Source organism: Sarcophilus harrisii, chromosome 1 (assembly GCF_902635505.1).
Source record: "Sarcophilus harrisii chromosome 1, mSarHar1.11, whole genome shotgun sequence".
Classification (NCBI taxonomy): Eukaryota; Metazoa; Chordata; class Mammalia; order Dasyuromorphia; family Dasyuridae; genus Sarcophilus; species Sarcophilus harrisii.
This window is the reverse complement of record NC_045426.1, coordinates 637,121,303-637,193,391: the sequence shown is the minus strand read 5'-3', so window position 1 is coordinate 637,193,391 and position 72,089 is coordinate 637,121,303. Positions and strand designations below refer to the sequence as shown.

General features: G+C 36.8%; 1 long non-coding RNA gene across 3 annotated transcripts; it reads left to right on the top strand.

The window, feature by feature from the left end:
- The first annotated feature begins 31,447 nt into the window (after positions 1–31,447).
- LOC116420707 lies at positions 31,448–68,067 on the top strand. 3 transcript variants are annotated; one of them, XR_004231114.1, is made up of 5 exons: positions 31,448–31,599; positions 32,170–32,314; positions 38,663–38,743; positions 66,736–66,822; positions 66,946–68,067. It is a non-coding gene; the product is annotated as an uncharacterized LOC116420707 (long non-coding RNA). The 3 variants fall into 3 exon arrangements; XR_004231116.1 differs by lacking the exon at positions 66,736–66,822; XR_004231115.1 differs by lacking the exons at positions 66,736–66,822; positions 66,946–68,067 and adding an exon at positions 54,668–54,767.
- The last annotated feature ends 4,022 nt before the right edge of the window (positions 68,068–72,089 follow it).

The window sequence follows — 72,089 nt, the reverse complement described above, 5'->3', positions numbered from 1 at the left end:
ATAATTAGGACCCCCAAAAGAGTTTAAACAATAGTCTGAATCTAATACTATGAAATAATTTAAAGATAAAGACCTCAAGTAATTAAAAAAAACTCAATGTCTTAACTATGTGATAAGGAAGTTGTATCGAAATGATAATTCTAGTTTAAAATATTGGGTATTTCTTGTACACTATGAGCATGTGATATGACCATAAATAAGTTAAAATAATATGAGGTTGCATTAAGAGAGGAATAACACCCAGAAAAAACAACATGAGTTGTCAATACTCTGCCCTAACCAGTTCATGTACACATTGTTATATGCAGTGCTAGGCAACATCTCTGGGCAAGGACATTTACAAGCTGGAAGTATTTAGAAGCACTAACATGATAAAATCGTTCAATATTGTGCCATATGAGGATTGTTTCAAGGGACTGGAAAGCTTAATATGGATATGATAGGAGACATCATATCCATTTTCAACTATCTGAAGGAATAGCACATAAAAGAGAGAGATTAAACTTGTTCTTTGTTAGGAGGTAGAATAGGAGTAAAGGATGGAAAATTTAAAAATAACATTAAAAAATAGCAGAGCTAAGATGGCAGATTAGAATCATCAACTCAGTCAAACTCTCCCAATACTTTCATGCAAACAACTTTAAGATAACACATCAATTTGAATTTTGGAATGACAGAGGAAACTAAAGGTCAGGTCGATACATTTTCCCAATACAAGACAGCTTAGAAGGTAATCAGGGGAGATCTATAACACTGGGATGGAAATCAACCCAGAGAGCATACAGTGGCCTTGCAGGTAGTGATGAGCCTTGAAGATAGCCATGACAGCTGCTGTAGCACCTGTAGGAGCTCCCCACCCTCAGAAAGAGATTATATGGACTCTACTGTCACTTGGTCCAGCTCTTAGGGCTTATTGCTTATATAGTCTGGATTGTAGTTTCAGGGCAGAGAGGAGCACTTGTGGTTGGTCACAAGAGAGCAGGGGCCCTCATTGCAGATTCAAGGTAGAGAAGAGCACTAGCACTTGAAGTTGCAGGAGAACTGGTTATAGCTGTAAGCCTAAGCGGAAAGACAATACATGTTGCTGCAGGGCAGCAGAAGCCCTTCATGGCTAAAGATGATATATTACATCACCTTGGAAACACTGAAGAAATGCAAATCCTCAAAAGTAGTTTTGAAAATAGCAGCACAAAAAAGCTTAAATCTTTGGAACAATAGTTCTCAAGCTTAATGTGAGCAGAACCTAACCCTAAAATAAAGTCCAAAGTCAAGAAATAGGTTGGAAAAATGAGCAAATAACAAAAAAAGGAATCTGATCTTAAAAAATAAATCAAACCAAAACCAAAACCAAACCAAACAAACAAAAAACCTACTGAAGTGGCAGGGAAAACCAAGGCACAAATTCAGAAGATGACAACAGTGTAAAAACGGGCACAGTCAAGGTCTCAAAAATGCTAATTTTTCAAACCCAACAAGAATTCCTAGAAGAGTAAAAAAAAAGGAGATGAGTGCTGGAGAGGAAAATGGGAAAAGAAAAGATAATGATGCAAGAAAATTATGAAAAGAAAATTAATTTCTTGGTAAAAAAGGCATGAAAAATACTAAAGAAAATTACACTTAAAAAACCAGAATTAACTAATAGTAAAAAAGGTATGAAAATTCACAGTAGAAAAGAACTTCTTGAAAAGCAGAATAGGTCAAATGGAAAGAGAGGTAAAAAAAATCATTGAAAAGAAGAACTCCTTAAAAACAGAACTGGTCAAATGGCAAAAAAGAGGCACAAAAACTAACTAAAGAAAATAATTCCTTAAAACTTAGAAGGCGATAAGGAGTGAGGGATAAGTGAGCAATTAGATAAAGGGAGGAAGTGGTCAGAAACAAAATGACTTTTGAGTAGGGAAAGAATAAAAAGAGAAAGAGAAGATTTAAAGGAGAAAATAGGATAAAGAGAGGGAAATATATAGTTTGTAATCACAACTATGAAAATGAATGGGATAAAGTCATTCATAAAATAAAAGCAGGTGGTGTAATGTATTTGAAACTAGACTCTAACAATATATTGTTTAAAAGGGACACATTTTAAACAGAAAGATACATACATTGAGTAAAAATAAAGATTTTTTTTTCTTTTTTAAAATTTTTTTTTTAATTTTAATAACCTTTTATTTACAGGTTATATGTATGGGTAACTTAACAGCATTGACAATTGCCAAACCTCTTGTTCCAATTTTTCTCCTCCTTCACCCCGCCTCCTCCTCCAGATGGCAGGATGACCAGTAAATGTTAAATATTTTAAAGTATAAATTAGACACACAATAAGTATACATGACCAAAATGTTATTTTGCTGTACAAAAAGAATTGGATTCTGAAATATTGTACAATTAGCCTGTGAAGGACATCAAAAATGCAGGTGGGCAAAAGTATAGGGATTGGGAATTCAATGTAATGGTTCTTAGTCATCTCCCAGAGTTCTTTTGCTGGGCATAGCTGATTCAGTTCATTACTGCTCCATTGGAACTGATTTGGTTCATCTCATTGCTGAGAATGGCCAGGTCCATCAGAATTGGTCATTATATAGTATTGTTGAAGTATATAATGATTTCCTGGCCCTGCTTGTTTCACTCAGCATCAGTTCGTGTAAGTATCTCCAGGCCTGAATAAAAATGAAGAGATTTAATGGAATCTATTTTGCTTCAACTGAAGTAAAAAAAACCAAAACTCAGGGGTAGCTATCTCAGACAAAGGAAAAACAAAAATATACCAAATTCAAAGAGATAATCAAGAAAACTACATTTTAATGAAAGGTATTATAGACAATGAAGTGATATAAAATTTTCTCCAGCAAGTTTCTGTAATAAAGATCTCAATTTTTAAATATACAGAGAAATGCATCAAATTTATAAGGATAAGAGCAATTCCTGAATCGATAAATTTTCAACAGATATAATCAGAAGAAGACAGCAAAGTTATCCGTAGTCATGTGAAAAAATTCTCTAAGTCATTATTGACTGGAAAAATGAAAATTAAAACAATTTTGAGATATACCATTTTACATCTATCAGAAATGACAAATGCTTGAGTGAATAAAGGAAAGTAGATTAAGGAACTATTGGAGTTGTGAACTAGTTTAACCTTTCTAGAGAACAATTTGGAACTATGCCTATAGGGCTATAAAACTATGAATACCAGTTGCCTCAGCAAAACCTTTAGGTATACAGTTCAAAGAGCTTAAAGAAAAAGGGGAAAAAAGACCCATTTGAATAAAAATACAGCAATTCTTTGTGGTGACAAACAATTAAAAATTTAGGAGATGCCTATCAATTGAGGAATAATCAAACTTTTTTTAAAAGTTGAAACATATGGAGGGAGTGGAACCAAGATGATGAAGAGTAGATGTGTGTTGATCAACTTCTCTGACCTTCCTCAAATCAACAGCAGATTAAACCTCTGAACTGATTTTAGAGTGACAGAACCTACATTGGAGTACAGCAGATTTCCAGAAGAAGATACTTTGGAAGAACTTCAGAACAGGTCTGTTTCAATTGGGCAGGTGAAGAGGCTACTGAGCCCAGACAATAGTGCAGGAAGCCTGGGGCAAGGTCCTGGCATGGGGAGACAAGGTGTTGGGGCATCTGCTACTATGAGGCTCTTTGACTACTCTGTTCTGGTTATAAGCCAGTGGTTCAGAGATTTGCTATAAGACTCAAAGCAAATACAAAAGGCAAATTGTGAGCCCCTGAACCTTAGAATGTAGGACTTGGCCTTGCCAACTCAGCACCAGAAGTCACTCAGAAATACCTCACCAGGGCAAACTAAAGCAGCTGTTATCTCTTTTGCCTTAAGAGCAGACCTCACCCCTTAAAAATGAGCAAAAAAGCAAAAAGAACTCTGACCATAGACAGCTTTTATGAAAAGAGAGAACAGACTTCAAACTCTGAGGTTCCTAAAGACAAATCAGCTCCAGATGAATCCCCAAAGGTGACATGAATTGGTCCCCATTTCTCAAGGCTCTCTTAGAAGAATTCAAAAAGGATCTTAAAAATAGTTGGAAAAAAAGTGGGGAAAAGAAATGAGATTTTTGCAAAAGGTATGGAAAAGGAAAAAACAGAAGTTAACTGAAGAAAATATCTTAAAAATAAATAGGATGAAGTGGAAAAGGCAAGTAATGCATTACAGAATAAATCTGATGAAGTGGAAATGGAAAAGAAAGCATATAAATATTTTAAAATACATATGAAAAAGAAACCAATTCATTGAAAGAGAGAATTTATGACATGGAAAAAAATGCAATGAACAAATCAACTCATTTAACAATTCAATTGGCGAAATACAAAAGGAGCTAAAAAAGGTAACTGAAGAAAATAATTCATTAAAAAATAGAATTGAACAAATGGAAAAAGGCACCAATTAAATACCAAATTTCATATTCTGAAAATAAAAGGGCAGATTAATAAAACTGAAAATAAGAAACTATTGAATTAATAAATAAAACTAAAAATTGGTTTTATGAAAAAACCTACAAAATAGATTAACCTTTTTTTTTAGTTTTCCTTAAAATGATCAGTAGCATCTATTTAAAACCATCAGCAAGCATCATATGTATTGGGGACAAACTAGAACCATTCCTAATAAGATCAAGGGTGAAACAAGTTTGCCCACTATCACTATTATCATTCAACATTGTATTATTAATGTTAGCTTTGGCAATAAGAGAAGAAAAAGAGGTTAAAGAAATTAGAATAGGTAATGAGAAAACCAAATTATCACTCTTTGCATGTGACATGATAGTATACTTAGAGACCCTAGAGAATGAATTAAAAAATTACTCAAAATACTTCACAACTTTAGCAAAGTTGCAGTATACAAAATAAATCCACATAAATCATCAGCATTTTTATACAACACCAACAAAATCCAGCAGCAAGAGATACAAAGAGAAATTCCATTTAAAATAACTGTAGTTAATATAAAATATTTGAGAGATTATCTACCAAGGCAAAGTCAATAACTACATGAACACAACTACAAAACACTTCCCACACAAATAAAGTCAGATCTAATCAATTAGAAAAATATCAAGTGCTCATGGATATGCCAAGTAAAAAATGGTTAATATTACCTAAATTAATCTACTTATTTAATGCCATACCAATCAAATTCCCAACAAATTATTTTACAGATCTAGAAAAAATATAATGAAGTTTATAAGAAAAAAAAGTCGAGAATTTCGAGGGAATTCATGAAAAAAATTGCCAATGAAGGTGGCCTAGCTGTTGCAGATCTAAAACTATATTATAAAGCAGCAGTCATCAAAACCATTTGGTATTGGCTAAGAAATAGAGTAGTCAAAAGTGGAATAGATTAGTTTCACAGGACAAAATAGTCAATGACTATAATAATCGAGTAATTGACAAATCCAAAGACCTCAGCTTTTGGGATTAAAAATTTACTATTTGACCAAAACTGAATTTGAAATTAGTATGGCAGAAACTAGGCAATGACCCACACCTAACACCATATACCAAGATAGGATCAAAATGGCTTCATGATTTAGACATAAAGAGTGATATTATAAGCAAATTCGAAGAACATAGGATAGTTTACCTCTCAGATCTGTAGAGAAAGAAGGAATTTGTGTCCAAAGATGTAGAGAGCTGGAACTTGAAAGGGTATATTTGAATCTGAGACAGCAGAGCAATTAAGGCTAATTACCTATTCAATGTGAGATAATGGTTCTATATACATATATTTAGATGAGATGTGATGTATGGCTCCCTCATGATTGGCGTGTTTGCTGAATGTGTTGTGAGGTAATTGGAGGCAAGGATTGGAGGGCTGAGGGAGAGGGTCAGAGTCTCTCTGCTGCAGCACTCTGAGGAGAGAAGACTTCAGGCTCCAGACTCCAGAGTCTAGGATTCATTTTTGATAAGCTGCATGGCAGCTTGTGTGCTTCCTTCACTTCTCCTCCTAAAGACCAAGAATTTTGATTGATTCTGACTCTGACTGATCCCGAGGCCCTCCAGAGATCTAGCCCAGACATTATACAAAGAAGAACTGGAACTCATAATTGAACACCAGATAGATAATTTTGATTATATTAAGTTAAACAATTTTTGTTCAAACAAAACTAATGCAGACAAGATTAGAAGGGAAGCAATGAATTGGGGAATGATTTTTTCATTTAAGGATTTTGATAAAGGCCTCATTTCTAAAATATATAGAGAATTGAATCAAATTTATAAGAATTCAGGCCATTCCCCAACTGATAAATTGTCAAAGGATATGAATAGACAATTTTCAGAGGAAGAAATTAAAACCGTTTCTAGTCATATGGAAAGTACTCTAAATCACTATTGATCTGAGAAATGAAAATTAAGACACCTCTGTAATACCAGTACACACTGTCAGATTGGCTTAGATGACACAAAATGATAATGACAAATGTTGGAGGGCATGTGGGAAAACTGGGAGGCTAACACATTGTTGATGGAATTGTGAACAGATACAACCATTCTGGAGAGCAATTTGGAACTGTGCCCAAAGTGTTACTGAACTGTGGTTTGATCCACCAGTATTCCTACTGGGCTTATATCCCAAAGAGATCTTAAAGGAGGGAAATGGACCCACATGTGCAAAAATGTTTGTGACAGCCCTTTTTGTAGTGGCAAGAAACTGGAAACTGAGTGGATTCCCATCAGTTGGAAAATGGCTGAATAAGTTATAGTATATAAATGTTTGAGAATGTTATTGTTCTATAACAAATAATCAGCAAGAAGATTTCAGAGAGTCCTAGAGAGACTTACAAGAACTGATGCTAAGTGAAATGAGCAGAACCAGGAGATTATTGCATGGCAACAACAAGATTAATTCTGATTAATGTGGTTCTCTTCAACAATAAGATGATTCAGACAAGTTCCAATAATCTCATGATGAAGAAAGCCATCTATACCCAGAGAGCGCATTGGAGGAACTGAGTGTGGATCACACATTGCATTTTCACTCTTTTTCTTGTTTGCTTGCATTTTATTTTCTTTCTTATTTTTTTCCTTTTTGATTTGATTTTTCTTGGGCAACAAGATAATTGTACAAATATGTATGCATATATTGGATTTAATATATATTTTTAGCATGTTTAACATATATTGAATTACTTGCCATCTAGGGAATGGAGTGGGGGAAGAGGGGGAAATTGGAACACAAGGTTTTGCAAGGGTTAATGTTGAAAAAATATCTATGCATATGTTTTAAAAATAAAAAAGCTTTAATAAACAACATTTTAAAAACAAAAAAATAAAGTTGGGGCATATGATTGTGCTATAAGAAATGATGAGGATGAGGGTTTAAAAAATCTAGGAGGACTTATATGAACTCATGTAAAGTGAAGTGAGCAGAACCAAGAGATCATTGTACATAGTAACAGCAATAGTATATGATGAACAACTGAAAGACTGAGCTATTCTGATCAGTACAGTGATCCAAGAACATTTCGGAGAATTCAATATGAAAGTCAATATCCATTTCCAGAGAACCCCAAGTACAAACTGAAGTAGAGTTGAATCTCTTTTTTATTTTTCTTGGGGTTTTTAGTATAATATTTTATTATGGAAATGTGTTTGTGTGTTTTAATATATATATATATATATATATATATATATATATATATATATATAGTTGATATATTGCTTGCCTTAGTGGGTGTGGGAAAGAGAAATTTGTAATTCAAAAATTTTTTAAAACATTAAAATAAATAACAATTATTTTAAAAGGGAATATTTAGTCTGGCTGTGTGGAAAACATTGTTAAATAATTAAAGCTATTCCCAAATGGAATATCTTGCCTCAGAAAGTGATGAATTCTTCTCATTAGTGGTCTTCTATTGAAGTCTGAATGACAATTTGTTAAAGATTTTATAGAGGTTATAGATTTGACTCCTATTGGACTTGGTGGCCTCTAAAGTTCTTACTCATAGGAGTTGGATGGTTGTGGGAACTCTTAAGGGGCAACTACTTCACAGGAGATTCTGGACAAAGAAAGGGTTCAGGTTTCTTAAGTTTCTGAACAAAGATCTTTCTCAAGGATGGATTAAATCAGACAAATTTCAGGTTTTCAGACAAAAAGGCATCCAGTCAGCTTCCCTAGAGACATAAACTGATATTGACAGACACAACATCACATAAAGATAGTACTATATTTAGAAAATACACATGCTGAAAGACATGCTGAAATAGATTCCCTCAGATCCTCAAAAATAAATATACATGTGAAAATATAGAGAAACAAATATATACACACAAAGTAAAATAAACATACATATATATGTATGTACACACAGAGATATACATAAAACACCTATAGGTCTATAGATAGACTCATAGAAATGTATATGCTGAAATAAATGTACAAACAGGAATTTTTTAACCATATATAATGTTTGTGTGCATATGTGTATATATGTATACACATACACACACATATATGTATGCATATATACACAAAAATGTTATATATATGGTTAAAAGATTCCTCTAAGCCCATTTTGGGCTCCCCTCCCTGGGCCAGGCAACTTCTTGGCTTCAGAGTCTAAAGAGAGAGGGATGTTCCTTCCATATGCTTAACATCTCTGCACAAAGATCTGGCTCATTTCTCGAACAAATCATCTTCTGGGTTCTTAGAGGAAAACATATGAGGATGATGCATTTAACCAGAATCTCCTGGGGACACCCACTTTTTTTTGAATGTCAATATTCTTGCTGTGGCGCCTTTTGGCTCTAAGCCATAGAATGCCAGTCTCCAAAGAATTAATATTGAAGGTCACAGAATCACAGAATTTCATAGTGGGAAGGGATCTCAGAGGCCATTTACTCCAATGTTTATCTGAAGTAGACTTACCTATTCAATATATCTCATACTATTTGTCAGTCTCAGCTAGAAGACACTCAATGAGAGACCACCCAAAAAGGTGTAAAGGGATACAGTAGGTGTGAGTAGGCGTCTACTTATTATAAAGAATTGTATGTAAATTGAAATTAGAAGTATGTAGAACTAAAATAGGGAATGGACTTCACAAGTAGCTAAATTAAGGGATAAACAGTGGATTGTCTTGGTGTTTTATTAGCATCTGATCTTCAAATTTTGGCCACTAGTTGTTATAGTAAATAGACTGCTTGACTTCGAGTCAGGAAGACCCATCTTCGTGTGTTCAAATCTGGCTTCAGACACTTACTAGCTGTGTGACTGGCAAATCACTTAACTCTTTTGCCTCAGTTTCCCCATCTGTAAAATGAGCCGTAAAAGAAAATGGTGAGTAACTCCAGCATTTGCCAAGGAATCCCCCCAAAAACTGAAAAATGAAAAACTTAGGTTTTTATATAGATATAAAACATATGTACACATATAAATACATTTGTATATAAGAAAAAAAGACCTGTATCGAAGTATATACATACATGTACATATAATCCCATAGGAACCTTATCCAATGTATACATATTTAAAGGACCCATATCTGATTTAGATACATGTCCCTTTCTTCATAGATACATATAAGTTTATATGCATATCATACATACACATGTACTATATGCAGATGTGTATACATTTATATAAAGCCCTTTCTTTACATACACATGTATATGCACATATATATATATACACATAAATACCCATGTAAGCATATATGTGTAAACATAGTACAGATTTAGATATTAGCCCCTTGATACAATGTAGAAATATAATACATAGTATAAACTGCATATACATGTGTATATATGTGTATATACTATGTATAAATATATAGATAAGACTTCTTGCTTTTATACACATGTGTATATACACAATAAATAGTATAAACTGAATATACATATGTATATATGTGCATATACATTTGTATAAATATATAGATAAGACTTCTTGCTTTTATACACATGTGTATATACACAAATAGTATAAACTGAATATACATATGTATATATGTGCATATACATTTGTATAAATATATAGATAAAACTTCTTGTTTTTATATACATGTGTATATACACAATACATAGTGTAAAATGTTTATACATGTATGTATATGCATGTGTCAATATACAGCTGTGTATATATTTAGATATGAGACCTTTTTGAAATCTTAAGAGGTATTGCTGAGAAGTAGTATATGTGGATGTAAATGCATGCACAGGTTTGTGATTTTTGGAGCACACTTTCCTATTGCTTCCTAGCTCCAACAACAGTACATCCATGTACTAATTTTCCCACCAGCCTCTCTCACATTTGTGATTTTCCTTTTCTGTCAATTTCACCCATCTGATGGGTATGCACAGAAACCCCAGAATTGCTTTAATTTGCATTTAGACTAGATGACTTTCTGTATCTAAATTCTAAACTCCAAATTTTTCTTGATAAAGAATCATTAAAAATTAGAGATGGGGATATCATAGAAGCTACCTTGCCTAATCTCTCATTGTTCGTATGGGGAAAGTGAGAATCAGGGAGGTGACTACTGTGTAAGGTTCTCCTAATAAGAAAAAGAACCAGAATTTGGCCCCAGATCCTTGTGACTCCAGTGACATTAATTATCCCGTTGAATCATATAACTTCTCACTTAAAATCAAGAGAGGAGTGTTAACAAGTTTGGTGGAATTGTTCTGTTGGATTTATGGAACATTATGGAAAAAACGTTTTATAGAATGAAAAAATTTGGCTAGGTTATAATCCTCCAGATGAAGGGAGGATCTACACCAATAAGATCTTATATCCAAATTAACAAGCATATTCTATGCAATAATTATTGTGCCAAGTGCTAGGAGTATAAAAAACATAAAAACAGTCTCTTCCCTCAACAAACACATATTTCAATGGGAAAGACCACATACAACAGCTATGTACAAACAACATCTACAATTTGGAGATGATCTCATTGAGAAAGCAATATCATTAAAGGAATTCAAGAAAAGTGTCCTTTATAAGTGGGATTTTAATTGAGACTCGCCAAGCAAACCAGGAGGCAGAGATGTAGAAGGAGAGTGTTTCAGGCAGGAGGCACAACCAGGGAAAAGTCATAGTCTGGAGACAGTTGTTTGGGGATCAGGAAGAGAGTTGATATAGCTAGATTAGGGAATATGTGAAGAAGAAAGTGGTTTGACTGCCAAAGAGAGTATTTTTATTTGATCCTGGAGGCAGTAGGGAGTTACTAAAATGTGTTGAATAGGGAGATGACATAATCAGATCTGAACCTTAGATCTGTTTAGTAGCCAAGTGGAGGATGGATTGGAGCATGGAAAGAATGGAGGCAGGGAGACCATTCAGGAGGCTACTGGTACAGTTCAGGTGTGAGGTCATGATGAGTCTGTACCTCCATGAGATAGGTACTTATACTTATCCACACTTACATAGACATAGTTACTAAGAGACAAACCTATATATATGCACAAATGTGCTCAACTATTTACACGTCTGAATCTATAAACTTCTCTATAATTATATAAATCACAGACACACTTAGAAACACATACTATTATGCAATGCTAATATACATATTAGCAACATGTCCAAACACACATATGCAGATACATCTTCATATATCATAATTTAGTACTGATTGGAATTGGAACTTGAATCCAAGTTTCCCAGTAACCTTTCCAGGAGTCTTTTCATTATGTTATGTTGTTTTTTTTCACATGGCACATACACACACACACACACACACACACACACAAATACACATACATACACGGGGTTGTTCAGGGAGAGAAACTCTCTGAAGTTATTATCACTCTTAACCCGTGTCTCTATTATTTTATGATTGTTCTTACACTGACCCCCAGCTGCACTTGTGTGGTTTGATTTGAGGAGCCATAAAGAATTGACCTTTGATTTTCGTTTAGGTGGATATGGAATGAAAAACCTGAAATATCTGGCCCCTTTGTTTCTGAGATACTGAAAGCCATTCTCAGTCCTTGGGCTTCATTAGCTCAGGTTCAACTTCCTAAGATGCTGTTAGAACCTTGATTCCTATGCTCTTGAATCAACAAACAACTGGCTTCTTTGGGTCAGGGATTCTTAACCTGAAGTCTTGCTTTCCTAAGAGATCAATGGATAAGTTCTAGGAAGTCTATGAATTTGGATGTGACAAAAATTATATACTTCTATTCACTAATCCTTGAAATTAAAAAAAAATTATTTTATGCATTAAAATTATTCCAAGAAGAGGTAGACAAATTTCTCTAAACTTCCCAAGGTCACACTTTGTGCGTTCATACACAAATTCAAAACCCCTGTTTTTGATCCAGAATTCCTTGAATTGTTTACTAGATTTATTGATCTCTAAACTCACACTTGTGATCCTTCCTGGGCCTACAGAACTGTCTGTCCCTTTAGTTTGCTTGGTTCCCTGGATTCAGCAATCAGACAGCCATCATTCCTGATTATTCATCCTTTCCTACCGGCACCATAGCTGGAAGTCAGAAACTGGTTGCTTTCTCTTTCTTTTCTCCTCTTTCTTCTTACTCACCACCCTAAACCACAAGCAGGAATCTTTTTAGGGTTATTTTGAGATTTAAAATGTAACTGTCATGCTTCAAAGATTTACTACCATCATTAAGGGTCTAGGTATACTTTAATAACCTCTCACTCAAGGACAAAGCTCTGGGAAAATTGTTTCTCTATCTTACTTTAGAAAAAATGACCTGGGAAGTAAGCTTCACCAAGGGGAAGAATAATCCACAGTGGCTGCCAGGAATGGAGAATAGATAACGGGCCATAGAAAATTCATGCCATAAATAGAGCCATGGTGGGGGGATGATGGGAAGAGCAAACTGTACCCTTTATCCACACTGGAGCCTCAGTAGTACCAAAAGTGATGGGGACCCTCCCTCAGTATCTTGAAAGGTACCTCCCATTCTACACTCATCTTAAGGCATTTTGGTTTATTTCCTTCCTTTCATCCAGGTGAAACCTGGGTACATCTTGTATTCCTATAATGATAGAACCAATTTATCATATGAGAATCAACCTCAGAAGGCACCAGGTGTAAAACAAACTTTTTTTGCGTAGTCCAGAGCACAGAAAGGATTCTCAACCAAGCCCACATGATAAATTCAGATCCTTATCTAAGGATTGCAATCTCTGATTCAAAAACATATTAGAGCACCAATTTCTTCATTTTCAGTTGGGGAAGGCAAGTTCTCTGCCTTCAGAGTCAATGTCTCCCAGTGAAATGGATATATACTATATTTTAGTTGAGTTAAATTCAGTTCATTAGAATGAGCATTTTGTAAGCATCAACTATACATGCAGCTCTTCACTAGATGCTAGAATTGAGTTTAATTGAAATAATTTGTGATGAGTTTAATTGAAATAAGTTAAGTGAAGATAATAATTTGGGTTGGGGTGAGAGTGAAGAGGTTGTGCAAGACCACAGCAGTAAAGAATGGTACAACTGAGATTTGAACCTGGGTTTTGTGAAACATTGTAGCCTTCCTAACAGGACATGGACTTGAATTCAGGAAGACCCGAATTCAGATTCTATCTCAGACACCTGTTCTCCTATAAGACACAACGAATTTATGTGAATATCAATTTTTTCCAACAATGAGGGGATTCAGGTCAATTCCAATGGTCTTGTGATGGAGAGAGCCATATGCATCCAGAGAGAGGACTATGGGACTGAATGTGGATTACAATTTTGTTGTTGTTTGCTTGCTTTTTGTTTTCTTTCTCATTTTTCCCCTTTTGATCTGATTTTTTTCTTGTTTTATCATGATATCATGTTTATTAGCATGATAAAGGTAGAACTATATATATACACATATGTATATGTATATATATATATATATATATACACATATGTATATATATATATATATATATATATATATATATATATAATGTTTAACATTCAGTGGATCGCTTGCTGTTTAGGGGAGATGGTGGGGGAAAGGAAGGGAGGAAAATCTGGATGCAGGGATGAATGTTGAACACTATCTTTGCATATATTTCAACAAAAAAGCTATTATTTAAAATATTAAAAAGCCAACCCAATTTGTGCCTCAGTTTTCTCATCTGTAAAATTAGAAGTTAGACTGTAACTAAAGCTGTGATCTTTTGTTCTTGGGCCTCCAGGTTCAGAGTTGCTGAACAGTATACCATGCTACATGAGGAAAAGGATTTGATTTGTTCTACTTGGACCCAGAGGCAGAACTAAAAGCAGTGAAAGAAATTACAGAATCATGTATATTATCCCAGTTATACAGAACATGATATTTATCAATGTAAGGGAAAATAACTTCTTAATGATTTAATTTGAAGGACTCATTCTGGGATCAGGAGTGGAACAAAGCAATCTGGCCCCGATAGATTCTCAGGCCTTGGCCTTAGTAACATTGTACCCACTTTAAACAAAATTATGCACATATTTGAGGTTCAGCAGTCAAGAATGGATCAATCATAGCTCTCTGGACTATGAAGCATGCCATCTATTTCCTTCTCCTCTCAATCTTTTCCTCCTTTACAGACAGGTGCCTGTAGCTGGGATGGGGGGAGGGATCTGGGCTGAGGCAGAATAACAGGAGCCAGGGAGCCATCATTCCTTAATGGCAGTGTCATGTGATAAGAGAAAATGATAATTATTTCACATTCCTATGGGCTTCTACCAGGCACTATCACATTTACACAGTGAAGCAAGCCCCATGACTACTCATCCCCCACTTCAAATATTTCAGAGACAGAGAATCAACCTCTAGTCAGGGATATGGCAGCTTGATTGGCAAGCAAAGAATAAGGATTCTAAATAACTCAGCTGCTACTGCCTCTAGGGGAGGATTCAGCAGGTCCCTTGATGGTCCATGTGCAAATCATCCAAACTTATGTTGTATTTTCTCACTGCTGGATCCCTAGGGAATGAATATGCCAGAAAGTGAGTATACCTTTCTTTAGACTAATCTGTTCATCCTTCATCTACAAGTGTCTCAATTACATTCTGCCTTAGTATGCAGAGTACTTCTTAAACCATCAAGTGCTTTGTAATTATATGTTATTATTAATGTCCAATTAAAAACAACTCAGTTCTGTTCAGTCTATTTCAGCCTTATTCTGTTCAATCATATTGAATTGAAATCAATTCGATTCAATCAACAATCAATCAAGAAGCATCTTTAAAGCTTCTACTCTTGTGCCAGGCACTGCACTAGATGTTGGATACACAAATACTAAGAATTGAACAATAGCTACATATTTTTTAAACCACAAAGTCCATTGTTTATTTTAAAAGTGTTTACATTTATGTTTTCTTTTGAATAATATCTTATTTCACCAAATATATGTAAAATGATTTTTAAACATTCAATTTTTAAAAAGTTTTGAGTTTTAAATTCCTTTCCTTCTTCCCTCCTCTACCTCTCCCCAAGATGCTAAACATCTGATGTAGGCTATATATGTATAATTATATAAATCCATTTTCATTTTGTGCAAGAAAGCTCAAACAAGAAAATAAAGAAATGAAGTAAAGAAGAAAGGAAGGAAGGAAGGAAGGAAGGAAGGAAGGAAGGAAGGAAGGAAGGAAGGAAGGAAGGAAGAAGAGGAGAGAGGGAGGAAGAAAGGATAAGGAAGAAGGAAGGAAGGAAAGAAGGTAGCATGCTTCGGTCTGTTTTTAGACAACATCAGCTCTTTCTCTGAAGAAGGATGATATTTTTCAACATGAGTTCTTTGGGACTCTTTTGCTGAAAATAGCTAAGTCATTCAGTTTTTCATCATATAATATTGCTGTTACTGTGTACAATGTTCTTGTTCTGTTTGCTTCACTTTGTATCAGTTCGTGTACATCTTTACAGTTTTTTGGGGGGAAATTATCCTGTTTATTATTTTTATAGCATAACAATATTTCATTGTCATCATATACCACAACTAAACAATCTACCTTAAGAAGCTGAATTTACCTCAGTTCCATTCAGTTCTTATTTGATTCATACCCCTTCATCTTATCATATCTCACCTATGCCAACCCTATTCCTATCATCTCAACTCAATTCATTTCAAATGAACTCACTCCTACAGCACATAAAGTAATATGCAGATACTTAACACATGTTTATTGTATTGAACTGAATTGAACTCAAATAAAGTTTTGTACTGACTGGGAGGCAGTATGAGACAGTGAAAATAACATTGAGAGTCAGAAGACCAAAGTTCAAATTTTTCTCTGGATGTTTACTATTGGAATGATTCTGAGGAAATCACTTAGATTTTCTTGACTTAAGCTTCATCTACAAAGTAGAAAAATTGGATGAAATCCTTCTTAGGTCCCTTCCAACTTGAGGTCTATGATCCCATGGGAATCCTTATGACCTCAACTCCATTTAATTTCATTTCATTCAATTCAATATTTATTCAGCATCTACTCAATTGGATATTCATTCTTTTGGAAGAAATGAAAAATAACTAGAAAACAATCCAAGACAAGATATTATCAAACCCACTACCTCATTTAGCCACTTGTAAGTGAATATTCCTCTCCTCTGATCTCTTAAAGCTTTAATGACACTTAGTTGTTCTTTAATTATCTGATAGGTGTTAATCCTACTTCATTAGCTAGATTCCTTAAAGATAATATCTGTTTCTGGGAATTTATTCTTCCTCTGGTCTGAGCTCATAGTATACTCTCAATAAGCCCAATTGATTGATTGATTAGATCCAATGGAGGCAGGTTAGAAGAAAGGGAGCCTGGTGGGCATTGGCAGCTTATGGGACAAATCCCAAAGTGTCAGTGGGACGTCAAATCCTGGCTCTCAGTCACTTGTCTCAGCTCGAGGCTTGAGGCTCAACCACGATAAATAGAAAATTATAGTATCTCAGGGTCGATCAATGAAGTATTTTTCACTAGCACAAAAAAAAATTTAAAAGAATAAATCACAGTGCAAAGCAAATCATGTTTTCAATGTTTTCTGAAGGTTGTGAAGCATTGATTGGAGTCTCATTGATTTCCATTTGGGTGGCCCTGAATGATGGCGTTTTCATCTCAGACCATGCCCACCCTTGGTTGGGCACACATGTGAATGTACGCCTTCTGGGTGTGTATGTGCACTTGGGTGCTTGTGTATATCTGGGTCTGTGTGTGCTTGAAGAGTTATATAGAGCTGAGACTGTCTCCCAAAGTTCCATTAGTTCTTTTATTAGTAGCTCTTCTATGATTGTGTTAGTGACCTAAAAGTTCCTGCTCAGAAGTATAAAGAAAGGGCTGCTAGTGATCTGTTTATAACAGCTACACATGAGCACACACACACACACGTCTGTATGTGTGTATGTGAGGGAGATTGAAAGGGAGAGAGACAAAAACAGAGACATAGAGCTTCAGAAGGAGAGAGACAGAGACAAAAATAGAGACAGAAATAGAGACAGACAGACAAAGAGAAAGAGAGAGAGAGAGAGAGAGAGAGAGAGAGAGAAAGAGGGAAAGAGAGGGAGAAGAGAGACACACAGAAAGAGACACACACACACACACACAGAGAGAGACAAAGACAGAGACAGAGAGATTGAGAGGGAGAGAGACAGAGACAAAGTCAGAGACAAAAATAGAGACAGAGATAGAGACACAAAGAGAAAGAAAGGGAGAGAGAGATAGAGAAAGAGGGAGAAAGAAAGAGAGAAACAGAGAGAAGAGACAGAGACAGACACACACACACAGAGACAGAGAAAGAGAGAAAGACAGAGACAGGAAGACAGAGGGAGACAAAGATAGAAACAGAGAGATTGAGAGGGAGAGAGACAGAGACAAAGTCAGAGACAAAAATAGAGAACAGAGATAGAGACATACATACAGAGAGAGAGAGAGAGAGAGAGAGAGAGAGAGAGAGAGAGAGAGAGAGGGAAAGAAGAGAGAGAGATACACACACAGAAAGACACACACAGAGAGAGACAGAGAGGAGCTCATATCATAATTTTATGTTAGTTAATAACAGCTTGCTTTATATGGCCATTTAAAGTTTACAAAGCAAATGTATTTCATTAAATCCTCATGACAATGTTATGAGTTAGTTGCTATAAGCAGCCCTGTTTTATGAAAAAAAAACTGAAATTAGCAGAGGTTAAGGGACTGCCTAGGATCACACAGATACTAAGAATCTGAGGCAGGATTTAAATGTAGGTCTTTCTGATTCCAAATCCAATGCCCTATACATTATGCCATCCTTAGGGAGTCATTCCTAGGAAGACTCCATCCCTTGACCATATGTTCCCTGAAAATGCTCATCATTTTAGGGTTAGCTTGACTAGCCTGTCTAGGAAATATGGAGCGATTGGCCTGAATACCAGCCAAAGTCACCTGGAAGATCCTAAGAAGATACCTTAGAAAGGTTAGAAGATGGCCTGTTAGTGTAGGTATCTTGGATTCTAATTGAGAATTCCCCACAGGAAGGGTCTCTCCTTTACTTACACAGGACTCAGTCTTTAAATACTGACTCCAAGTTCACTTTCTACTTTTATGTGTTATGAGGAAGAATACTTTCCTCTTATTTAATATGATGTCCAATCTTGATCTCAACCTTCCATCCCTCATATTCATGAATTTTGATAGACTTCATGGAACACTCCCTCAAAATCCCTGCTTTTTAAAATTAGATGCAATTAATTTACCTACTATCCTCCCTTCCTTGTTATTCTCTCTCTCTCTCTCTCTGCTCTCTGCCTCTTTGTCTCTGTCTCTCTACATCTCCTTTCCCTTTCTCTCTCTCCTCCTTCCCTGTCCCCCCCTCTATTTCTACCTCTGACTTTGTCTCCGTACTCCAAATTCTCTTTGCTGTTTTTTGCCCATCCACAGGACATAATCTTATACTTCTTCCTATACTTTATGATCCAAGCAAAGTAGATTAAGACCTACTTTCCTAATTCAGTCTTCCACTTTCCACCTCCACGCCTTTGTACAATCTGCATGGAAACCTCTTTGCTTATTAAAATCTTTCCTTTCCTTTCCTTTCCTCAAGATCTAATTCAGTGGTGGCCACTTCCTCCCCCATATTTCCTTGACCTCCATCCCCCACCTTCCTGTGGAATGTGATATCTCTCTCCCAAGTCTCTCAGACCTATTTGACATCTCCTATACTACAACAATATAAGAAAGTATGTGCCTCAGTTTCCTCATCTGTAAAATGAGCTGAAGAAACAAAAGGCAAACCAGTTCAGTATCTCTTGTCAAGAAAACCCTAAATGGAATCACAAAGAGTTGGATGCGACTGAGATGACCCAACAACAACAATATGGTGGAATTATCTATTACAAGCCACAAGAACTACACAGGTCAGAAAAAGTAAAAATAATCAAGGGCTTGGGTGGTCAGGGAAGATTTTTAGAGAAGGTAGACATTGGAGTACAGCATTTTCTTAAAGCAAGGCCCACCCAGAGCCCTAATTCACTCTTGGTTTTCTTTTGTTTCATCTCGTACCTCATCTGTCTTCCCCCTGTTTGCATGGAGCAGTAAGATGAACTCTCTTTTTTTCTCATTCCCCTCTGTACTTAATTCAGCAGTTACTGGGAAGAATGCCAGCTTGGCTCTCCTCCGAGAGCCGGTCACTTTGAACGGCATTCCTCCAGGAAACAGGTAACAAAGAAAATAATAAAAATGCTGGAGGCAAACAAATCGCATAACATATTGTGTGCGTTTGGGATGCAGGGAAGGACCTGATTTAAATAATGCAGTTTGCCAGCTCTGGTGAAGCAGGGGAAATATTGAGTTTAACAACTCGTTCTGATTTCTGTTGGGACGTGACTGCCAAGAGCCATAGAACAGAGAATGTTGGATTTGGAAAGGGCCTTAGAACATAGGTGTAGAATGTAAGAATTGAAAGGAACCTTATAACTTGGAAGAGAATGCCAAGGTTGGAATTGATATTCTAAAGCTTAAAAGATTGAATGTAGAATTTTAGACCATGAAGGAATCCTGAAACATTCAGTGTTTAGAATATGGAACATTAGAGTCTATATATATGACCAGGGGTATCCAGTCATTTTTGGTCCCCATCCCAATTAATCTTTCTTTACATTCTAGTCAGCATGAAATAATATGCATTTCAGAGTCTATCACACATAATTTCCATAATAGCTTGTAGTTATTGGCCAAATATTCATGCATACTCTTGATAAGGTTCTTGTGGCACTTGGGGCCTGCATACCACTGACCGAGAGTTCCTATTATATAGACTGTATAGACAGTCTCATCCAGTGGCTCCCTCCTTTCCTCAGCTTCAGAGTGTTTCCCTTAAATATAACCTTCTGTAAGAAGCCTTTCCTGATCCTCCCCAAATGCTACTAATCATCCTTTTATAGTACCTTGTATTTAATTACCTTGTATATGCCTGCATTTATTTACTTTATATTTGTGCTATATATTTTATATACCTGTGTTGTGTCTCTCATTAGAATGCAAGCTTCTTGCCAATAGTCCTTGTTTCATTTTTAGTATTTGTTGCCCTAGTGCCTAGAATAGGGCCTAAGCACATAATAGGCACTTAATAAAAACTTATTGATTGAGTCATTCATTCATTTTATGGGGGAAAAGGTCACAACTCAGAGCTAGATTTCAAGTTGTCAAATGAGGAGAGTGTGCTAGATAATTAGCCATTCTAGTCTCAGGAGGGGTGGGTGGGGGAGAAATATAACCCCCCGATATTAGGAAGATAGAGAGACATGAGGCTTTTGACTTCAGGAAGTGAGAGAAAGCAGATTTTGTTTCATGATAGGAGAACAAGGGATGTGAAGGAGAACCAGGTTGAAGTAGAAAGTACCAGTCAGAAACTAGGGTGAGATCATAGTTGCAATGTAGTCTGGGGGAAAATCCTGAAAGGCCTTCACTATGAGGCTGAGAGATTTGGGTTTGAAATTGTAAGCAAAGTTGATCCAGTGAGGCTCCTCTCTCTTTGATTTCATTGATTTCTTGCTAGCATAATAACACTTTTTGAATCTTTATGCTTCATGGTCTATTTGAAGCTTTTGCTGCTGCTGACAGCCCCTCCAATCAATTGCTTATTAATTAATTAATTTAATATTATAATTTATTAATCAATAAACATTTATTAAGCATTTAATATGTACCAGGCACAATGTGAAATGCTGTGAATAAAAATACAAAGGATTACAAGTCTCAAGGAGGTCCAACTGGATATGCTTTCCTACCTTTTCCTCTCGTGGCTTTTAAGATTTCTTCCTCTGTGTCTTGTTGGTCCGCCTTTTGCCTTCTTCCCTGGCTATTCATCTTATTCCAAATCCATTATTGTCAATGTTTCCTTCTTCTCTTCTTTTGCTACACTCATCCCCTTGGCAGGCTCATTTATTACCATAACTTCAGTGACCAAAATTGGCCACATCCTCTAAGTAAATGTCCCACAAATCATTGCCTTTTATCCTGGCCTTCCTTGTTTACCCAAATCACCAGATGTCTCCAGGACAACTCCACTCATGTCCCTCAAAGACGTGAAAGTCAACATGTCCCTAACTGAGCTTATCATTTTTTCTCTGCTATATGACAGAGTGGAAAACAACTATCATTGATAAAATGCTTACTATGCTCCAAGGACTGTGCTAAGAGCACTGGGTTCGAGTTAGAAGGATTCAAGTTGTATCATCTAAAGATTTTCAAAAATATGATACACTTGGCTTAGTGGAAAGAGCATTGAATTGGGACTCAGAACTAGATTTGAATCCTGTCACCATTTACTTGCTACCCTCTATTCATACCCTCCTTCATACTCTCTTCTCTTTAACTTTTTAGGACACAAGAGTGTCCTGGTTCTTCTCCTTTCTATCTGACTATTTCCAGCTCTCTTTTACTGAATCCTCATTTGGATCATGCCTTCTAACTATAGATGCCCCTCTAGACCACTTCACCATCTCATCAGTTTTCATGGATGATATTACTATCTCTTGGTTGTTAATTCTCAAATCTTCTTATTCTCCCCCAAACTCTCTTCTGACCTCCAAATTCTAATTTCTAACTGCCTTTCAGACATCTTGAACTAAATGTCCAGTCAACTCAATATGTCCAAAACAGAATCTGTAATCTTTCTTCCTAATCCTTCTCTTCGGTCTCTATTTTCCCTAATGTTGTGTGGTGTTCAATAATTTCAATTATGTCCAACTCTTTGGACTCCCTTTGGGATTTTCTTGGCAAAGACACTGGAATGATTTGCTATTTCCTTCTCCAGCTCATTTTACAGATGAGTAAACTGAAGTAAACAGGGTTAAATGACTTTCTCAGGGTCACACAGTTAGTAATCCATCTGAAGCCAGATTTGAATTCAAATTTTCTTGACTTCAGGCCTGGTACTCTATCCACTGTATCACCTAGCTACCCCCTAGGAGTACAACTATTTTTCCAGTCCTTCAGGCTCACAATTTAGCAAACTTATCATCTTTAATTCTTTATTATTCTTTGCTTCCATATCCAATTAGTTACCAATCTCTGTTGGTTGCAACATCTCTCCGACTCCCTTTATCTTCTGATATTGTTCACATTCTGCAGCAGGCCCTCACCCTCTCACACCTGGATTACGCCGTTGTTGTTTTTTCTTTGTTCTCCAAGAGGACCAGGATATTAGGGAGGTTACCCCATGACATTCAAGTGAATTGGATTTAAGTGATGGAGGGCTGGGTAAGCTCACCTGTCTCACCTTCCCCTCCAGAGCCAGTAGTAGGGTCCAGTAGCCAGATAGAGATCAGGACTGGAAATGGTCCTGGATGAAATGAGAAACCTTGGCCCCTTTAAGCTTAGGTCTTCAACAGGTCTCAGTTTGACTGAGGAAGCACCCAGTCAGTGATTAAGGCTAGGTAGCAACTGAAGCAAAAAATCTCCTCTTTCACCTAGTCCAAAAAATATCTAGATAAATGAATGAATGAATTTGGGAGGGCAAGACCCTCTGGCCAAAGCAGAAACGACTGCTTTTTACATTCAATCTGAGTCAGTCTGAATCCAAGCAATGACCGAATAGGGCTTGGCCTAGGATCTATTGGTGGCCAATTAGAATCAGATTGGTTTTGGTTTACTGGACTATTGCAGGAACCGCTGGTAGGAGCATCTACCTTAAATCTGTCCTTTTCTAGCCCATCTTCCTAAAGATCACATTTGAGAATGTTATCTCCCTCCCGCTTCTCCCTCCAGTGGCTTCCTGCTGCCTTCAAGAGCAAATATAAAATTCTCCATTCATTGTTCAGAGCCCTTCATAATTCAGGCCCCTCTGACCTTTCCCTTCTTCTTACACCTGCACATAGTCTTCAATCAGTTAACATCAAGCTCCTGGCTGTTTCTGCACACTCCATCTCTTGTCCAGATATTTTCTCTTTTTCCCCATTGCCTGGAATGCTCTCTCTCCTCCAAGTTTCCCTGGATTTGTCTAGTCTCCTTTAAAATCCCATCTTAATTTCAGTACAACACATCTTAATTTCAGTACCTTCCCTTTATTGATTATTTTCCATTTTTCCTGCATGTAGTTTGTATGTACATACATTTTTCTTATTGTCTTTCCTTAGATTGTGAGATCCTTGAGAACAGGGACTGTCTTTTGCTTTCTTCACAATTTCTGACCCAATGTACAATTTTAATAAATGTTTATTAACTTACTGCCTGATAGCTATCTTACCTTGAATAAGGGACTTAAACTTGCTGAACTTCAGTTTTGTCATCTACACTGAAGTAATTAGATATTTGAACCTTTAAAGTTCCATGGGACAGCTAGGTGGTGCAGTGGATAGAATACCAGGCTAGAGCCACTAGACTCATCTTCATGTGTTCAAATCTATTCTCAAACACTTATCAGCTGTGTGGCCTTGGCCACGTCATTAATCCCTTTTGCCTCAGTTTCCTCATCTGTAAAATGAACTGGAGGAGGAAATGGCAAACCATTCCAATGTCTCTACCAAGAAAACCCCAAATGGGGTCACAAAATGTCATAGGGGACTGAAAAATTACTGGACAACAATAAAAGACCCATTCAGTTTTTTACCTATAATTTTATAAATAGGTTAATATTTTACTTTGCTTGCTAAACTTCTAAAGGTCCCTAAGTTAAGGGAAGAAAGAAGGAAATTAGCATTTATGAAGTATGTTCTATGTATCAGGCTCTCTGCTAAACAGTTTACTAATAATAGTTATAAAAGCAAAGATTATTAATATGACACTACGTGCCATGCACTGTGCTAAAGTGATTTACAGTTTCCCACAAAGTACTATTATGATCCCCATTTTACAGGTGAAAAAACTGAGGCTACACAAATATTAAGTCCCTTATGTAGGGTCATATAGCTTGTAAGTATCTGAGACTGAATTTGAACTCGGATCTTTCTGATTCCAAGTCTACCTCATGACACCATGCCCTCTAAACTTTCTTTTCAGTGTTTTGCTTAGCAAAATATTTTTTATATGCTAGGTACTTAATGAGTTTTGGAATAAGGGAGGGATGAAGGAGAACCAGGAGTTAGAAAAATTATTGGTTATTCATTCCTATGCAGGATCAATTGTAGTTTGAGCAAATCAAGTAGGGCGGTCTATTAGGAGACCACCATAACAGCCCAACTAGTGGGCAGCTAGATGGTACAGAGGATAGAGTGCCAGGCTTGGAATCAGGAATTCTCATCTTCCTGAGTTCAAATCTGGTCTCAGACACTTGTCTAGCTCTGTGACCCTAAGTCTCTTAACTCTGTTTGCCTCAGTTTCCTCATCTGTAAAATGAGTCAGAAAAGGAAATGGCAAAGTATGCCAGTAACTCTGCCTAGAAAACCCCAAATAGGATCACAAAGAGTTAAATACTACTGGAAAATGATTGAACAACAAGATGACAGCTTAGATGAAATGTCAGTCCTGGCAATCAGTCAAAAAACTGACTAAGTATTTACTATGTTCTAGCCACTGTATGTACTGGGCACACAAAGCAAGGCAAAAATGCAGTACCTATCATCAAGGAGCTTATATTCTAATGGGGAAATAGCATGAAAAAACCTCCATTTATAAACAAGATTTATATCTGATAAATGTACAGGTGATGAACAAAGGGATGTCAGTGGCCAGGCAGATGGCCTGGAACAGAAGGGTGACAGTAGGGTGACAGTCCCATTGATGGGTAATAGACTGAATGTCTGAGGATGAGGATAACAAAGGTGTTAAGGTTCTGTGGCGGAGCGGGGATGGTACCGGTGCCATATGGGGAGAAAGTGTCATAGAAAGAACATATCATTACTGCCAGTGGCAGGCACTGAGAATGGTTGGGGAGGGGGTGTCACTGCAGTAAGAGACTCTGGATATTTGGGAACTTTCCAAGGGGAAGAATGAGTTGGGAGTCGATGATGCTGGTAAATGATACAAGTGGTGGGATCCTTTAGGGGGATGGGTCTGCAGGAAGAAGCAAGAAGCCAGACCAAGGCTGTTATCTTCCCGACTCTCTTTCTCTCCCACCCACCCTCTTCTGCTTCTGGCAGGCAATTTGGCTTCCAAGTGCTGTCCAGTAATTGCAATAATAAATTGAATAATTAAATTAAATCCACAGAGGGGAATTAAATATTAATGTCTAATAAGCCACTCAGAGTGTTCCCTGGGGTTGGGGAAAGGAGGGAAGAGAAGGGTGGGCACACATTCAGCAGCCACAGAGAGGAGCCTGGGATTCCCAGGCCCTCTTGAGGCTGAGAGAGGTCAGCGTGATTGAATAGAAAGAAGCCAGGGCTGGGAACCAGGAGACATGAGCTGGAGTCTGAGCTCTGAGCTCTGGCCTTAGACACCGAGTCATTGGGGTGTCCTGTGAGAGACCCTGCCTCTTTCTAGGACTCAGTTTCTTCATCTTAATTATTGACTTTTGACAGGGTTATTATAATGTGGATCAGGGATTTGCTATGCACATCAAAATATCCCTGGATTTCAGCATGGTCTTCTTTCAATTATACTGTGCTAGGAATTGTGCTAGGGGACAGGGATTTGAAGCTAGGCATAAAACAGTCCCTGACCTCAAGGAGCTTACTTTCTTTCTTTTTTTATTTTTAAAAATTTTATTTTCATTTCTTATATTTATTTTTATTTCTGTTTTTTTTATTAAAGCTTTTTATTTTCAAAACATATGCATGGATAATTTTCAACACTCACCCTTGCAAATTTGTGTTACAAATTTTTTCCCCCTCTTTCCTCCACCGCCTCCCCTAGACAGCAAATAATCCAATATATGTTAAACATTCTTCTATACATATTTCCACAATTATCTTTGCTGCACAAGAAAAATCAGATCAAAATGGAAAAAAAATTAGAAGAAAAACAAAATGCAAGCAAACAACAACAACAAAAAATAAAAACAGGATGCTATGATCCACACTTCGTTCCCACAGTCCTCTCTCTGGTTGCAGATGGCTCTCTCCATCACAAGATCATTAGAACTGGCCTGAGTCATCTTATTGTTGAAGAAAGCCATGTCCATCAGAATTGATCAGCGTATAACCTTATTGTTGCCATGTATAATGATCAAGGAGCTTACTTTCAATTGGGAGAAAATATGTACATATAAAGAGAAAATTAGCTAACATTTTAAAAGCACTGTAAGATTCGCAGAATACTATATATCTACAATGTCCTTTGATCTTCACAACAACCCTATAGGGTAGATACAAAAGATATTATGATGTTCATTTTACAGATGAGTATATGGAACTAGAGAAGTCAAGGAAAATGATGAAAGAATAATCAAGTGAATTGTCACATAGCTAATGTTAGAGGAAAAAAAATTAAACCCAAATGTTTCCAACTCCAAGTCCAACACACTACCCTCTACATAACTTTGCCTTTCAAGTACAAAATATATAGAAAATAAATTTCCCTGGGGAGGATACAAGCAACTGGGAGAAAAGCTTTATTTGGGATACAACACTTGAAATGAGCTTTGAAGGGTGCCAGGGATTCTAGAGGCAGAGGGGAAAGGGGAAGACTACCAAGCATGGGGACAACCTTATGAATGCTTGAGAGAAAAAACAGAGTCAAATAGACCATTATGGTTTAAATGTATAGCAAATGAAGAAAAGCAATGTGTTATAAGCCTGGAAAGCTAGAACTAGATTATTAACACATTTAAAAGTAAAATGGTGGGGTTTGGCAATTTCTGAAAAGATGAATGGATTGATGGTTGGTTGGATGGATGGACACAGACAGACAAGTAGATGGATTGATAGACTGATAGTCACAACATTTATTAAGGACTTATTTTGTGCGAGGTATTAAGTGATGGAATTATAAATACAAATAAGCATAAGGAAAGCAACACAGAAAGGGGAGCTGGAAGGAGGGAAGGAAACGGAGCTAATGATCTTCTTGGGGAAGTCAAGGCATGGAATGGGAAGAGCAATGGACCAGGCAAGAATTCATTTCTGAGCTGAAAGATTCCAAGGTGGAGTCCAGGATACAAGAGGAGGGGGGATAGAAAATGGTGGTCTGAATAGAAAAGGCATGATGTAGAACAGGTCACTTTTGATACTTAGTCCTGTGTTAGTTAACATTTTTAATCAACAATTTAGGTAAAATAATAGATTAAGTTAATCAGATTTGCTTATGAGCTAAAGTTGGGAGGGATAACACCCTCTGAGAGTCAGGCTCTAAAAAGATTTTGCCAAACTAAATCATTGGAATAAATCTAGTAATCACAGTAAAATCTTATTCTTGGGTAACAAATATCAGTTTATCAAGTATGTCATACAACTATTTGTTTGAAAAGGATTTGGAGGTTTCAATGGACTGCAAGTTCAAGTGGAATCAGCAGTGTTATTTGGCTGCCAGAATAGTCAATGCAATTTTGGGTCTTCTTAATGGCTGCCTAATTTCCAGAAATAAGGAGACAATAGTCCTGCTCTATTCTCATCAGACTTCATTGAGAGCATTGTGTTCAGTTGCACATGACACTATTTTAGGTCTTTGATAATTCAGAGCATGGCCGGGACGGGGGGAACTAGGATGGTGAAAATCTTTGAATTTGTTATCTGGGTTTCCAAGTGACAAACCACCTCCTGATTCTAGACATTTTCAGACTGTTCGTCGTATCTGGAATTCTTTCCTTTTCATTTCCACCTCTTAGCTTCCCTGACTTCCTTCAATGCCCAGTTAATAATTTACCTTCTGTAAGAATCTTTTCCTGGTCTTTCTTAATTCAGAGCCTTCCTTCTGAGACGTCCTCAAATTTGCCTCTCTAAAATTTGTTCTAGCATAGTTATTTTCACATGTCTCTCTCATTAGACTGAATTCTTTGAAACCAGAGACTTTTTTTGCCTTTCTTTGTATTTTAAAACTTAGTGTAGTGCCTAGAATGTAGTAGATACTTTGTAAATGTTAATTGTCTCATTCACTGACTGGTAGAAAAATGGGGATGTTTGGCTTGAAGAGGAGATGGTATATGGGAAACATGATGGTTGTCTTCAAGTAGTTGGAAGGTTGTCATGTGGAAAAAAATTAATGGCCCCCCAAAATGGCATCAAGCAGAGCAGAACCAAGAGCAATGGGTAGAAGTCAAAAAAAGGTTAATTAAAACTTAAGGATAAACTTTTCAACATTTAATAATGTCCAAAAGTGGAACGGACTGACTTGAGGGGTGAAGTATTTCCCTCCCAGCAGAGGTGGAAGATTCTGTAGGGTGACTACCAAAATTTGAATGACCAGTTTTCAGGTGTATTATAATAGGGATTTCTTATGGGTATCATAGGCTGGATCAAATGTATGCTGGAATTTCTCCCAACTCCCAAATTCTATGATTCAGTGCTGAGATAATGAGATGTGAGCTGAATGACCATATAGTTAGGTCCATCTAAAACTAGTTGAGTAAATTTACCAAGTGGAAGGAATTTGAATTTTTATCTATTCCTATTTCCTGTTTGTTGACCCCATCTCTGAGATATGTACATCTAGACATACACCTCCTTGAACGTAGCTGGTGATAGAGAGTTTATTACCTTTGGAGGCAGTTTATTCATTCATGGGACTTCTCTTATTGGTAAGAAGTCTTTTCTTGTCATGAACTCAAAGCTACTTACTTATGCTTTCTCCCAGACTGGTCCTCTATAGCATTCAGGTAAGGAAAAAGAACTTTTAAAATGGAGAATACAGTGATTCCTCCATCAGAAAGAATCATGGTCTGGAATCCTTGGTATGTCTTGGCTAAAACTAGTTAAAATGTGTCAAAGCAGGTTTAAATTAGTTCAGACTGGTCCAAACCTGCTTAAATCAGTTCAAATTGGTCAAAACTAGCTGGTTGAATTTGGTTTAAGTTGAATTAAATGGCTTCAAGTCAGTTCAAATCAATTCAAACAGTGTGAAACTGGTTTAAGAGAAGATTAGGAAATATCTGAAGTTTTAATATAGATTGTCTGACTTCAAAATCAGCAGGGTTCTTCTGTCCTTCATAAAATTGAGTAAAGAAGACTGGATTGTGGGAAATTCAGATTTACAGGTGGAATAAAAACAAAAGACCAATTTTCAAAAAGTTTTCTGAATGGAGGACACGATGAGCCTTAAAACTTTTGCAGTAATTAATCACAAGAGAAATTCTAGGTCCATGAGTTGCTTTCCACTATGGCCTTGCTGCCCTACCCCAGATGTGGGCTTTTCAAAGTTATGTCTTCAGATGCCTTTCATTCAAATATGATCTGAAGGCAGGAGGGGACTAGATTCTTTTCAAATGCAAATAATCCTATGAAGAGCAACATATGGCCCAGGTGCCTGTGGGAATCTGTCCCCCTCCAGCTAAGCTTTGGTATAACTATCTTTTAAGGGGCTCCCAGACAGATTCTCAAGGCCTGGGAAAAAAAGCAGATTTTGTGAGGCAGGGGAGCTAGATTATAGCCTTCAGAATTTCACAGGCTAACAGGGAAAAATGAATGTATAATAATAATAATAATAATAATAATAATAATAATAATAAACAATAACAATGGCAATAATGCTTCACTTGTGGAGATGGATCTGTGATCTTTTTGATATGGGTGCTCCCCTTGTAGTTCATAAGTAGTAACTTATGCATGTCCTCTCATCTTGTGTTCCTTTTGTCCGCAAGAGTGAGGAGCCTTTGATTTCAGGAATATGGAGTATTGAAATTCCTTTCACTTTATTAATGCAGTTCTGCCAGTCATTGGTAAGTTACAGTCTTTTAAAGTTGCTTGAAGATACTGTTCTCCGTTAAAAGCACCTTGGTTATAGAAGCAGCACTTGCAGCCAAGTCTTACTGACTCCTAATCTACTTTTCATCCATTAGGCAGTTTTGATGTCTTCCTCCCGCCCTCACTACACTCCCCATCCTCCATGGAAGTCCATATTTAGTGCTGAGGACTTTTCCTGGTTCTTGTCACACTTAATAGCTACCAGGAGAAAATGGAGATTGCTCATTTGTGGTTTTTTATTCTGGATTTGCAACTGGCCCAGCTACTTTTTCTATTATCCCTTTCTCTGATATGTGAAGACATGCATGAATAATAATGACAATAATAAATTGTATTTCTATAACATTTTAAAGTTTATAGATAATAATAAAAACTAGCATTTTTATAGCACCTTAAGGTTTGTATAACACCTTTTAAATACAGTATCTCATTTAATTTCCACAACAAGGGAAAAGAAAGGGAAAAGAAACAGACAGGAATAAGCATCTAAATAGTTGCTACTATGTGTTAGACACCTTGCTAAGCACTTTTGACAAATACTATTTCATTCAGTTCTCATTAAAAAATAACAAAAGTAAGTGTTATTATTGTGTCAGTTTTACTGATGAAGAAATTGAGGCAGACAGAATTTAAGTGACCTATCCAGGTTCACATAATTCAGGTCTTCTTCACTCAAGGTCCATTATTCTATATTCCATATTCTGCCTCTTGGTAGTTGCCTGTGTAGCCCAAAGATGATCATTCCTCTTCTAAAGAGGAAGAGAATGACTATCAAAGAGGTTAAGTGTCTTACCTAAAGTCATAGAGAAGTATCAGAACTCAGTCTTGAATGCAGGTCTGCTTCATGTCAAGTGATCTACACTGTCCACCAGCCTAGTAATAGTAACCTTTTTCTATAGTTTTATAAGGTTTCCTTCCTTCCTTCCTTCCTTCCTTCCTTCCTTCCTTCCTTCCTTCTTTCCTTCCTTCCTTCCTTCCTTCCTTCCTTCCTTCCTTCCTTTTTTCCTTCCTTCCTTCCCTCATTCCTTCCATCCATCCTTTTTACTTCCTTCATTCTTTTCTTCCATCAGAAAAGACCTGTGACTTCACTGATCAGAGAATTCTCAATTAAAAAAAAAAAAACTCCATCAGCCAATAGATCAATGTATACTATACACAGTGACAGTCTTACAGAGTTGTCTGAAAGCACTGAGCAGTACAGCTGGAGGCAGGACCAGGACCTGAATCCTTGTCTTCCTGGCCATAAGGTGAGCACATTATTCATTATGACATATTTAGAGTGTGACCATTCCTGTTTTACAGATGAGTAAATTGAGCTTCAGAGATACAGCCAAACATGAAGTAAATAATGTCAAAGACTCTTGGAGACTCTGGCCTTGGGGAGGCAGCATAGCTCAGCAGGAACTACCATGGGTTTAGACTCAGAACTCCTGGTTTCTGCTCTCAGATCTTCAGTCCAGGTTTGCTGTGGGTGGGCTAGTGGAGAAGGTGCCAGAGCTGTAGTTGGGAAGATTTGATTTCAGATTCAGACTCAGCAGACACTTTCCACCTATCTGACTCCAGGCATGTTACTTAACCTTTATCTGCTCCAATTTTCTCTTCTGTAAAATGATGAAAGTAATAGTACCTATCTCACAAGGTTGTTGTGAGGATCAAATGAGATAACATGGAAATTGCTTTGCAACTCTTAAAGCATTATAAAAGTGCTATCCATTAATAATAACCTTGCAACCTTTAATCACTTTTAAACTATTTTCTTGACATACATATATATCATATATATGTATGTATATATACACCTATATGTACATCTAGGCATGAATATGTACTTATGTATGTATATATATGCATGTTGTGTATATGTATAAATGGTTATATACATGTAACCAGTTTTCTATGATGAATTATGACTCCAGGGGTAACAGAAAGGCACAGAAAGGGAGAGAGAAATGAGGAAATAAACACTTATATAGCACCTACTATGCACCAGATCCTATGATAAGTGCTTTTTTATTTTTATTTTTTTAAAGGAAGAGACCATCTAGGAGCAGTACAAGCCATGAGACAAGCAAGTAGAAACTTTAAGAGAGTGAGAAGACCGGAATCCATAAAGAGATCATTAAAAAAAAATACAAAAAACTGGCATATTTGCCCCAGTGAAGAGAAGATATAGAGGTGACAATTTAATTTTATTGTCATTCAGTCATTTTAGTCATATCTGACTCTTCATGACCTCATTTAGTGGGATTTTCTTGGCAGATACTGGAATGGTTTGCCATTTCCTTCTTCCAGACTATTTTACAGATAAGGAAGCTGAAGCAAACAGGGTTAAATGACTTGTCCAAAGTCACATGGCTAGTAATTGTCTGAGGCCAGATTTGAACTCAGAAAGATGAACCTTTCTAATTTCATGTCCAACACTCCATCTACTGTACCACAATGTTACATCATATTATGCCCAGGGATGCAAATATAAAGAATGAAGCAATTCCTACTCACAAACAGGTCCACAATGGTACTTCATACATAGTTGCCATTTAATTCAAAATAACATTTCTAAGAGAAGACACAGAAAGCGTCTATTTAAACAATAATATTATCTCCTATGTCAATTGTCTTTTAGAGTTTACAAAATGCTTTCCTTACAAAAACCATGCCAAGGAGGTAATATAAAACCATTTCCCTCATCTTATAGATAAGGAAAGGGAGATTCAAAAGGAGTCAGTGAAAGTATTATAAATTAAATTACCCTCAGACCCCCGGTAATGTAGTAGATAATACAAGACTAGGGATGCAACAAAAGGTAAATCTGAATTCTGCCTCATATCTTCCTAGCTATGTGATCCTAGGAAGTTATTTAACCCTTTTCAGTCTCAGTTTCCTCATCTGCAAAAATTATCTGCACATAATAGTATCTGCCTTACAGGGTGATTGTAAGGAGCAAATTGGTTAACATAACATTAAGAGGTTTACAAACTAAGATATACTGTAGAAATGCTATTATTATCCCTGATTTAACTAATAAAGAAGTAAAGGGACTGATCAATGGCATACCTCTAATGTTAAAATCAAAATCCAGACTTAAGTAAGCATCCTAACTCCCAAATTAAGTCCTCTCTCCACTTTACTACTGTTTCTTTCAAGAATATATATTTTTATATATTTAATATATAATTTATGTAATTACATAATAATATATAATTAATGTAATTACATAATAATATATAATTAATATATCAATTAATCAGTCAAAAATTATTTATTAAGTCCTTATTACATACCTGGTTAAGTAAACTTTGGGGTTACAAAGAAAGACAAAACAAAACAAGAACTAGTCCTGGTCATCAAGGAGGGTACATTCTAATGGAAGAGAACACATACAAATACCATTATTTGCAACCAGTGGTTGATCTTTCTTCATACTTTTCATATATTTTCATACTTTTTTCATACATAGGAGTCCCTGAAAAGCTTAGCCTGACCTGCCATTCATACTACCTGCATGCATTCTTTAGGTTCTCAGAGAAACAGGTCTGATTTTACTCTTAGTTCTATCCCATGAATAATATGAATGTTCTCTTTTTTAATGAGTTTCTGTCATTAAGTTAAATCTCATGGCTCACTTTTATCCTTCTTAGGAAAATTCCTTCTCTTTAATTCATATGAGGTACATTTGTTGAAGGTAACTTAGGAGACACTATATAAGCCTTTACTAGAATAATAACTGTGAATCAAAGGAAGTTGGTAACGATGCACCCAGAATGTATTTTACTAACCCAGGACTCAGCTAGGTCCTTCATCAATCCATTAGTCAAACTGGGACCTGCTAAAGGCCTTATCTTAAAAAGGTTCAGGTCTTCCACCGCATCCAGGGCCATTTCCAGGCATCCTGATCTATATCTGACCACTGGACCCAGATGCTTTAGAGGGGAAAGTGAGGCAGCTGATCTTGCCCAGCCCTCCCTCACTTAAATCCCATTCATTTGAAGTCATGGTGTCTCCTCCCTGATGTCATGGTCTCTTCCAGAATGAAGGACAAACAACAACAACAATGAAATACCACTTGCAGCTTCCTATTGTGGAGAAAAAGAATTGTACTCTCTTATTAAGGCCACAATTTATGGTGGTGATTTACACATCCATAAATCTCTGATTGGAAAGAAAGGACAATAGAAGAGAAGACTAAGGGTGCCTTATTTCTGTTATCTGAGAACGTTAAATACTCTTAATAAGTGCCTGGTATTTGTGATTTCTAGTGGACTATATTTCTTTAAAACCTACAATTTTGCCTTTTAAAAAATTCTGTTAAATTAGGCAAGACTTGGCAATTTAGGCCCTGTTGATCCTGGCTAGGACTTTTTACTCACAGAACCCTCTATCAGGAGATTAGTTTCCTAGGGATACCTGCAGGTAATTGGAATGCTCTGCTGGTCTCTCCTGAAGATGACACAGTAGGTGTAAAACTAACATTGTCCTCACTCCAAAGCAATCACGGCTCTGCTTTCCTATTTTCAAGTTTGCTTTTGGGTGTGTACTTTAAATTGGGTCTCTGTCCTTTTAATACTGGACAAAGCTAGGAGGTTTCCCTACCATGAGATTCAAGCTCTCATAGTTTCACCAGGCAGTTAGAGAGAGGAAAGGAAGATTTGAACTTTTCACAAGCAGAGTTCCATTTGCCCTGTCTTTCTTTTTACATTCAAATTCATCCATCTCCATTCTTTTGTTCCCAATCCCCTTTAAATTTTTTGCCTTCATCATTCTTTCTTCATCACCTTCCGTGATGTTTGGAGTAGAATTCCTCAACTCTACTCAGCCCTATAGTTCCGCAACTGTGGGTCCAGAGTGCTCCATTCATAACCCCAGCCTGGATCTATATTTTCCTCACCACGTGGATGCTTCAATATTTTACAGATTCATGATTTCATCAATATTGAGTATGGCTTCCACAGATCCATAGTGTAATCCTTCTATACTTAAATAGGTCATCTTTGGAAGTTGTTGTGGCCAAAAAATTTATCACCCCAATTCCAATCTGATGTTGATACTCTCTGACCCTGATTACAGTGGCCCAGGGATAGTATCTATCTATGTGAAATATCTATGAACTATACAGCAAGCTTATCTCCAGGCCCATCATCCCTGATATCTTCAGTCAGATAGAGATTTCTATAACTCACCTTTTACTAGCATAGATTTCAAGAATAACAGACAAAGTATTCCAGCTTTGGAAGGGATCTCAGTGACTATCTAGTTCAACCAATATTTGGAAAGAATCTCTACTATAATGCATCTAAGCAGCTAAGTGGCATAAGAAATAAAGCCCTAGGCCTTAGAGTCATGAAGAGCTGAGTTCAAAACTGGCTTCAGACATTTAATACTTGCCTCAGTTTCCCAGTCTATAAAATGAAGATAATAAAGAGCTTTATGTTTGCTATTATTATTTTTAGCTTCTTTATAACAGCCTTTCAAGTACTTGGAGATAACTATTGTGTCTCACAATTTTTCTTTTTTTCCAGACTGAATCTCAGTTTTATGTCCTGGGATCTTCATATCATGATAAGGCATCAATTTCCCACATTAATAAACACTAGAAATACACTTTTCTACTTGGGATGTGTGAAGAAGAGAAAAAAGAAAGATATGGGTATTTGAATAGGAAAGTATAGGCTGTTACTGTACTCAGCAGATTCCATCCTTTTTTAGCAATGAGAATATCAGTAACATCTCTTCATTGTTTCCTTACAATTTACTTTTATTTATTATTTACCTTTTATTTAAATCTGGGCACAAGAATCAAGCATCAATATGATGAGCCATGAAGAGTATCAAGATATATTATTTGGGAAAGTGGAATCTTAAGTAATTTGGCCTAGAATAATTTGATTAATAGACTTGCAATAGGAGAGATCGAATTCTATCTCCAACACTTATTGTGAAACTAGGCAAATATATGAATTTTTCTTGGTCTTAATCCAGTCATCTGTAAAACAGTAGTATCACCTGTAGCTAGTATCTGCTTCACAGGGTTGTTGCGATGCTGAAGTGAGATTATATATATATATATATATATATATATATATACTTAAAATTTTGCAGATTATATATATATATATATATATATAATCTGCAAAATTTTAAGTATTCCATCAATATATATTTTTGGATACTATCATTAATACTATTACTCCTTTCCCAGACTAGTGAATTTAGAACAGTGACTGATGTGAAGGTGGTATCAGAGATAAGTGAGTTTGGAAGAGAGGAGGAGAGACAGAAAAATTCCTAGCCTGGGCAGTTACTGGGGAGAGAAGATGAGCTTGAAAAATTATAGAGAGATAGATAGCACTAGACCAAAGTGGAAAGACAGGATGTAAGAAAGGGCCCCTGAAGTCACATATAATAAATGTATCCTGAATTAACCCCATTTAGCCTGAATTAAAGGGTGAATTAAAAAAAAAAACATTTAATTACTTATTATTACATCAGGTACTATGCTAATTGCCAGTGACACAAAATAAAACAAGCAAGATAATCCATGGCCTCAAGGAGTTTACATTCTAATAGGGGAGACAATATACAGGATAATGAAACCCTCAAAAGGTTTTGGACAGGAAAATTAGAATGACTGGGGATTGGAGTTTAGGGCAATTAAATTATGGTTTTTCCAGAAATGACTGTGTTGAATTGACTTTCATTCCCACAGCTAATGTTGGATTATTTTAGTTTCACAATAAGTATTGGAGATAGAATTCGAACTTAGATCTCTCCTATTGCAAGTCTATTAATCAAACTATTCTAGGCCAAATTACTTAAGATTCCACTTTCCCAAATAATATATCTTGATACTCTTCATGGCTCATCATACTGATGCTTGATTCTTGTGCCCAGATTTAAAGAGGATATAATGTTGGATTATAAAGGGCAAGGGGCAGAAGGGATACCCACAACATGAAGGTGAGTAGGGAGTTGCATGGTAAGGCTGGGTCTGAGCAAGATCAGGTTAATGATCATTCTTCAGTGTTTAGGCTCCCAGGGATGGAATCTCTTCAGTTCCCCTCAGAGATGGAGAATGGACAATAGGCTGATATTATGGAAATGACTTGGAATAAGGGAAGTAGGAATCATTTCCTTTAAATATCAAAGAATCTCAAAGTTGGAAGGAATCTTAGAGAGATTGTCTTGTTTGGTTCTTGGAGGAACAACAGTTCTCTCTATAATATTACTGACAGGTGGTCGTCTAGCTTTTTTGAAGATCTTCACTGAAGGGGGAACCCATTAGCTTCCGAAGCAACACATTCAACTTTTAGCTATTGCTGTTCATCCTTCATTTTTAAAGAGGACCAATGACATCATAAAATAATGTCTGGACTTGTGTGTGATTTAAGTGAGATAGAGTTGCATATCACCTCACTCATTCTTCTAGGCATCAGAATCCAGTGACAAGACAAAAGGAAGGACTGACATTAGCTCTGCTTACTGAGATGTTTTTCCTGATACCCAAGTGAAACGTGCTTTTCTGCAAATATCTGACAATTTGTCCTTGTGCGTAGAATTGTTCTGTGTAGCCCCAGATCCCACAGAGAAGTATAATCCATGGAGGCAGCTTTTAGCCCAATAGGATCATTTCCTCCCCCCTAAAAATCACAGCAATCCCTCAAAAGCATGATCTGTTTTGATAAGTAGCGATCCTCCACTTGAGGAATTCAAGTAGAGGCTGAATTTGTTGGTAATGCTACAAAAGAAAGGAATGGGGTAGGGATGGAGAGGAGGTCCCTTTCATTCTGAGATCCTCAAAGTAGGGCTTCTCAGATTCCAGGATCCTAGGATTTTAATATTCTAAGATTCTAACATTCTCTGCTTCTGTTTCTGAAAAAAAAACTAGCATTATAGGATTATATTAATCTATGATCCATAAGTTCTAGGATTATAATATACTATTGTTCTTGGATTCTAGGATTCTGTGATACTAACAATCTATGTTGTCTCCTCTGTGTGCTGTCAGGACTGAATAGATGACCCAGGGTATGGGGAAGGAGCTGAGATGCCAGCATATTTTTCAACTGCCAGCTGCTATAAGAGTTCAGAATTGTGTCCTCCAACTCCCCCCCCCCCACCCTACCAGCCTCTCCCTTCTCTCCCTTGCCTCCTGCCCCCTCCCTCCCCTGGTGTTCTGCTCCCATCCTTCCATCTGTTACAATTCAAAGGTCTCCCTCAGCCAGCATCTATTAAAGTGCCATATGGCTAACAGGAGCGGGAGGTGGTGAGCTTGGGGCTGGGTGGTGGCATTCAGACATTTTAAATTGGAAAAGTGCTTCCTAAGCACGGTTCTTTCTCTCTCAAGACCCTTTTTTGGTGTGCATGATTAGGGATGGGGGTGTGGAGAGTGTAAGAGGAGGTCACCAGAAAGTCTGAGTCCCTATTCTCTAGACTTCACATGGACAGATCCCACGTCTCCCCTATCTCCCTGGTTTGGGGCTAATTAAACATCCATCATATCTCTGCTTCCTTATGTTAAAACCCCAGAGCAAGATCATTCAGAGTTCAAGCATCAGGCAACATCTACCTAGTGAGCCTGAAGAACAGAGCTTCCAGAAATCCTTCCAGGTATGATTGCAGTTTGACAGAGCACTAGACTTCTAGTCAGGGGACCGGAGTTGAAACTCTGCTTGGCTGTATATCCTTATCAAATGATCTTGGGTGATGAATGATACTGGCACAAGCTACTTGCCAGGTTGTGGTATGAAAGAAGTCTGGAGATATCAAAAAAGAAACTATAATTTACTAGAAAATAGTTATCCCTAAAGTGGGGGTCAGGGGACTTTGGGGGATATCACTGGAGAGGGGCTATGATCTGAACAAGAATTGGATGATGGACCAACAACAAGGACATAAATTTAGCTTACATGCCATCCTCCCAGTGATATCTATATATATGGGCCTTGTGTCTAACAATTTTACCCATTGCTGTCCCTCAAAATTCTCCTACTTTTCCATGTCTTTGTGGTATAAAAGCCCCCCAGAGCAGCTCAGGGGTGTAAAGGAGGCAGTTTGCACTGAGGAGAAAGAGAGAAACAGAAACAGAGACGGAGAGACAAAGACAGAGGGAGAGATAGAGACACATACTGAGAGACATAAACAGAGACATATAGAGAGAAAAGACACAGAGAGAGGAGGGAAGGGAGACAGAGAGGGAAAGAGAGAAGGAGAGAAGGAGGGAGAGGAAGAGAAAGATGGAGGGAGGGAGAGGAGACAGAGAAAGACAGACAGACAGAATGAGTGAGAGAGACAGAGACAGAGGGAGAGACAGACACACACACAACAGAGTCGCAGAGAGAAAAGAGATGGAGAAAGAGAGAGAGAGAGAACCAGAAAGTCAGAGAGAGAGACACAGACAGAAGAGTCAGAGAGCCAGAGAGCCAGAAGAGACACCGAGACAGAGAGGCAGCAACAGAAGCAGAGAGATAAATAAATAGAAATAGAGACAGAGAGAGAGAGAGAGAGAGAGAGAGAGAGTTGAGAGACAGAGACAGACAGGGAGGGACAGAAACAAAGAGCTGATAGTAAAGTTTTCAGTATGGCTATGCAAAATTCAGAAACTCCCCATTCCATGCATCCTGGCAAATTTTCTCCAACACATAGTCTAGGGGATATTCTGAGATTAATGAGAGGTTAAGTGTCTTGCCTAGAATTACACAAGTCATTAAATGTCAGTGGAAGAACTTGATTTCAGGACTTCCTGGATTCTTCACTATCCACCACAAATGTATATGATTTATAAATCTGTAGTGGCATGATAGCTAGAGTCAAAAAGACTCATTTTCATGAATTTAGAATTAGATGTGGACTCTCACTAGCTGTGTGTCTCTGAGCAAGTCACTTAGCTGCATTTGCTTCAGTTTTACTCATCTGTAAAATGAGCTGAAAAAGGAAATGGCAAACCACTCTAGTATCTTTGCCAAGAAAACCATATGAGGTCACAAAATAAAATTGAAAAGAGACTCAACAAAAACACATATCCATATCTTTATAGAGAATGCTCAATATTAATTTACTGATAGTCTGTTTAGTTGAAAACAGTTGACATACCTCTGATCTAGGAGTATGTATGTAAGCTCCTTTAGTGCAAAGACAGTTCAATTTTTGCCATTGTGTTTCTTGCCTTACACATTAATGTGAGCTCAGTAGATGTTATTTTAAATAACATGCATGGCAGTTAAGAAGCCACACAATTCATAGAAGACAAGAATCCAAAAAAGGAGCTTATTCTGAAATCCAAGGGCTTAAATGTCTTGGCAAAAATGTGCAAAGTACAAGTAGACATGAGCCCTGGAAATCTCAAAGTAAGATGGACAGTTTGGTCCCATAGGTATCACTGAAAAGGGGTGCATATGGCTGTGGAAGGGAATGGTCTAATTATAAGAAACATGAATATTTAAAAGAAAGGAATTATGGAGTAACATTGATTATGTGGAAGATATATGAGGAAATACAGGTATGAGAGAGGAAAAGTATGATGTGTAATTTAGTAGAAATTAATGAAGGTAGAAACAAGTGATGTTTGACATTGGAAAGTATTTCATATAGTCATAGAATCACAGCTGAAAGGAATTTTAATGGTCATTTAGTCTAATCTATACTGAAATAGGAATCCTCCATATAATAGAACTAAGAAGTGGTCACCTAGGTTTTATTCAAGACCTCCAAGAAGGAGCCCTTTTGAGACCACTAGTAAAAGAAAGTAAAATAGAGAGGAATTTGGGAATCATGCAACTCAGCTTAAATGAAATTTCATAATTTGGAAATTCATTTCAGTGATACTGATTATAACCACTTATTCCCACTCATGCTATGTGAATCTTACCTATGCCTTCCCATAATCTCATTACAGTGAATCATCCTAACATGTTGGAGTCTTTTCTGCTTTTTCCAGATATAACATGGCTATCAATGGAATATTTGTGCTGCCAACTTGTCATGCCTTTGCTCTTGCTCTGTGACTAGTCCATTTTCTCTTTCTATCATGTATTCCCTTAATAACATCTTTTACTCCCATTCTTCAAAGTTCCTGATTGAATCTGTTACAATGTCCTCACACATATTGTGAGTTTTTTCATTGCCCACTCTGTTATTCATTTTTTAAGTTTTAGAAGACTGTTCAGTTCTATATATCTTTCTTATCTATTATTCACTATGCCTTTGGACTCTGTCCTTGGGACCCTGAACCATAATGGATAAAACTTTTATCATATATTGTCCAGAAACCGACCTTCATTTTATTTCACAAGTGTTTCCATCACATTAATACATATTCTCCCCCTTATAGTTCCTCTTTATGTGTTGTCTTTTCAAATTTACATATCACTGAAGCAGAGAAGGTCTTTCTTGCATCTATATGCATTCCCTGTGATAGGAATTATTTCCCTCTCCATTTCTGCCTCCTGGCTTCCTTCAAGTTCTAGCCAAATTTCTGCCTTTTCCAGATAGGCTTTCCCAGGTCCTCTTAACCTTAAAGCTTCTCCTCTGTTGATTATTGCCAATTTGTCCCATCTCTACCTTGTTGCTACCCAGTTATTTATATGTTGTTGCCTACATTAGAGCAGAGATTGTCTTACTTTTCTTTGTATCACCACTTTTTGGCACAGTGCCTAGCAATTAATAGGTGCATAAGAGACACTTGTTAATTGACTGATTGTCATATAGTAAATATTTTATCCTTTATTCAATAACCATTTAGCAACATCAGTAGAGAACTGATATGGAGATATGATATAGAAATACTACAAGATTTTAATTAGCGAGTTACTAGAGATAACTTCTATGATAACTGCATTTTTCAAAAGGCAGAGGAGGCAATAAAGGGGCAATTCCATTCTAGGTCTTATTGTCATTAACAGTGAAGACACTTTTGGCTCAGGTGAAAATAATGAAAACCTTGGAAGTAAGCTAATGACTTCCTGTTAGAATTTTTAGTGGAGGGGAGGAAAGTAAAAAAATTCTGACACGTTCTTATTCTTCCTTAAATTGTGATATTTACGCATGTGTATATATGTAGATGTACACATGCATGTATATATGTGGGATTACACATAAACATATTTGCTTTTACTTTGTGTAAAGGTGGGAGTCAAATGAATCAATAAATTACCCCACTTAAAGTAAGTGTCAAGATTCTATGCTCTGCTATCTTTATCAAGTAAAAATACTTCTAAATTGAATCAATTCATCAAATGCTTTAGACTAAGTGTTAAAAAGTCTTTTATCAATTTAGTTGTCCTTGAAAGCCATTGGATAAACTGGAGGGATGACACACAAGGAATGTGTTCAGATTGGTTGAAGTGACACATCACACACTGTAGGTATCTATAAAAGGGCAGACCAATTTGTATCCTGTTGATTTGACTATAACTGTTTAGTGGAAGCCTCCAGTGAAGTCCCTGAGATTCCTTCTCAGGAATGGGGAGAAGAATATCTGGATCTCAGTTTCTGCCTCCTTCTTACTCCTGCCTTCCCTGAGGATCTTATAAAGTTTAGAGGGTGCAGAATTTGGACTTAAAACAAAAGCCAAACCTGAATCCTAGCAATGTCCCAGAATGAGCCGATATTGGCAGTGCTGTCTGTATCAGGAAGTGAGGACCAATTGTATTTAAAGGCAGATTGAGACTTGTTAAGTAAGAAGACTCCAGCAGAAAGGCTACAATGTAGATAAGATGAGCATTGTGAGGAGTCCAGCATGATGACTTCAGACTTTCTTTTTTATCCACCTCTAATTTCCCATATTCTCAGCTCCCTCAATCACCTTCTACAACATCTCATTTAAAGCTACCCAACTTTTCCATTGTGCTCTCTGGAATGCCTGTTTCATAAGTAGCAAACTTGTTATTCTTAGATCTTTTGCTTGCTCCTTGTTGATTTTATTGTGATCATTAAGATTTAGTTTATTTTTAATGACATATCATCCTAGTTATCCTTTTCAACACTATTTGCAAATTCACTCATATCCCTAACTTACTTACAGGAGAGCAAGTAACACTTCTGCTTTACACTATTACTTTCAGACTCTACCTCTGTCACCATTACTCAGTAGCCACCTTTCTTTTGAGATTCATTGAATATAAATGTATTACTCCATTATGACTCTGGTAATCATTACATACCAACTTCCATGACACACTTTTTCATCAATAAGTTTGGTGCTTGGCTTATATTCTTTCTCTCTTTCCCAACTCCTTTTCTTATACTAGAGGGTCTTTAATGTAAATACTAATGCTCTCTGAAATACCCAACTCTCTCATTCCTTTGCCTCACTTTAGCTATATACAGAGATCATATCTTGATCTTGCCACCATCTACAAATGGGTGAATGGTTTATCTGAGCATACTTTGTGGTCATTCCATCTCTCCTTCTGCCTTGCAATGTAAAACTGTATTCTTTATCTTCATTTATCCAATCCTTTGATCCCTCATTTCTCTCTCTTTATCTCTATAATGGCTATATTATTTTCCCTTCCTCATCCTAACTCCTTAATGAGTCAGTTCATCTCTTCACTATCTTCTCTTTAGTCTCTTGTCTTGTCAGTACAGAAGATCTATCTCATCTTGCTGAATCCTAGCCCTGGATCTTTCTTACCATCCACTGACTTTGCTTTCTACTCATGTGCTGCTGAACAAAGTTGGAAAAAAATCTCCAAACCATGATGAATTCACTAGTTGATTAGCGTACATAATCTCAGCTGGGTTCTCACCCTGCAACAAGACAATCTATTTACATTTCCGTAATCACATATTCCATAGCTATTTTCCCAAATTTTTGCATCCTTCTCCACATCTATATAACTCCCTTCCCCTTACCATCTTAGCTCAGAACCTCCATATTTCTTTTAAAAAATTTGAGGCTAGTTGAAGAAATCTCCCTTTTCTCCTATTTCTCATTTAACATCACTCAGATGCTTTCTCAGAGGCGGTTAGGCAACAAAGTAGATAGAGTCAGAAAGAACTGAGTTGAAATCTACCCTCAGACATTTATTAGATTGTGATCCTGAAACAAGTCAGTTAATGTTTGCCTCAATTTCTTGAGCTGTAAAATGGGAATAAAAATAGCTCCTACATCCCAGAGTGGTTGTGAAGATCAAATGAAATCATATGTGTAAAGTGCCTAGCACAGTGCCTAGCACTTAATTGGTTGACCCTTAATAAATCCTTCTTCCCTTCTTCTTTTCTTATCTTCTTCCCTTCTTTCATTTCTCTTCCCCTCCCTCCTTTCCTCCAATATTTCTCTCTCCCCTACTCCCCCCTTCCTTCCCTCCCTTCCTCCTTCCTTCCTTCCTTCCTTCTTTATTGTTATTTTGAGCCCAATCTCTGTCCACATTTAATATTTATGAAGTTGATATTTGGATTTGAAATATAATCTTTTTCACCAATCCCTGCAAAATGTCCTCTTATTAGAATAGGGCCATGTTATAGACTGTTCAGACATTTTCAGTTCTTGAGTGTCATCCAATATTCTATCTTCCCTTCCATGTTGATGAAATGTAAAGATTCGATAAGCATGACATATAGCATTTTTTCCAAGCTCTTGATTTTAAACAAAACAAAGTTACTAATTATATCTTAGCTGCTCTTTTCTCCAATGCTCTTTTCTCAATCCTCATGCTCCCTGATTTCTCTACAGTCCTTGACACTATTGATCACTTTCCCTCCCTTGGTACTATTTTCTCTCTAGGTTTTCAAGACACTGCTCTTCTGGATTTCCTCTTACTTATTTGATTGTTTCTTCTCTAAACATAGATAATCCTCAGTTATCCTGGAACTTTTTCTCTCTTCCCTCTATACCACTTCACTTGGTGGTGGCATCAGCTTCTATGGACTTAATTACTATGTCTATTCTTAATCTACTTTTCCTACATCAATCTCTGTGCTAGTCTCCAGTCTTGAATCTCCAACTGTATTTCAGACATTTCTAACTGGATGTTTGAAGACATCAGTAGACATCTTACTCTCAGTAGATCCAAACCCCCCCCCAAAAATCCATAGAGGGCAACACCATTTTCCCAGTCTGTTAGGCTTACAACTTAGGAGTCATCCTCCATATCCAAGAAGTTGCCAAGTTTGGCTGTTTTCACAGTTGTAACATCTCTCAAATATGTTTCCTTTTCTCTGAAACTACTACCAAGCTGCTACAGGTACCTCATGCCTGGATTATTGCAAAAGCTTACTGGTGGGTTTACCTGCCTCAAGTATTTTCCCACTCTAATCTATCTTCCATTCAATCACTAAAGTGATTTTCCTAAAATTGTGATCTGATTATATCATTTTCCTCTCAGTAAACTCGTGCTTTTCATTGTTTCTAGGATCAAATACAAAATCCTGTTTAACATATTCAAAATCTAGCTTCCTCCTACTTTTCCAGGCTTCTTATACCTCAGTCCTCAACACATACTCTTGGATTCAGTGACATGGACCTCCTGGCTATTTCACAAAAAAGTCCCTCATATCTTAGCTCCAGCATTCTCTTTGGCTGTCCCCCATGTCTGGGAGACTCTCCCTTCTCCACTCTATTATCAACCCCCTGGCGTCCTTTAAGTTCCAACTAAAATCTCACTTTACAGAGAAAGTCTTCTCAACTGCCTTTAATTCCAGGGCCTTCCCTCTATTAATTATTTCCTATTCATCTTATTGGCAGCTGGGAATCAGAAAGCCTTTTTTTTCCTGAGTTCAAATCTTAGACACTTACCAGCTGTATGACTGAGCAAATCATTTAACTTTTGTACCTCGATTCCCCATCTGTAAAATGAGCTGGAGAAGGAAATGGCAAACACTCCAGTATCTTTGACAAGAAAACCCAAATGAGTCTACTAAAAATCAGACAGGACTGAAATGACTGAACAGCAACATTCAACCCTATTAGAGCTTATGTCTTATTATTTGCCCCATTATCTTGTAAGCCTCTGAAGGGCAGGGACTGTCTTCTCTCTCTTTTATGTCTTTAGGCACCAAAGACCTAAGTAACTAAGACATAATAGATATTCAATCAATGCTTATTGAATTTATTATTGAGTGATTGAAAGGTTAGACCCAGGGCCAAGGGCAGATATGCTTGGGTTCAAATTTTGGTTTATTAGTTATATGACTCTGAGCCAGTCACTTAACTCTTTGAGTTTTAGTTTCTTCTTCTAAAATAAAGATTAACCTCCCAAGGTTTTAATAATGTGCAAGAATAGTATCCAAAAATTTGCTCAGTGATGTATAGTTCTCTGACTTGATTGTCAATCAGTGTTATAGGGTGATATTACTCAGTCCCCTGATATTGGTCGAATCACCCCCTACCTGTCTGTTCCTGGAAGTATCGTGTCCTTGCTACCTTGGGGAGGAACTGAGACGCAAGCTTCCAACCTCTTTTTTTCTGACATGGACCTATTTGAGATGTCTTTATCTCATTATGAAAGTTACTGATAAAAGCTGTTGCCACCTTGAAGCTATCACTGATCTCCAGCGATCAGCCTGTCAACCTGTTGTAAACTCCTTTTAATTCCTTTTGTCCTCAGGGTTGTCTCTTTAATCAGGATGAAACCCCCAAATAAACAATTTCCCTTTCAACTGTAGCTTGCAAAGTTTATACACTATACACAAAGGGATTTTTTTAGGTTGTTTTCTGGTATCCCCTCAGCCTTCTGGAGCCTGGCCAGCTCAGAATGCACTCCCTCCCATGGTAGTTCCAGCTCAGAATTGACCAAGATGCTGCTAGTAGTGGCTTGGCTGCCCTTTCCCATAGGCTGGGCACTGATTTAATCAGAAGTGCCATCTCAGATTCCTTTGAACACAGAGCTTAGACTGGCAGCCAAACCTTGTGTTTCCTGTCAGTAAGTATCCTCTCCTCTTCACTTCTCCCTCCCTCTGAACCCAAACCTCCACCCTCTGCCTTAGCTCCCAGGAACTCACAGGCCAATTCCCAGGCTCTCTGCCTCTCCCCAGAAGCACATCTGGTCCTGTGAGAGCAGTGACATTCCCACTCTAATAGCTCTGTCGTTTTTGTTATTTCCCTTCACAGTGTGTGATGTAGGGGCCAAGAAGCTAATGGGATATTAGGCTACATAAGGATAAGTTGACTGTTTACAGCAGGGAAAGGGATAGTCCTGTGGGCTTTTCAGACCCTATCTAGAGCACAGCTTCTTAAACTGTGAGTTGCAACTCCACATGGGGTCATATAAATAAATATGGGGATTGTGAAATTATGATTTATTAGTAAATGTTTTATCTGTATACCTATATACTCAATGTCACATAAAAATTTCTCTTGTAAAAAGGGGTCACAAGTGGAAAAAAGTTTAAGAAACCCTGACCTAGAGTACAGTACACTGTCCTGGATATCTTTAAGTGACATGGAAATGGTAGACTGATGACTTAGTCTGAGCCATTTTCTTACTCCAAAACTTCCCTTAGTTCCTGGGCCTTTCCATCCTGGAACATTCTCTGTTTCTGAGGTTCCTTTCTCCACTAGTGAATTCCTCCCAGAGTCTCCATTTGAAAGAGACAGTCCAGCCAGCCATGCTTTATTACCCTCCTTGGTCTGCTTCTTACTCTCTGGACACTAGGATTTTACAAGCTTGTTCACTGGATACCACCAACATGGGGCATCACCAAACACCTTCAAAGCTAGCTTAAGTAACTTGCTCCTCACCACTCTGATTTTCATCTCCATTTTGTGTATATGCTTTTTTTTCCCTTTAGAATATAAACTTATTGAGGGAAAGAACTGTCTTTTTAAAAATTGTATTTGTATTCTTGGCACTTAGAGTAATACCTGGCATCTAGCAAGTAATTAATAAGTGATTGTTACTTTCCTACCTGTCTAATACATTGGATATTATAATCAAGATTCAAAGAATTTTTATCTAGCCAGAATGATTCAGTCAGATTTAAGAAGATGAAATGCAATATGGTTAACTATAGATCCCAGAAAGGCAGGATTACTGAGTGGCCAGAACCTACTTTGCTTTGACATATACTTAGCTATGTGACCTTGAACAATTAACTTCTAAGTGCCCTGGGAAACTCCTTAAGAAAATATAGAATAAGACATTCATTTTCTGGAAGTGGTCAGAAAGGGAGTCATTATTACTTAACTATACAAATTTATTATAAAGATTTTTCTTTTCTTTTCTTTTAAATTTTTTTTTTTTCACTGCAGGGAAGAGCAAGGGGAGAGAGTAGGTGAAAAGGAAGAACAGTATAAGTATTTCTGCAAAGTTTACTACTGCCAAGCACTGTGCTAGGCTCTTTACAAATATTTTCTAATTTGATCCACAACCTTCTGGTGTAGGTACTATTATTATTCCTGTTTACAGTTGAACAAACTGAGGCAGACAGAAATTAAATCATTTACCCAGGGTCACACAGCTAGGAAGTATCTGAGGCTGGATTTGGAATCAAGTTTTCCTAAAACCAAGTCCAACACACTGTCCACTATGCCATCTTACTGCTTTGAATAAATGAAAACAATTGCTTATATAGAAAAATTAATTTTAAGATAGTTAAAGGAGGCCACTGACCTTCATTATTAGAAGGAATTGTCACACTATGATTAGCTCAGTCAAGTGAAATTACTGGTCTTGTTCAAAACAAAGCAAAAATATAGGAAATCTCACACTTGGATTCAACTGTATGAATTTAAAGTCAATTCATCAATCAACAAGCATTATGTCAGTCATGATGCTGGGAATATCAAAACCAAAATGAAACAATTCCTGTCCTGAAGGAGCTTACATTTGATCTATTGTAGGATCAGAAAGATAAGTTCATCTGAACAGGACCTAAAAGTCTAGTGAACTAAATAAAGTTTAGTAAATTAATGTTTAGTTCAACATTAACCTGTAGTGGGTTATAGGATCAGTCAGATAACAGATTGCATTAATTAAATGCCTACAACGTTCCAGGCACTATGCTAAGCACTAAGGATATTAAAAAAGGCAAAAGATAGTTCCTGCCCTCAAGAAGCTCATGTTCTAATGAGGGACACTGTATAAGTACAACTTTGTACATACAAGAGATAGGATTAATAAAAATATTAATAGAACATAATTAATTATAGAACATAGAACATAAATAGAACATAATTAACAGAACATAAAGCTAGTGCTGACAAGAGGAGATAAGGGGCCAGCTCCCCATGGAATGGGTTTTTGCATTGAGAGAAGAGCTTTGTGCTCAATTCTGGATGCTACATTTGAAGAATGACATGCTGGAGTTGGACTAGTGAAGGGTAGTCATGATGGTAAAATGATTAGAAACTGTGCTTTTCTAGGTCTGATTGAAAGATCTTGGAATTATCAGCCTAGATAGAGATCAAGAAGGATTAAGAAGAATGTGAAGATCATTGTTTTTAAATATTTGAAAGGCTGTCATTTGGAAAACAGATTAGATTTGTTTAAATTGGTTCCAGGGGGTAGAATAAGAAGTTATGGATGAAAATTTCAAAAAGGCAACTTTAGGCTTAAAGTTAGGAAAAAATTCCTAACAATTAGAGTATTCCCAAATTGGAGAGAGGTAGGAAGTTCCCTTTTTTTTGGAGGTCTTCAAACAGAGTCGGAAATATTTCAATAATTCAATCCAAGCTTCTTCTTCATTGATAGCAGGAACTGGGAAAGCTAGGATGAAATTCTTAACCTTGACCATGAAATACCCTACTACTTTAAGCAACTAAGCTATCCAAAGACCAGATGATTCATAATTCCATCACCTAGCACATTAAGTTTTTGCTATATCAATAAGTTATTAAGAGCTGGTTTGGTGCATTCTGTCATCATTTGATTTTTTCCAGATGTTCTTTTCATATGCTTTTGTTTTAGCCTACAAAAAGGGAAGTGAAGCACTTTCATGAGGGCAGGGGAATTTGGGGTGAGAAATAGATTTGGAATTCATCCCTACCTGACCCTGGCCTTTTTAAAACTACCCTTCACAGCTGAACTCTTGGGCCAAAGAGTCATAGCATGATACATAGCTTTAGAGCTGGAAGGATTTAGAGAATTCAGCTTATCTAGGACACTGCTTTTCCAGATTAGCAACCTGAGGAACAGAAAGGTTAATCACTTGGCTCAAGATCACATATGTGGCAAAACCAGATTTTGAACTCATGCCTTCTTATTCCAAACCTAGTATTCTTTCAACCAAACTTATAACTAAGCATTTTTGTGTTAGGAGTAAATATCGCAAAGATAAACCATCAAGAGGGAAGGAAGAAAGGAAGGAAATGAAGAAGGAAGGAGGGAAAGAAAAAAGGAGGGAAGGAGAAAAGGAAGAAAGGAGGGAAAGAAACAAGGAAGGAAAGAAGGGAGAGAAAGTAGAGAAAAATTACCATTTCTTCAGTTTAATTGTGAGAAAGGATATATACACAGGCAAGGGAGAAGATTATATCTTTGTATTATCTGGTAGTTTCTTATTTTTAACTAATTATATTTGAGCCAGATGCTAAAATCTATCATATCTCTGAAGGAATAAAAGAGCTTTTTAAGCACACTCTAAATGCAGCACTCTTTTGTTAAAGTCCTGCTAACTCAATTCTAGTCATGGCTTTGCTTTCTGCTAGAGAAATATCAACTCTAACTGAAGACTTCCATGGGCATGGTGTGTTTTTGTCTTTAAGTTACAGGTAGTAGAGTATTGTGCACTCAGACATGAATGGGATTATTGTTATTGTTGTTGGTTCTTAATATAATCCTCTATGTACATATAGAATTTAATAGATTATAATGCATTTTGTCCCCTAATTTTTTATTTGATCCTTACAGTCCTGTCAGGATGTCATTGTTTCCATTTTACAGATGAGAAAACCAAGGCTTTGAGACCTTAAGTGATTAATTTGCCCAGGTCATATAGGTAGTGAATGGCTAAATTAGAGGTTTCCAATGCTGATCATGAATGTAGTTATATGGAAATTTAATTTAGCCTTTAATAGATTGGCCAAATACTGAACACTGGTTAAAATACTGTATGTAATGCAAGAAACAATCCCAGTCCCTGACCTCAAGAAACTTATAAAGAAGTGGATGGATAGACTATGTACAGAAATAACTAAAATACAAGTTTGAATGAACATGAGAGAGATCAACTGGAAAAAGTTGCGAGATTTAGGGAGAGAAGTCTGCTTCCTTCTAGTTTGGACAATCAAGAAAGTTTTCATAGAAGGATGACACATGCTTACTGAACTTTAAAGGAAGGAAGGAAGAAATTTCAGCAAGCTGTTAGTTGAGCACCTATCAGAGACTTTGGAAATGGTATTCCCAGACTTAGTAGAAAAAGGATCAAGCTCAAAATACCCATTTCTTCTTACTTACATTAGTCAGCTGTTTGATGCATTTCTTCTAGAACCACTTTCGTTTATCCTCACACAAATCCTGACTAGATTACCTGTCTTTTTGATCAAATGGACAAAAAGACTACCTGATATGCAGGATCTGTTAGCTTCTTATGCTGTTGGGACAGTCAAATTGACCTGAGATTGCTTTACTCAATGATCTCTGAGATCCCTCTTAACTCTTAGTATCCTTGATGGTGTTGGGAAAAAAAAATCATGGATTAGAAGACATACATCCCGAGTCTTATTCAAGACTCTACTTCTTGGTACTCGTGTTACCATGGTGAGTCATTCAATCTCTCTGGGATTCTTTATTCTAAGGTATAAAGTTGAGAGAAGTAAACTAGTTAATCCCCCAATTTCTTTCTAATCTGTTGTTCTCTGTTCTTACTTTTATGTTCCAAGATCCTTTCAAGTTCTAACATTCAATGTTCTAAAGTCTATCCTATGCTGACATTTTGTGTTCTAAGATCTCTATTCGTTCTAATATTCTATATTCTAAGGTCCCTCCCAATTTTTATGATGATTTTAAAATAGAAATGATTTTATGATGGAAAATAAAATACAAAGTGATAGATGGTGACTAGAGATAATAAATGCTATGTGGCTTCAGAGGAGGTAGAGATCATTATAACCTGGGTATGTCAGAGAAAACTGCCTGGAGGGGATATGGCTTAGGTTAAGCCTTTGAAAGTATTTAATATTTTAATAGAGAAGGCAGAGAGAAGAGAAACTTATTCCTAGTTAGAGAAAGGACTTGATCAAAGCATTCTGTAATTCTGTTTGCTCCATGTAGCTTTTTTTCTATTGAAATCTGCATGTTCAGGAAGCCATGATTAGCTTTTCTTTTGCTTGATACACCCAAAAAAGTATTTATGTTGGACATGAGAAGCAGTATGATATACTAATTGGAGAACTGGTTTTTAAACTAAGAGGCCATAACTAGTCCTGCCTCTGACAGCTAGTGACTATGTGACTTTGGGCCTTAAATTACTAACCATTCAGTGCTTGAGGTAATACTCAAAGATTGTAAATGCCAAAAGAGTACCAACTTTCATTGGCAAAGGCCATTTCTTTACCAAAAAAGTGTTTCTTACAAATAAAATCATGGGTTTAGTCCTACCCTATCCCCATGGAACAACATAATATATGCTTAGGGAACATGCTGGACATATTAGAATATGGAATGAAATTTTAGGACTTTTTTCTCTTGAAAAAAGTGGCCCAGCAATAAGGATTATTGGATCACAGAATTTGAGTTATAAGAGATTTTAACATCCATCTAGTCTAACTTATGTACAAAAAAAACATCCCCAATATGACACATGTATGATTAGTCATCTGTTATCTGCTTGAAGACATCTGAAAAAGAATCCCATTCTCCAAGTTACACTTAATTCATCAGTAGAACTATAGAAGACAATATCCCAACTCCTTAAATAGATGATTTCAATTTCAAGGAGGAATCAGTATCTCACATTAAGGGAAATGCTTGGATTTTTTGTACTATTAAAGGTACCAAGGAGAAATACTCTTCCTTTTCTCTGAAATTAGTGTCTTTTCAGCATAGGATTATGGCTCTAAGAAGGGTACTGAGAGAAGTGTGGATGGATGGAGGGATTATACCCTATGATATTAACCAAGTAGAGGTCCTATCCTTAAAGAGCCCTTACTCTGAGGGGGAACATACTTCCTGCTCTCTGGCATATAGAATTTGCTCATGGATCTGTGTGTATATAACTATGCACATGTCAATGCACATCTGATGTATGTGTACATGTGTTCAGATATATGCCCATTTATCTACCTTTTGAACATGTGTATGTTATTATTTGTGCTTGAGAGAGTCCCAGAAGTTGCAGCTTCTGTATGATGTTCTCTCAGAGATCCTCATTATGTTCTGGCTTTCTTTTGCCTAGAGCTCTGGAAGCCTGGCTCTCTCAGGGCTTTCCACTTGGAAGAGGACTTTGAGTACCATATGTTGGCCATGTCAAAGCTTCTCCTTCACAATGGGTCTTGGCACCAAGGCCAGCTCCTAGGGAGTAGCTGTCTTCTTTTGTTAGAAAAAAGAATCTCCAAATAACACCATGATGTTACTAGTAGCCAACAGACTTGCAGAGGAATAAACTAGACCCAAATAGAGCAGATTCACCCCTTTAATCTCTCCTCACATCCCCACCTCCCACATCTAACTACCCTTATTCAAACACTTCATTATCCTTCCCACTTCAGAAAAGGCTTTTTTTCTGCAAGGGTAAACTGAACACAAACAAACTCCTCTTCTAGTCCTTAGAGGCCCTTCTCTTTTAGTACTTCTCTTACAATCCAGGGAGCATCTAGGTAATGCAGTAGATAGTCAGGAAGGCCTGAATTCAAATCAACCTCATACACTAGCTGTGTGATCTTGGGCAAGTCATTTAGTCGTGTTTACCTCACTTTCCTCATCTACAAAATGAGATGAGAAAAAGAAATTGCAAATCACTTCTGTATCAGTGCTAAGAAACTCAAATGAAGTCTGAAATGACTGAATAACAACAATTTGCAAACTAGAGGGAGTTGTCTCAGTGTAGTATAATGGAAAAACACTGGGTTCCAAATATACATTCTCAGATGATTATTACATTTGTGATCTGGGCAAATCCAATGAACAGTGCTCAGCCTTAATTTATTCATCTACAAAATGAATGGATTGGCTTAGATAGCTTCTGAAATCCTTTCCAGTTCTGCATCTGTGCATCTATGTCCTCAATCCCAAGAAAGGAATTGCCTGTCTTTGTATGGTTAGAAAATAGTGGAAGTAAGACTTGAACCCTGGAACTCATGCGGTCAGATCAGAAGGCCTCTGAAGTCCCTTCTAGTTTTAAATCCATTATATCTATGGTGATATGACAGCAATCTAGACAATTTAGTCCAACTCATCACTTACCAAAAAATCCTTCTACATCAGTCTTACAAAATGGTCATCAAGCTTTGCTTAAAATCCCCTCTTTACAAACCTCCAAGTTGGGGAGAGGAGGGGAGAATTCATTAACATCTGAGGCACACAATAGATATACTTTATTTGATATTAGGATATCATTAGATATCATAATTATTAGCTACTCTTTTGGATGACTACTTATTAAAAAAATTTAAAATTAAAATGGACCATCTTTACCTCCTAATTTTCTTATTTCTTACAGGTAAATTATTATCAATCTCCCCTTTCACTTACTTTGAATTATATAATTTGTCAGCTAGAAGAAACCTTGGTCTGTGGTAATTAAAAGAGCTTTTCAATTCCCTAAATGTTGTTCTTTTCTTATTTAACATTAAGTTCTATATGTGGATGAACAGGAACCATTGATCATATACAAATTGTATGTCATAATCTGGACAATAGGTATCAAGCATCCTGAAACATGATTATATCATTAAAAGACACTCAGGATACTGTAGTGTCATTTGCCCCTTGACATAAGTTGTATGTTACTGGGCATGTGTATGTATACATGTGCTGTGTGTGTGTGTGTGTGTGTGTGTTCATTCTTCCTAAGAACAGTATATATGTGTGGGAGATTGTGCTCTTACTCCTCTCAGCTCAACTCTTGCCTCTTTGGACTTCTCCACTTCTGGTCCAGCAATCTTTCCGTACAAGATTCTCATCTCCCCTCCTTGACAGGTAAGTTTTTATCCAGAACCTGGATTTGAGGAAGTGTCTGTCAGCCATGCTTTTCTTCTGACTCTCTGGACATCTCAATCTTGCTCAAGTGTAGGAATCTTTTCTCTTTATAGCTCCCTTTTATGCCCATTACAACACAGGTTCCCCGAGGATAGGGACTATCTTTCCTTTTGCTTGTATTTGTACTTCTAGAGCTTTCCAGTTCCCCACCTACTCACTCATCCCAACACAGTAAGTACTTAAAAATGCTTTATCTATCTTTATCCTAGGTTGGAGTGGGAGGGAAATGTTCTACTGGAAGATCTTACCATGCTATTTCATTAAATGGCTTTGCTTTGGAATAATTATATGTGCTGACTGGAGAAAAAATTAAAAAAACACATTACTGGGGGATCAAGAGCTATTATTTTTAATGAGTGTGAGTATATAGACTACCTTGAGCCTGAGGTAACTATTCTATGTGCTATATTAGGAGCCCTAGGTACTATATTAGGCAAATGGAGATTATCTCCTTTTTCCTTTAGGGATAGTCAGAACTAGCTCTTTTAAGTGGTTAGAGATCTCTTCCAAGAGCATCAAAATAATCATAATGTCAAAAGTAAATGGTGAGGTACATAGGAGATAAGAGATAAGCGAGCATGATATATCACATATAAGGAATTTTAAAGAAGAGCTAGAGGAAAAAAAATATTCATAAATACTTAATTTAAAAAAAAAAAAGATGGGCTCTGACAAAAAAGAGAAATCTTGGGTGGATGGTCTGATCCACTGGCATCTTTGTGATGTTAAAAATGTTATGTTAGAGAATGGATTACCTCCCTTCTCTCAACTTTCTCAAACTAATAAGAAGATATTCACAAAAGTCATCTCTGGTGTAGTTCAGGCAGGATAGGAAGGCTCACCTCTGCATCATGGGATGGTGTATGAGATCATCTATTCATTTGAATATTTGAGAAAATGACTTCAGGGATCATTTGATCCAGACTCCACCCAGGACAAAAATAACATTCAACTCCTCAAAATGTAGAACTCATTACCAACTAAAACAGCTCATTACATGGTTAGATAGTTCTAATAAATCTAGCCAAAATCTGCTTTTGTTGCTTCTAAACATTAATCCTACTTCTCTCTTCTGGGGAAGAGCAGGAAAAACTAATTTTTCTTTAATATGATAGCCTTTCAATTTTTTAAGACAGTTCTCACATCCCTACCCCTAATATTCTCTTCTTCATGCTAAATGTCCCCAGTTACTTGAAATGATTTATTGAAATCTTGATCAAATCCTCATCATTTTGGATGGTCTCCAATTTGTCAAATTCTTTCCAAAACTATGATTCCAGGAACATGATGTGATAATCCAGATGTGTTTTGGCCAAAGCAGAGGACTCACGGGGCTATCTCCTTGCCTTTTTGTAGATATTGCTTCTCTTAGTGCAATATTGTGGACCATTAAATCTCTAGGGTTTTTTTTAGATGAATATTTTTCCCTCACTTCTTTTTTATGATACAGGTTTCATCCCTGTTCAGTCCCTTGACAAGTGCATGAGTCTTCTCTTCCCAACAAGATTGGGAACTCTCTAAGAACAAGGTCAAAATAAGGAAATTCAATGGGACATTGAGAAATTAGACTTATGCAGAGGGGGTTATTTAGTCATTTCAGTTATGTTCAACTCTTTGTAACCAGTTTTGTGAATTTTGTGGTAGACATACTGAATAAATTTACCATTTTCTTCTCTAAGTTATTTTTATAGATGAGGAAATTAAGGCAAATAAGGATATGCAACTTGCTCAGGGTGACAATAAGTGTCTGAGGCTGGATTTGAACTCAAGAAGATGACTTTTCATTTTCATATCTAGCCAATAATTATAATTAGGAGACAACAGGCCGTGACATTTGAAGATCCCTTGAAACAACTCTAGATATTTTCTGGAAGAAAAGAGGGTTCAAAAGCCAGCTGTTGCTTTCAAATATTTAAAAGACTATTATGGGGAAGAGTGGCTCTTCATTTATTCTCCTTGGCCTAGAGGGCAGGACTCAGGACAGTGGAAGGAAGGGGTGAGATGCATATTTTTCCCTTCTTTCTCTGATTTCTCTCAGTGTAGAGCAGATCTCACACCTAGGTCCCATGGATGGGTGGAGATCAGGACATATTGGTTGGCTGACAAAATGATGAATCCTACAGTTTTGTGGGTAATTGGCCTTGTTGCAAGATGAAAGCAACAATAAAATTATAAAAATGATGTTTATATATTATCTCCTTGATCTTCTCTCTGAAGCAAGTAGGTAGCTCAGTGGATAGATCATTGAGCTTGGAGTTAGGAAGACCCAAGACCAAATCCGGCCTCAGACCCTTACAAGCTGTGTGACCTGAACAAGTCACTTAAACCCTTTTGTCTTAATCCTCTGGAGAAGGTAGTGGCAAATCACTTCAATATCTTTGCCAAGAAAATCCCCTGGACTGTTTAGACTCATGAAGAATAAGACATGTTTGAACAATAAGATAAATGCTATAATTAGAACCATTTTACAGTTGAGGAAATTGAGACAAAAAGAGGCTAAGTGATTTGGTAAGTATTGCCTGTCCAGTAAGTGGTTAGCAAGGCTGGATTCTGACTCAGGTCTTCCTAACTCCAAGTCCAATATTCTATTTGATACAACATTTTGCTGACTTTTTCAAATGACTTTGAAAACTTTGCTAAATGGTCCTCATGATCAGCCTGCTTCTTTAGTAGTGCTGGATTAGATGATGTAAGAAATAGATTAAGGAACGTGGGTCAATTCATGGATGCCAAATTAGGGCATGTGCAGTTGTGTATACCTTTTTTTAAATAAGAGTTTTTATTTTCAAAACATATGCATAGGTAATTTTCAACATTCACCCTTGCAAAACCTTATGTTCCAATTTTTTCTGCGTTCTCTTCCCTCATCCCCTGCCCTAGAAGCAATTAATGCAATATCTTAAACATGTGTAATTCTTTTATACATATATCCACAATTATCATGCTGCCAAAAAAAAAAATCAGGTCAAAAAGGAAAAAAAATAAGAAAGAAAACAAAATACAAGCAAACAACAACAAAAAATATGAAAATATTATGCTGTGATCCACATTCAGTCCCTATAATACTCTCTCTGGGTGCAGATGGCTCTCTTAATGGTGAGTCTGTTGGAATTGGCCTGAATTATCTCAATGTTGACAAGAGCCACGTCCATCAGAATTGATCATTGCATATTCTTGGTATTGCTGTGTACAATGTTCTCTTGGTTCTGCTCCATATGTGTATACCCTTAAACTCACCTGCACTAATCATACACATAATCTACCCTTGGAGGTAGACACTTATATAAAGACAATTCTTATGAGATGCGTCATGTCCATGTATACAAGCAAGTGTCACACGAATATATTCATTCTCTCTCCTCTCTCTCTCTCTCTCTCACTCTATGTCTTTGTCTCTCTCTCTTTCTCTTTCTTTCTCACAGAAAGAGCACACAATCACAGATTCACTTTCCTGCTGAAATGGACAGTTTGCCCTGAGGATCTTTTTTCGAGTATAAACCATAAAGAGGAGCAAAGGATCCTCTGATCACATGGTCCTGACATGCAGACCAAGGTCAGATCAATACAGCAAGGACAGAGAAGCTTGATGCTACATGACTTGAGCTGCCAGTTGTTCAGGGACAACCTGACACCCTGAAGCTGCTTTCCTATAGCCTGAAGTTTTATTTTATCTCATGCTCATGTACCTATCCAGAGATAAACAAAGACACAGAAAGACATAGAGGACATGTTTGCCCAAACAGCACTTTGATATTATCCACATAATTCAATGTTCCATGACTTTATTTTTTTCTTTATTAATTGTTTTATTTTTTGCTAATGTAGGTATATTAACTTAAAATATATATTTCTTTCTGAATCATGTTGGAAGAGAAAGCTCAGAGCAAGAGAGAAAAAAACCACAGAAAAGAAGAAAAAACAGAAAAAAGGTGTGAAAACATGTGCTGGTTTACATTGTCTCCTTAGGTTTTTTTTTTTTTTTTTCTGGATGCAGATGGCATTTTCTGTCCAAAATTTATTGGGATTGCTTTGGATCACTGAACCACTGAGATGAACCAAGCCTTCAACTTTCATGGTTTATTATCGCACATTCTTGCTGTTATTGTGTACAATGTATTAATATTTCTGCTTGTTTTGCTCAACATCAGTTCATGTAGATCCTCCCAGAGCTTTTTATAATGTTTCTATAATGGGCATATACTCATTTTCCAATTCTTTGAAGAATCAAAAAGAGCTGCTACAAACATTTTTGCACATGGGCTGCTTTTCCCTCCTTTATGATTTTCTTGGGATACAGATTTGGTAGTGACACTATTGGGTCAAAGAGTATGCACAGTTTTATAGCCCTTTGGGCATAGTTCCAGATTATTCTCAAGAATAGTTGGATCATTTCCCCAGTTTTCCCACATCCCCCCAACATTTATCATTACTTTTTCCTGTCATCTTAGCCAATGTGACAGGTGTGAAGTAGTACCCCAGTTGTTCTAATTTATATTCCTTTAATTAATAGTGATTTAGAGTATTTTTTCATATCATAAAATGGCTTTAATTCCATCATTTGAAAGTTGTCTGTTCATATCTTTGACCATTTGTCAAATGGGGAATGACTTATATTCCTATAAATTCGACACAGTTCTTTATATATTTTGGAAATGAGACCATGATTAGAGACACTGGCTAATAGAAGTTATCTGTCTCCCAATGTGTATCATCACTCTGAAAGCCTGGAGAAGAGAAGACCTAGGGACCTGAGTGGGAAGCAAGACGGAGGTTTAAAAGTAGTCAGCTAGTTTTTTTTTTTTTATTATTATTATTATTTTGTATTGCTGGGCTTAGAATCAGAAAGACCTGAGTAAATCCAGCTCTGGACACAAGTTGTGTGGTCCTGAGCAAAGTTACAATTGACCATCCCAGTTACTTAATAATTGACAATCCCAGTTTCCCCATCTGTAAAATGAAAATAATAGGACTAACATCTCAGAGTATTGCAAGGATCAAATGAGATCCAAGTGTTTGTGAAGTGCTCCAAAAATATTAAAGTGTTACATAAATGGTAACTACCATTGTTATCTATTATTTTTACATACTTGAAGGACATATTAGAAATGGGATTAGACTTTTTCTTTCCCTTTTTGATACCAGACTGAAGAATTAAGATGAAAATTTAAATTGCAGGGAACTAAGCATAACAAAAAACATTCTAAAGATAAGAATTTCTCCAAAATAGAATTGGTTACCTCAGCTTAATTATCAGATTTGAAATTCTAGCAAGTGCTAGACTTCTTATTCTTGCTCTGCTTCTGCTTCTGCTTCTGTTAGTACTACTACTATTATTCCTATTACTACTGCTGTTGCTTCTACTACTCCTTCTCCTTCTCCTTCTCCTCCACCTCCTCCTCCTCCCCTTCCTCCTATTACTATTATTACTATTACCATCTATCCAAGGTCATTCTGCTAACTTATATCAGCAGTTAGGTTCAGAACCTGTTTTTCAGGCTGCAAATCAATTAATATTTTCACTGATCCACACTATATCTTTATATCTCTTTATGAACATTTGGTTCTAAATCCAATATGACTTCTTGGAGGCTTATTTCATATGTTACCTTGTATTATGTTTGTGTACATAAAAAATCATCACTATTAGACTGCAATCCCTTTGAAATTATGTTCTTTTTTAATCTTTAAATCCTCAGTACAAAGCCCAAGATTCTACATAGAGTTTCATATCCATTATGTATTTATGTATTATTTATTTATCTATTCATTCATTCATTTATTTTTTATTTAAAATTTCATTTTTATTTTTTTACATTTGACTAAAACTTATTAACCTTAGAGGAGTCATCTCTGGAAAGCAATAAATTTATTTTTATTATTATTATTATAGCTTTTTATTAACAAAACATATACACGGGTAATTTTTCAACATTGATTTTTGCAAACACTTCTGTTCCAACTTTTCCCTTCCTTCCCTCTACCTCCTCCCCTAGATGTCAGGCAGTATCATACATGTTAAACATGTTAAAGTATATTTTAAATACAATACCATATCCATTAGTTAATGGGGTTTTGTGATATGAAGATTCATATGTCTGAATCCAAGTTCAGTTTTTTTACTTTGATTTCAATGACTGTCATGGTTTAAAAAAAAAAAAGGTCTCACAAAGTTATACAGTTACAAATGGAAGAACCAGTACATCATTGACTCTGCTTACTAAGCAATGATCCAGTTATCCCAAAGAGTGTGTATGTGTGAATGTGATGAATGCATTCCTATTTTCCCTGATATGAGGTGAGGGCAGAAAAGGGATAGAGCATGGTTACTGGAGGTAAAGTTTTGGGTGGCTCTTCCAGATAGGGAAAATATGGGAACATTAAGGTGGATTGCAATGCAGCTAAGTAGGTCCTGGTTTCCTGGTGATGGATGGTCTTCTTTCTTATTTTTTAAAAATAGTATATTTTCCCTCCAATTAAATGTAAAATGATTTTAACATTTTAAAAATGTTTTGCTTTTCAATAAATTTTCAGATGAAATTAAAGCCATATGTAGCCATATGAAAAAGTTCTCTAAGTCACTATTGATCAGAAAAATGCAAATTAAGACAATTCTAAGGTACCACTATACACCTCTCAGATTGGCTAAGATGACAGGATAAGATAATGATGAATGTTGGAGGGGATATGGGAAAACTAGGACACTGGTACATTGTTGGTGGAGTTGTGATATGATTGGAGAGTAATTTAAAACTATGCCCAAAGAGCTATCAAACTGTGCATATCCTTTGATCCTGCAGTGTCTCCACTGGGTCTGTATTCCAAAGAGATCATTAAAAAGGGAAAAGGACCCTCATGAGCAAAAAATGTTTGTGGCAGCCCTTTTCATAATGACAAGGAACTGGAAATGGAATGGATGCTCATAAGTTGGAGAATGGCTGAATAAGTTATGGTATATGAATGTTATGGAATATTATTGTTCTATAAGAAATGATCAACTGGATGATTTCAGAGAGGCTTGGAGAGATTTACATAAACTGATGCTAAATGAAGTGAGGAGAACCAAGACAACATTATACACAGCAAAGACAAGATCATACAATGATCAATTCTGATGGACCTGGCTCTTTTAAGAAGAGAGGTGATTCAGGCCAGTTCCAAAGGTTTTGTGATGGAGAGAGCCATCTGCATCCAGAGAGAGGACTATGGGGACTGAATATGAATCACAACATATTATTTTCACTTTTTTGTTGTTTTTTGCTTGCTTTTTTCTCATTTTTTTCTTTTTGATTTGACTTTTCTTGTGCAGCATGATAAATGTGGAAATATGTAACATATATTGGATTATTTGCTGTTTGGGGAAGGAGTGAGTAAGGGAGGGAGAAAATTTGGATAACAAGGTTTTACAACGATGAATGTTGAATATTCAAGATGAATATTTGCACATATTTTGAAAATAAAAGCTATAATTAAAAACCAAAATTTTATATTTCAATTTCTAGCCTTCTTTTCCTTTTCTCCCCCCTTTATGAATTGGTGTGCAATCTGATGTAAGTTATATATCTGAATTCATGTAAATCATTTCCATGTTAATCAATTTGTATAAGATTTGAAAAAGAAAGAAAAAAAGAAAAAATAAAGAAAAAAGGAAAGAAAGGAAGGAAGGAAGGAAGGAAGGAAGGAAGGAAGGAAGGAAGGAAGGAAGGAAGGAAGGAAGGAAGGAAAGAAGGAAGAAAGGAAGGAAAGAAGGAAGGAAGGAAGGAAACAAAAGGAAGGAAGGAGGGAGGGAGGGAAAGAAGGAAGGAAAGGAAGGAAAGAAGTAAAAAGAAAGGGAGGGAAGGAGGAAAGAAGAGAGTGAACAATTTTATGTTTATCTATATTCATATGACATCATTTTTTTTTCCCCTCTGGAGGTGGTTAGCGTTTTTCATCATGAGTCTTTTGGGACTGCTTTGCATTATTGTGTGGATGAGAATAGCAAAGTCATTCACAATTTTTCTATGTACGTTGTTCAATTCTCTGTTACTATGTACAATGTTGTCTTGGTTCTACTCTTTCCACTTTGCCTTAGTTCATGTAAGTCTTTCCAGGTTTTTCTGAGAGCATCTACTCATAATTTTTATAGCACAATAATATCCCATCACATTCATATACCTCAACTTGCTCATTCATTTCCCAGTTGTTGGGCATCCCTTCAATTTCCAATTCTTAGCTAGGTGGAATGGCCTTTTCCATTTGTTGCCAGGCTGCTGGGGGATGAGACAGGTGGTTTTGAAAGAAAGAGTTATATCTGGGAGGCAGTTCTATGCTTAACTATTTGAGCCTTGCAGCCTCATGCCAGAAGTGGCTGTTGTTTCTCACCCTCTCCTAGCTGCTTTTCCTATCAGTCCAGTTGCGTCTCCTACTTCTCTGTGGATATCAATAATCTGCCTCACTTTGTTCAGCAAGGGCTTCCCTGGTTCTCCTGATAACAACAGGAGAGAATATTCCTGGTAGAAAGCAAGGAACAAAGAGTATGTGAGCATTTTACATCTCCTTGGGTTCACATGGTCCGATGCAGGGCTTCTGCTATCATATTCTCTGTGGTGTACCTCTTTTAACCTGTATTATGAAGCACAAACATCATCCATCCTCTTGAGAGGGAGAAGCACTGGAAGAGCAGAACATGGTCAATCTATCACACCAATGTGATATCCTCTTCTAGGATCTACCAGTCACATCATCTACCTTGCCTTACCTTTGTGGACTACAATCCGTCCTCCTTCCCCCAATCCAGGACTGTCAACCTAAGCATCCCTAAGCTTTGCAGTCTGACCTGCTTCTGAGCTCCTATGATTTTCATGCCTTTTTCATCTATGGTGTAAAAGAAGTTTATGTTCTAACCCATTTAGAATGTGAAATGTGAACTCTTTGAGAGTAAGGACTATAGAGATTTTTCTACTTCTTTTTCCAGGATTTAGCATAGTTGTTTAGCACATAATAAGTGATGAATAAGTGTCCTTCATCCATCTATCCATTCCATTTTATCTTGGAATACATGGAAATTAAGATGATAATCTGGGATATGTCTGTCCCAGGGATAGAACTCAGTGTTTAGAAGCACCCATCTCATTCATCCCATTCTGAGAGTATGTCCTAGGAAAGGTTCCCCACTTCTGGGGAAGCAGGGTCTGTCTATCCTCATATCAGCTGGACTGCTTAGGGGTCTAGATATGTAGATTTTGGATGAGGGGATATGCAAGTTGTATGGCTGCTTCAATCTGACTGGCTGGGGAATGACTGCCTGTCCAGCTGCTCCCTGACCCTGTGGCACATGTGGATGGGCATTTAGTGCAGCTGTCCAGGCAGGGGTAACAGAGTAGCAGAGGCAGGCAGCAGGTACAGACACTCTGAACAGCTGTGCTTCCCCACTTTGCAAAATACCGGTCTTTAGGATAAAATAGAAACTCCTAAGTCTAGTATTTAAGACCTTTCACAATCTGTTGCCAACCTAATTTTGCAGTTTTGTTTAATTTTTTTCTGGTCCTACATCTAAGCTTCTACCTCTTACTATTGTTTAGTTTCACTCCTTTCTCTGAGTCTCAATTTTCTGATCTGTAAGAAAAGGATGATGGTCCCACTGCCTACCTCACAGGTAGGAAAGTGCAAAGTGCCACGGACGTGGGACTAAATGCCAATATTATCCATACCATCTATGGCTCAGCTCAATTGTACTCTTAACTGGTTGTACTATTTATTTGTAAGCCCCTTGTGGGCAGGGGCTGTGTTCTATTTTTTTTCCTTAGAATTAATAGTCCAGAGTCATAGATTCCAAGGAGAGTGATTACTTACTTGAGAAGTGTTTGTTGAGTTGCTTGCATTAAATGAGATCAGGTCCCTGAGCCCCTGGTATTTCCAGCCTAGGAGCAGGGAAAGAGACAAGGTCACAAATCACCATAATACAAACCAAGGAATGGAAATGAGAAGGGAATGCAATCTCCATCTCCAGAGACCTTACAAAAGATATGAAGCCAGTGACTATCCTGAGAGGGTCAGGGACTGACCTGACTGACTCTGCACTAGGGACTGCCCCCGCCACCTAGATGAGGCTCCTCCGCTCTTCCAGAAGAGCAGGTTATATGTAGAATCTGGGTGAAGATGACAGCAGACTGAGTATAAATAGATGGAAGCTCACCAGCTGTCAGGGCAAGTTGTAGCCAGCCTCCATGTAAATAAGCACAGGGACCTGGTAAAAACCTATTAGATGCCATTAGTCCTGCTGGGGCCTAAAGAAAATTTCCAGGGTGGCATGAGATCACTAAATCACAGAAGCACAGAACACAGAGCAGGAATTACTCTTATAAGAGAGAACCACTGAACATTAGAACTGAAAGGGAGAGTAGATGATAAACAATGGAGAAATAAAATTGCATTAAAAATGAGAATATAGGATATAGAACAGGAACACTGTTAGAAGTGTGTGTGCAAATATTTAAAAACCAGCTCTCAAAAAATATCTCCAATACATTTTTAAATTTAATTTTCTTTATTAAATCACAAAACAATATATCAAGCCCTTATTTGTATTTTGCCAATCACTGAAATACTGAATACATCCCACTGAAAATTTAACCATCATGTGAAGAGTCAATTCAAGCTGGATGTGGCATACCCCTAGTAGTTCTGTCCCTCTTTTAAACAGAGGAAAAGAAGGATATGAGGCTTGAAGAAATCATATGACTAGTGCATGACAAGTAAATCTTGAAATCAGGCCTTTTAAGCCTTTTTAGACAAAGTACAATATTTTTCCCTTTCTGTTGTCTCCTAGTATTGCATTCAGCTCTTAGTAAAATTCAGAAACTAATAGGAATCATCCTAACATGAGTGCTGGAAATAAATTGGCCTTTCTCAAAAGGAAACCCATGAAAGACTTTGTGAAGAGCAGGAGAATCACTGTTAGATTGGGAAAGGGCAAATGTCTCAAGTTTCAAAAGAGATAAGAGAGTAGTATCTGTACACTCTGATGCCAAGAGTTTGACTTTAAATACTGTCAACATTCTGCAATGTATAATCTTAGGGGGAAGATCAGTGACTCTTTACATATCTAAAGTACTGTGACTTCAAGATACTATCTTTTGATATGGAGCAGTTTGGTGCTGAAAGGGTCAGAAATTTTTTTGTGTGTGTTAAGAAAAAAGACATGTGTACTGTTAAAGGATGTAAGATACTGTATCTTTTATAGATCTGCAATTTTGTGCCTGGAAGGAACAGAAAAAGAACCTTGGCTTAATAATAATAATAAAGAAAAACCTGCTAAAATTCATGTGTGAAGAAATACACATTTCAGATGAATACAAGCATTTGGGGATAGGAAAATTAATTGTGGCAGAAGTATAAAGGCTTTTTATCTTCCGATAAAGGATGTGAGAGTGATGTCTCCTCTATGGGAACAATAAACAATTGTTGGTTTAAAGAGTATGGAGAAAAGAATTTTAATAATTAAAACCTGATAAAATGTAGGTATAAATAAACTGTGTTTATTTATACCTCCAGAGTAGAAGAGGACCATTTTGAGAACCAATAAATGGCTGGACCTGCAAGAAAGATCATTTGAATGTAACTGTTTTAAGATTTAAGAGAGTAAGTCTCACTGAAGATTGATGACTAAGTAAGGACTATGTAGGGATTTCATAGGGGAGATTTGAGAGAAAAGAAGTGGTGAGTCAAACTGCCAACATCACCTTGATCTCTGTCTCCCATCAGATTTCTATCGAAATTACTCAAGACCTTGAACTAAAGTCTTATAAAGAGCAACATCCCCCCACCCTCTCCCCCAAACTACCAACCCTACTTCTAGTTCTTCCTCTGAAGCACCCCATGAGGAGAACAACTTTCTGGAGAAATGCCTCAGCAGCCTCAATGTCCCCAACATTAACTGCTAACCAACTCTACAAAAAGGCAGGTAAACTCAAGAGAGTTGGGAGTTGTAGCACGCTCATTTCACTTATCCAACCATTGGCCATTCTTTCAGCCCATCCATCTTCATTTATTTCCTACCAACTAATACTTACAGAGTAGCCAAGCTGGTGAGACTGAAACAACAAGGCATCTTGGAGAGAAACAGGAGATAGTGAGTTATAGGAGAGTTAAACTACTACTTCTTCTTCAACTTCTTCAACTACCATCTTTTCTCAGATTCTTATGAAGATATCCCAGGACTGAGAGCACAAGAGTCTTGGGAATTTCAGTAGTTCCTTCCTTTTCCAGTTCTATAATCTTGCTTCTAGCTTTGTCTTCATAGCTATCATTGTGAAGAGTAATCCTTGTAAAGAAAGGGATCACCATCTTCACTACCCCTAACACTAGCTGATGACCAAATGCTACAGCAGCCCTTGCCTCCTCAGCAATCACAGATGATGAAGACCCCCCCCCCAAAAAAAAAGCTTCTTACCAGCAATGTCTTTAGTACTGTTAGGTGATTTTAAAAATAAATGATTTAATCACTTGAAAAGTGGCTTTATTAATTGCTTTGCCACTAAACCCTAAGGACCATGGGGCCTTTTCATGTGATTTGTTTCTGAAATCTCCTGTATGCCTTATCTCCTAAATAAGTTTCTTGGGAGCAGATACTGTTTCCTCCCTTCTCTTTGTACCCCAAGGACCAGTGATTAGCAAAGTCTTAGTATCTAGTAAGAACTTTTTTAATTTTAAGTATAAACCTTTAGAATTCACACATTCAATTTTTACTACATAAAAGTAAGTCACTGAATATCAGAAGCCTTTAAAATTCAATTCATTGAAAAGTATTAAACTTGGAAGTTAATGGTGAAGAGGCAGAAGAAGGAGGAAGAGGAGGAGGAGGAGGAGGAGGAGGAGAAAGAGAAAGAGAAGGGGAAGGAGAAGGAGGAGGAAGAGGAGGAGGAGGAGAAGAAGAACAAGAAGGAGGAGGAAGAGGAGGAGGAGGAGGAGAACTAGGGAGGAACATGGGAGGAGAAGCAAGTTCTGTTGTAGATATGTGAAGAAAATAGCAGTGAGAGCAATTGGATTGAAAAAAATGATAAACCAGATTCACCTGAAATATAAATACAATAAATCATGTTAATAACATAAGTAAAAAACCCACATGATTTTATTAATAGATACTGAAATGGCTTTTGACAAAATTCCAAGATTCATTTCTGTTAACACCCTTAGAAAGCATAGGAGTAAATAGACCTTGCCTTAATATAGTAAATAATCTCTACCTGTAATTTAGAGCTAACATTTATGTAACAGAAAGTTAGATGCCTTTCCAATAAGATCAGAGGTAAAACAAGAATGTGCATTATCATGACTACTATCTAACACAGTAATAAAAATGTCAATTACTGCAATGACAAGAAAGGAATCAAAGAATTATTCATACACAAAGAGGAAACAAAATCGTTTTTCTTTAGAAAACCCTAGTCAGCCAAAAATTAATCCAAACAATAACTTCAATAAAGTTGCAATATATAAATTAAATCTATAAATCTTCAGCAAAGTCTGTTTATTATCTATGAAACTCAGCAGGAAGAGCTAGAAAAAGAAATTCCATTTAAAATAAAAAGAAGCTAAAATATTTATAGTATCTCTATCAAGATATATCCAGGAATTATGTGAGCTTGGTTATAAAATGCTTTTTGCAGAAATGATGGCATATATAAATAGCTGGAGAAATATTAATTGCTTATGGTTAGTCTGGATTAATTACAAGGCAGCTAGCTGGCATAGTGGACAAGAGTTCCAGGTTAAGAATCAGAAAACTTTGAGTTCAAATCCAGCCTCAGACACTTCCTTGCTGTGTGATCTTGCGGAAGTCATTTAATCCTTTTTGTCTCAGTTTCCTCATCTGTAAAATTATCTGTAAAATTAACTCTGTCAAGAAAATTCCCAAAGAGTTCACAAATAATTGGATATGAGTAAAATCACAGACAACAGCAGAAGAAAATTATAATGCCACTTGAAATAATTTATTCTGTGCCTTACTAATCAGCCTGTCCAAGGATTATCTTATAGATCTAGAAAAGTTATAATAAAATTCAACTGGAAAAAGCAAAGGTCAGGAATAACAAGAATGATAATAAAAAAATGGCAAAGAAGGGATTTTGTCCATACCAGATCTCAAGTTATATACTACAAAGGGGCAATTATTAAAACAAATTGGTTTTGACTGAAAAAAATAAAAATCAATGGAACAAATTAAACACAACATATAATAACAAGAAAAAAAGGTAGTTTGGTTTTCAACAAATCTAAAACTCTCAATTACAGGGGTAAGAAAATACTTTTTTGTTGAGGCAATTGGGGTTAAGTGACTAGCCCTGGGTCACACATATAGGAAGTGTTAAGTGTCTGAGGTCAAATTTGAACTCAGGTCCTCCTGACTTCAGGTCTGGTGCTCTATCCACTGCCTCCAGAAACTACTTTTTGACAAAAACTTCTGGAAAAACCTAGAATGAAATATGGCAGAAATTGGCTACAGATCAAATTCTCAAACTGCATAGCAGGATAAATTTCAAAGGGAAACATGACAGACCTGCAAATAGGGATTTTAAGTAAATTAGAGAAGCCAGGAAAAAATTACCTGCAAAAGCTATGGACAGTGGAAAAACTCATGACTAAATAATTGATAGAACCATGTGATATAAATTCAATCATTTTGATTATATAAAATTTATGTTTTCACACAAATAATATAATTGAAATTAGAAGGGAAAGAGCTAACTGAGAAAAATTATTTGCAGTGTTTCTCTAATAAATGACACATCTAAAATACATAAGGGTGTGATTCAATTTTATAAGAATAATTCCCCATTGGATAAATAATCAAAGGCTACACATAAGTAATTTTTGAAGGAAAAAATCCAAGCTATTAATAACCATGGGGGAAAACAATTTCTCCAAATCATTAATAGTTAGAAAATGCAAATTAAAACAATTTCTTTACCAATCAGTGACAAAGAAAGGAAGAATATGACAAATATTAGAGGGACTGTAGGAAAATTGCCATTAATGCATTTCTGGGGAAGCTGTAAATTGGTTCATGAATTTTGCAGAGCAATTTGAAACAATGCTCCCAAAGTTACTAAATACTTCATAGTTTTTGACCAAAATGTCCAATAGTAGGTCTACAAAGAGACCAAAGGAAGAGGAAAACAACCCATATGTACAAAAATATAGATAGCAACTCTTAGTAGTAAGTAGCTCCAAATTGGAAACTTTAAGGGTAACCACTATTGAAAAAAGGCTAAGCAAAATGTGGTATAGGGATGCAATGGACTGCTATTGTGTTATAAGAAATGATGAAGTGAAGAATTTTAGATGGAACTAGGAAGACTTCTATGAACTGATGCAGAGGGAAATGAGGACTAGGAGGACAATTTACACAGTGACAAAATTATAGAGAAAACTAAATTTAAACATTTTTGAACTCTCATTAATGTAATCATAAACCACAAGTCCAGAAGGCTGAAGAACTGTTACTAAATGCAAAAATTAGTATTGATCATTGTTGTATTTTATTTTTTGTATTTTTTGTTTTTTGCTTAGCATAGGAATAAATTTGTTGGAGAGGAAAATAAGAAATTAAAAATAAAGAAAAAATAAATACTTAGGAAATTTTGGAATAGTGAGTGTGATCACAGGGGACCAGATTGACATAAACTCTTCAAAAATTTTTGGATCATGGTTCCAGAACTGGAACTATATGGTGGTAGAGTTGGGAGAAGTAGGAAAGATAGGGTGCATTTCTGTAGCAGCATGATAACTGGTGACTCAAAAAATGCAATAGTGAGTTTCTCTATGAGTGGGAATCACCAAGCCAGAGTCCAGGTCTAGGTTTAGTGTAATCAGGAGAATAGAACCATAACATAGGAGCTTCAGATCGGCTGTTGACTATCATTCTCAAAGAGGACCAAAATAACATCACTACATTTGGTTAAGTACAGGTACAAAAGGTTAAATATCTTCCAGGCTTGGATTTTGGATCTGGCAGTGTGGAAAAGAGTCATGTGAAATAGGGATAGAAATATAGTTTGGAGTCAAGTCCTAGTGGGGCTTAAATGCCAGAGTGTGGAAGAAGAACTTTACTCCCGAGACTACAGAAAAGTCTCAGTCAATGAAAATTTTGGAGCAAAAATGTGTTCTGATAGATTGTACAAAAGGAAGATTAATCTGGGATTCTGTGTTCGCAGGATGAATTGAAAGAGGGAGGGTGAGAAAAAGAAAGAAGGAAGATTCATTAGGAGAATATTGTAGTCATCCAGGCAGGTGGAAAAGGGAATTTCTTTGACGGTAGAATCGGCAGGGAATAGAGGGAATGGGATGAAGTCGTGAAATGTAGAATAAAATGGAGAGGTAGCTTCAAAGGTGTGCAAAGAACTCAGAAAATGGAAGCTGAGTGGAGGAGGGATATATCTCCTCAACATTACAGTTGTGTATAGGACTGGCCCTGAAGGTCAAAGCTGGCTGTTGGATAATTTCTCCCCTGGATTCAGGCTTGAAGAGGTGTTGGAGAGAAAATTGGATTTAACACTTCAGGTCTGTAGGTGTGAGAAGCATGGGCCCTGTGTGGGCCAGCCAGGAAGGAAGTGACACAGAGTCTTTTATAAATCAAAAATGTTAGTTTGGAAGCAAGGAGATGCGTTAAAGAGGAAGCAGAGGCTTTTAACCAGCTTGAGGAAGTGAAGAATTAGGTTCTTTCTAGATACCAATCTGGGAATTACAGGGCAAGTCCTGTCCATAGAAGCCCCTCTCCCATTCTTTCCCCTCTACCCTTTCTCTTACCCAGTGACATCCCTTCTACAGAATCCCTAACAGCCTTTGACTGGATCCTTCCAGTAATTGCTCAGTTAATATCTTAGTGGTACTACATGATCGATGAGGAG